Source organism: Momordica charantia, assembly GCF_013281855.1.
Source record: "Momordica charantia cultivar OHB3-1 chromosome 2 unlocalized genomic scaffold, Mcharantia_2.0 BLBB01000002.1, whole genome shotgun sequence".
In the NCBI taxonomy this organism is placed as follows: Eukaryota; Viridiplantae; Streptophyta; class Magnoliopsida; order Cucurbitales; family Cucurbitaceae; genus Momordica; species Momordica charantia.
In genome coordinates, this window is record NW_028275160.1 from 2,676,608 (window position 1) to 2,733,497 (window position 56,890).

General features: G+C 34.0%; 9 protein-coding genes across 12 annotated transcripts; 3 read left to right on the forward strand and 6 right to left on the reverse strand.

The window, feature by feature from the left end:
- Positions 1-636: 636 nt before the first annotated feature.
- On the reverse strand, positions 637-5,983 carry LOC111011085 (zinc finger (CCCH-type) family protein). The gene is made up of 14 exons (XM_022284705.2): positions 5,241-5,983; positions 4,619-4,711; positions 4,233-4,535; positions 4,055-4,127; positions 3,746-3,878; positions 3,502-3,655; positions 3,310-3,393; positions 2,968-3,090; positions 2,690-2,860; positions 2,471-2,605; positions 2,280-2,375; positions 1,565-2,068; positions 1,307-1,350; positions 637-1,222 (listed from the first exon to the last, which is right to left on the reverse strand). Exons 1-14 carry the CDS (start codon positions 5,790-5,792, stop codon positions 976-978), a joined length of 2,712 nt encoding a protein of 903 aa, XP_022140397.2. The 5' UTR covers positions 5,793-5,983; the 3' UTR covers positions 637-975.
- A 376-nt stretch (positions 5,984-6,359) lies between these two features.
- On the reverse strand, positions 6,360-8,701 carry LOC111011087 (F-box/kelch-repeat protein At5g60570). Its single transcript, XM_022284710.2, has 2 exons — positions 8,457-8,701; positions 6,360-8,304 (listed from the first exon to the last, which is right to left on the reverse strand). Exon 2 carries the CDS (start codon positions 7,818-7,820, stop codon positions 6,687-6,689), a length of 1,134 nt encoding a protein of 377 aa, XP_022140402.1. The 5' UTR covers positions 7,821-8,304; positions 8,457-8,701; the 3' UTR covers positions 6,360-6,686.
- Positions 8,702-10,083: 1,382 nt separating this feature from the next.
- LOC111011086 (serine/threonine-protein kinase GRIK1) lies at positions 10,084-15,137 on the reverse strand. 3 transcript variants are annotated; one of them, XM_022284707.2, is made up of 13 exons: positions 14,760-15,137; positions 14,281-14,444; positions 13,701-14,074; positions 12,840-12,914; positions 12,703-12,747; positions 12,461-12,535; positions 11,986-12,073; positions 11,758-11,882; positions 11,176-11,271; positions 11,008-11,074; positions 10,800-10,915; positions 10,641-10,719; positions 10,084-10,525 (listed from the first exon to the last, which is right to left on the reverse strand). In XM_022284707.2, exons 3-13 carry the CDS (start codon positions 14,016-14,018, stop codon positions 10,326-10,328), a joined length of 1,284 nt encoding a protein of 427 aa, XP_022140399.1. In that variant the 5' UTR covers positions 14,019-14,074; positions 14,281-14,444; positions 14,760-15,137; the 3' UTR covers positions 10,084-10,325. The 3 variants fall into 3 exon arrangements, with proteins under 3 accessions (XP_022140399.1, XP_022140398.1, XP_022140401.1); XM_022284706.2 differs by having other exon boundaries at positions 14,281-14,457; XM_022284709.2 differs by having other exon boundaries at positions 13,701-14,069; positions 14,281-15,137.
- Positions 15,138-18,187: 3,050 nt separating this feature from the next.
- Positions 18,188-20,957, forward strand: PDX2 (pyridoxine biosynthesis 2). Its single transcript, XM_022285051.2, has 7 exons — positions 18,188-18,454; positions 18,567-18,694; positions 19,112-19,199; positions 19,314-19,387; positions 19,992-20,183; positions 20,424-20,518; positions 20,608-20,957. The coding sequence occupies exons 1-7, from the start codon at positions 18,400-18,402 to the stop codon at positions 20,726-20,728; spliced, it is 753 nt and encodes a 250-aa protein (XP_022140743.1). The 5' UTR covers positions 18,188-18,399; the 3' UTR covers positions 20,729-20,957.
- Positions 20,958-21,517: 560 nt separating this feature from the next.
- On the forward strand, positions 21,518-24,211 carry NF-YC10 (nuclear factor Y, subunit C10). Its single transcript, XM_022285049.2, has 4 exons — positions 21,518-22,150; positions 22,330-22,414; positions 23,765-23,806; positions 23,923-24,211. Exons 1-4 carry the CDS (start codon positions 21,659-21,661, stop codon positions 23,994-23,996), a joined length of 693 nt encoding a protein of 230 aa, XP_022140741.1. The 5' UTR covers positions 21,518-21,658; the 3' UTR covers positions 23,997-24,211.
- A 3-nt stretch (positions 24,212-24,214) lies between these two features.
- On the reverse strand, positions 24,215-26,735 carry LOC111011238 (syntaxin-71-like). 2 transcript variants are annotated; one of them, XM_088120813.1, is made up of 9 exons: positions 26,386-26,735; positions 26,187-26,312; positions 25,920-26,085; positions 25,730-25,815; positions 25,376-25,444; positions 25,245-25,289; positions 25,102-25,164; positions 24,931-25,007; positions 24,215-24,850 (listed from the first exon to the last, which is right to left on the reverse strand). In XM_088120813.1, the coding sequence occupies exons 1-9, from the start codon at positions 26,539-26,541 to the stop codon at positions 24,838-24,840; spliced, it is 801 nt and encodes a 266-aa protein (XP_087976939.1). In that variant the 5' UTR covers positions 26,542-26,735; the 3' UTR covers positions 24,215-24,837. The 2 variants fall into 2 exon arrangements, with proteins under 2 accessions (XP_087976939.1, XP_087976940.1); XM_088120814.1 differs by lacking the exon at positions 24,215-24,850 and having other exon boundaries at positions 24,927-25,007.
- Positions 26,736-29,208: 2,473 nt separating this feature from the next.
- On the reverse strand, positions 29,209-29,974 carry LOC111011042 (Preprotein translocase Sec, Sec61-beta subunit protein). Its single transcript, XM_022284655.2, has one exon. The coding sequence runs from the start codon at positions 29,871-29,873 to the stop codon at positions 29,550-29,552; it is 324 nt and encodes a 107-aa protein (XP_022140347.1). The 5' UTR covers positions 29,874-29,974; the 3' UTR covers positions 29,209-29,549.
- Positions 29,975-31,866: 1,892 nt separating this feature from the next.
- Positions 31,867-36,384, reverse strand: LOC111010985 (MLO-like protein 6). The gene is made up of 14 exons (XM_022284579.2): positions 36,086-36,384; positions 35,905-35,962; positions 35,500-35,753; positions 35,001-35,117; positions 34,860-34,920; positions 34,671-34,759; positions 33,714-33,788; positions 33,527-33,621; positions 33,388-33,437; positions 33,263-33,303; positions 32,971-33,180; positions 32,816-32,883; positions 32,668-32,728; positions 31,867-32,588 (listed from the first exon to the last, which is right to left on the reverse strand). Exons 1-14 carry the CDS (start codon positions 36,206-36,208, stop codon positions 32,100-32,102), a joined length of 1,791 nt encoding a protein of 596 aa, XP_022140271.1. The 5' UTR covers positions 36,209-36,384; the 3' UTR covers positions 31,867-32,099.
- Positions 36,385-47,303: 10,919 nt separating this feature from the next.
- LOC111011051 (uncharacterized) lies at positions 47,304-49,371 on the forward strand. The gene is made up of 4 exons (XM_022284664.2): positions 47,304-47,453; positions 47,536-47,623; positions 47,717-48,188; positions 48,879-49,371. The coding sequence occupies exons 1-4, from the start codon at positions 47,426-47,428 to the stop codon at positions 49,221-49,223; spliced, it is 933 nt and encodes a 310-aa protein (XP_022140356.1). The 5' UTR covers positions 47,304-47,425; the 3' UTR covers positions 49,224-49,371.
- The last annotated feature ends 7,519 nt before the right edge of the window (positions 49,372-56,890 follow it).

Sequence of the window (56,890 nt, forward strand, 5' to 3'; positions counted from 1 at the left end):
AAATTTTTAAGACATTTATTATTAAATGAAGTAATAACGGGAAGTAGATGTAATGTAACATATCTTGATCTCTTACCAATTTGGTTTTATTCGGGGACAAAAAAACGAAAGAAAACAACTCCAAAAACAAAATAAATAAAAGAAGAAAGAAGAGAGAGCACCTTTTTACGAATAAATTCTCAAGAAAAAACTCTCTAATTACCATTATTTTATTGCAAAACTTATTTAGTTTTGAATATCAGAATATCTGGTAGGTACAAGAATCAACTTTAGTTTTTTTTCAACCTTATCCATTTGGTTAGCTAACATCTATCTCTTAAATGAGTACTCTTAAACAATATTCGCTTTATGCTCAAAATATTAAATTTTCGACATAAGACATTTTCATTATATTGCAAAATATATAACTAATATTAATAATAAAAATTTCTAACTTATTTCAAAATAGTGAAATAATTTCTTTTTATTTCTATGACTCTCCCATGAACAACTTTTGACACCCTATTAACATTGATTTTTTTATAAAATTGAGGCCTCAACATTTCCATCGATATAAAATTTAAAAACCTTGATACCCCTAAAAAATATTAACATGCAGATTCATAGAATAAAATAAAAACGCAAACTAGGTCATCAGAAGGAAGAAAATATACTCGATAAACTAAAAAAAAAAAAAAGTTAGGTTAATATAGGTTCAGGTAGATGACTAATGCAAGCAACACTTTATGGAACCGAAAGATCCAATGACAGTGGGCAAGTTCCCGCAATGATAAATGAAATTAACTGGAATAATCAATTGTCAATATCCTAAGAGCATATATGTCCCAAAACTTACCTAATTCTTCTCCATAATTGATCGGAAGATATCCATCTTAATCCTCTAAATATTAGTAGTGTAGCTCATTCAATGCAATGCCACTCCCCAAGTACCCTGCAAAACTCTTTGGAGATGGCAGTATATTTGTTCATCTACCTCTACCTCTCCAGCAGCATCACCATCTCACAGTGCGAAGTATGAGGGAAAAGATCTACCGCCATGGCTTTCACAGGCCGAAAAGGTTCTGACATCGGCATCGACTTGACCCTATGCCGAGCAAGACCAGCACTGCCCATATTTCTCCACCCTCGGTTGTTCTTGTTTCCTTTCTCAGTTTTTTCAGATGATGGTGTACACAGCTCTATGGCATTAGCCACCAAACTTTCAGGGTTGCATGAAATGTAACTGCACCAAGTTATAAATATAAAAAGAAAGAAAATATATAGAATGAAATGAATTTTGCACGGAAGGTTTGGTATTAGAACTAACACTAGTCTCTTTAGATGCGTGTGAGTTCTCAGGACCTTGGTCACCTGCATTATTGCAAACATTGCAACAGTCAGCAATTTGATGGAACAGAAATCTGGAGTTTCAACAGCTCAAGTACCTTGTAGGGTATGACTCAAAGTCCAAATTGCAGTATAACATTGAACAAAGGCTAATGCTAACATGCCAAGGAACAACCGAAAGATGGAATTGAAAAAATGTAGGAAGAAACTCAAAGTATGTTTTAAAAAGAATACTAACGATGGGATGAAGTCCACCACGAGGAGGATCTACAATGGCAACAACATTTTTGAACTGCTGCATCAAATTAGTCCGGCTTTCTGCTTTGCAACAGTTGAGTTGGCCCCCATTTTCTTGGCTAGAAACCTCTGAAGTCTCAAGTGTATTTGCATCATTTTCGGGCACATGGCCTACTACAGGATCTTGTTCTATGGCATCCATCAAGGTATTTGTTTCCCCAGCAGCAGTAACTTCATCACTTTTTTCCGAGGCACTTGCAGTTTCCTCACTTTTTTGGGAGGCACCTGAAATTTCCTCGACTTTCCCGGAAGCACATGGAATTTCCTCACCTTTCTCGGAGGCACCTAACATTTCATCACTTTTCTTGGAGGCACCCGGAATTTCCTCGCTTTTCTCAGAGGCAGTTGAAATTCCATCACTTCCATTGGTGGCGCTTAAAATTTCCCCTTCTTTCTTGGTCACATTTAGGTACTCTTTTAATAAAGATCCCATCACATCCTCTGCCTGTTCCCCCATTGACAAAATGAAGAAAATGAATAAAAAGTAACATCTATAATTAGATGCAGAAGTACTTGGAGTTGTGATTCCTCTACAAAGTCTGACTTGGTACAGTCGCATCATTACCAAGTTCAGTTTTTGAGGTTGTGTTACCTTTTTTTCAGCGTCAATGGAAACGACATGAAATCAAGCTAGAAATGCGAACTATAAATCTCACCTTTGCACAAATAAATTTACAGTTATTTATGCCATTTATTTCAGCATTCCTCTGAGCATCAGATACTGCAGAAGCATTCATTTCAATACCAATAACCTGAAATATAATCAGAGCGCAAAAAAGATCTACAAATTAAGAAAGTTACTGAGAGTAAAAATGAATTACATGGGAAACGGCTTTTTGAATATTACCATACCAACACGATGTGCTAAAGTCAGCCCAATTGTTCCAGTTCCACAGCAAATATCAAATAGCAAGGTGTCAGGGCCCAACCCAGCCCAATCCCCAGCAAGTGAATACAGCTTCTCAGCAGCAAGTGTATTCACCTAAGGCCAAAACTCCAATTATTACTAGCACTAACAAAATACAAATACTATAGTCTGTTTTCTCTGGAAGATTAATGGTCATACCTGGAAAAACGCAGTTGGAGATATGCAGAACTTAAGATTGCTAATGTAATCGTGGATTCTAGGTTCTACAACATCATTAGTGGCATCTGGTTCAGTGCCATGGACTTTTGGAATTGGTAGGGGCTGTAGTGGAGTATCAGCAGGTGCTGCATTTGATATTCCTTGGTGGTGCTGCAAAGAAAAATAAAATTGGAAATTTAAGAAAACAGAAAACATAAAAGAAGTGACTGAGTTTAAGATTTATGTGAGAACGAGTAACTCCAGAAAGAAATTCATGCCTGAATGACTAAAGCAGTTAGGGGCAACGGTGGAGAATTTGCAACAGCTCCTTCAGCAAAATCTTGAGCAAGTCTCTTGAATTCACTGGCCAGTAGTTCACACTCAACACCTACAGAGCAAACCTACACAGGGAAGGACAACAAATTTAAATGACCAAAAAACGCTAAAAAGATAATAGCATGATATTTCAACAACTAATACACGAGTATTCCCATTGGATTGCTCAAATTATATAGGACAGCAAAAATACTGTCTTTCATCTTTTTTCTTTCTCATTTTACTGGCTAACTGAGGGCAGAGGCAAAAACTTTATAATACAATTTATCAGATCAAACATTTACCTGAACGATGATCATGACCTCACTGATGTTTCCATCCGAATTATCAGAATCAATTAACTTCCCTGGAGTCCGTCCTTCTCGAACCTTCCATGGTTTACAGAATAGAATTGTCAACAGGAAATAGACAGGACGGTTATCAGCTACAGAAATTATATTTCTTAAATCTTTTAGACCACCTAAAGTCAACCTTACCGTCAATTGACGCCAAAACCCAACATTCTTAAATCTATTCCAAATTGGCAAGCTTGAGAGTTGCAGAAACTCCTGGAAAATTGATGCATATTTGCAAGAAATTCTAGAAACATTGGGACAATTTTCAGGTTCTTCAACAGCTGTAACACCTTCCCTGCACATTTCTTAATCCGTCATAAATCATTCAATGCAAAAATAAATAAATATATATAGGTTTTCAAATAAAAATTAATGTTGAATTGACCTGAAATTTCCCAACATAAACCCCACAGTTGGCTTGCCCTCCAAAGAGTATCCAACTGAAAATTCACATTTGTTACGATATCCATTTATAACTGGTGATTCAAGAATACCCTCCAAATTGCATGGAAGACCACCTTGAAGGTACAAAATGACCAGGATCAATCTACGGTAAACTCAAATTGAGGGAGAATCAGGTAGGAAAAAATTCAGACACTTCATATACTATCACAGAATCACAAATATATTACTAAACAATATATATAAATAGGAGAGATACCCGTTTATCAAAGACCTTATATAAAGTATATACCTATATCCCTTGCTTTTAGAATCCATTCAGGAAGAGAAACGCCGTTTGGACAGGCTTTACGTGCATTCCTAGTCTGCCAGTATAAATTTAACGGTTAAAACTATATTTGATAAAGAATTGATTATAAGATGTAGAAGTCAATGATTTGATGCAAATTGCAAAGGAAGAGAGCTCTTACAAGTTTTTTGAGAAGCTGCGACAATGAGTTCTTTTTGTGATCCAACTGATCACTGTATGACATGTGAGCAAGAGGAGCCACCACGTCACGGGCACTTTTTCCCTTCGAAACCGAATCATTAGGAGTAGAATTCCCATCATTATTAGTAGCATCTTCAGCATCATTTGATGACAAAGGGACAGTCATCGAAGATTCAGATGTTTTCTGACGATCCATCTTAGATCTAGTTGTCTTTTCAAATGATCTGGGAATCACATCTGCAACCTTCAAGTTCTTTTTGCCAATGGTTTTTCCTTCTATCTCCTATTGCATCCAAAATTTGATGAATCATCCAAAACAAGTTTAAATTCATGAATCAACGAAGTTAAGTTTGGAACTAGAGATACCTCAACGGCACTTTTCAACTGTTCTGTACTTTCAAAACTAACAAAACCTACAGTCATGCCTTTCTTCTTCTTTGCAGATTTAAAAATTATACCCTGCAAAATGAAGACTACGTCATCCCACAGGGTAAAACATCGCTTCAGTGTCAGGGGACAGTGAGATAAAGATTTTTCATGAGAAGGACAGCCTTCCATAATCCACAAGGAAAAATGAGCAAGAGAATTGCAGTCCAGAAAGCTCTTGAAATGAACAATAAATTTCATACACTATTCAGGTCCAAACATATCTTCTCGAAATCATAAGCTTGAGATCTTAGTACTTAAAACCAAGGATGAACGAACAAAGATACTGCCATTTTATTTGTATCTGAAAGTCAACAGTACCATTTCCATTTTAACCAATTCAGGAAATGTAATATGAAAAACCTAGAAAGTGCTAATTAACTTCACAGAAGGGAAAGGGGGAACACCATTCTAAGAAGTAAGAAGCTTTTTAAGACAAGCAGTTTTTGGAGTTACGGGGAAATGTAATATGAAAAACCTAGAAAAGAGTTTTTGGACTCATCGTCACTGTAAATCAATACTTCTACATCGTAAACAGAGGAATTCAGATAATTCTACTTACCTGCTCATTCAAGTAGTTCCTCAGGTTGTCGGAATTCCATTTTCTCGGCAAATGAACTAAGCATTTGCTAAGTCCATTCTCCCTTCCGTCATTACCGTTATCGTCGTCATCGTCTACCACGGCCTCCGTCATCATAACCTCCTCTTCCTTAACTTCCTCCTCCACTTTCATCACCTTCTTAGCCCGCTCCGATGTGGGATCCCACGAGTTATCAGGGCGTGGCCTGAGCTCCTCCTCGCCATGAGCATAGCGGCACGTACTTCCATGGCTACACGACCCCGACTCACGCCTAAAGTACGAGCATAGACCGGTTTTCCAAAAAGGATTGAGAGACGGATCGGGATTTGGATTAGCGCCATCAGAATCTGGCTCCATTATCTTCCGCTTCTCCCCCGCAACAGTAGTTTCCGTGGATTGACAATCAGATTGCTCCGGTCGAGAATCCGACGGTAGCGCAATAGAATCGTTGGCGTCCGTAGGTGCATGAAGCTGATCGTCGGAAGTGTTTGGGGCTTCAGTTACAAGGGTTTCTTCAATAGAAGAGGCCGCCATTGAAGTATCTCCAGTTCCTTAACTCGTTAAGTTGGTGAAGTTTGCAGTGAAAGAAGAGTTGGGTGTGGCGCGCGTATTTCAGGGCTATTTGTTCATTTTGTTCACTAGGGCAGTTTCCAATGATAACCTGATTGATGGAGCGTGGATCCAATTATTCCGACGTGACGTTCCCATTTTGGGGACTCATCGAATTTTTCGTAGCACGTCCAACATTATCACGAAGAGTGATCAAAATTTTATATAATTCAATTTCTTACATGGTCTGTTTTCTTTTTGTTATATAAGTTGGAATTATTTTCACAAAATTGTTGAAGAAAGCCTAAACCATAAGTAAAAGATAGCTAAAATAATCAACATAAACCAAAATCTCCCTCACAATCCCAAGCAACTAAGTTTTATCACATACAATACACCTTCAAATGCCTCTTCCTGAACTGTTACTATTGGTTGATTAGAAGCACTGCTCTGTTATTTGGCAAGGCTAAGGCAGAAGCAATCGCATTTGTTTTTGTGAGAGTTGTCTGTAAAATGATGACAAATGCAATAGAAAGTAGCTGAATTCTGAAATAACACTAACAGTGCTCTCAGCTAATACAATTATTTGGCAACGACTTTTACATAAATTGTAAATTGATAACTTACAAGAAAGATGTAACACAAAAATTACACACAAAGGGGGGAGAGGGAGGGGGATTTTACCAATTAACTTGACAAATCAGAAAGCAGCAAAACGGGGATAAGGTAAGCAATGTTGAGTAAAGCCAAATCCAGGAAGAGAGTGAAACTATGTAAATAAATTATTAGCTACAGTTATGAGAACAACACTAAGAAGAAAAGATCCCTTTGTAGAAACCAAAAACTAGCCTCCGTCAAATCAGTTCTAAGAATGATCCTTCAGCAGCCCATAACAGCACAGTTGTAGACAAAAACCCCAACATGTTCCTTTACTCCAACTATCTTCCAATCCAAAGTTCCATTATTGACTCCTGACTTTGGACACACAGAGCTGAGCACAATAGATTCGCCTTCGGGGCCTCTCTGTCCACCCACAACCAGAAGTTCTTCCCCACAAGCCTTGAAAGCAAGCCCCCATCCATTTGAAGAATCTGCCCTCACTGGAAGTCTCCCCAACACATTCCATGTGTTCTCCACTTTGTCATATTTCATAACCATGTTCGTTAAATGCTCCACCGCATATAGTTCATTGTCCACAACTGCAACTAGAGGGGGAGCATGAGCACCTTGGTTCACGTACGGATACATGCCTTCTATTTTTCTCCATTTTCTCTTCTTCAAATCATACTCCTCCCCACATGTTAATGACACAGTGGGACTAGACATCCCACCAATCACGTAGAATTTGTCGTTCATAAAGAACCCAGAACACGACCGACGTGGCACGTGCATGTCGGGCAACTTTTCCCACTGACCCTTTGAAGAGTCGTATAATTCGGCCGATTTCAGAACGGTTCCCTTTTTATCACTCCCACCTGCAACAATGGCTATCGAACCAAGGCTGCCAGACCCAAACAAACAACGAGGCTGGTTCATTCCTCCACATTTCACCCAATGATGAGGAAAAAATGCATATTTCCATATGGCAAAATCATAAAACTCGCGACCAAAAACTAGTAACTCGCTGCCCACTGCTAAGGACTCCTTATCAGCATGGTTGAAACACTCGTCACAAGGCATCTTAGGCAATGCCATCCATTTATTTCTACCAGGATCAAATGCCTCCCACTCCTTTAGATCACAAACCAGATACACCCAATGCTCGACAATCCTCATCTCCTTCCTCAACTCAGTCAAGGTACCACTTCTAATCAACTTGTTAAACCTTGAGTTAACACATGATAGAGAAGCATAATCTGACCTTCGAATGCAAGCAAAGCAATTCATCGCCACATCATCATTAAGACCTGGGAGAAGTGAATCGTTTAATATGCGCCGTCGCTGCTGCGAACCATCAATCGTTCTTTCTGTCAAATCTATGTTCGAAAGATAACTTACTTCTTCATCCTCCATCTCCTCCAGTACGGTATTACAACAAACTTTGTTTGTGTGTCAGCAAAAATTGATATAATTTAAAACAAAAGAATCAACAGGCTATACCAACAAACACCACCAATCTCAAAATGCAATATCCTGGCGGTCTCTGATTATCTTCCCAATACCCAGGAAACAAATTCCGATCCTTGAAAGCAGCAATCAGTACGCACTTGTTTCCTCTTTCCATTAATTTATTGAAACAAAGTGTGAATATGTGTAGCATATATACTCAGAATATTCCATTTATACGATATTCGTGATATTACGAGCACGAAGTTATACCAATTAGAGAAGCTCTCGCAGCCCTATTCAAACAGATTGAGAAAACGAATACACTAACCCTCAGAAACCCGGTAGAAATTAAATTACCAAGAACCGAATTTCTTTCCAGCCGCCAAATTGAAACGATCTGGAATCTTTCTAATTAGCGAGAAATCCAAAGCGAGGGTGTAAACAATTTCTACAAAAGAAGAACAAATAACAATCATAAAAGAGATCCTCGGAGCCTAGTGCGTGGAAATGGATCGAATCAAAACAAAGACGGATACATGAAATTAATTGAGCAGTTCAGTAAGAGAGAATTCGAAAAGGAAAAAGGGAAAAACCCCGCACCTGAAATTGGGGAAAGTAAGACGGATCTATCAGTTGGGTGCCCGATAAACGCGGTTGCCTGAAATAGATTCCGACGAACATGTCGGAGGAAAAGATGAGGGAGAAGAAAGAAGAAAGAAGAAAGAAGAAGAGAGGATGGTGGGAAGAAGCAGAGTGGAGTCAGCCTTTGGCGAACAAAACAGCGATACCAGATCAAGTGGTGGGGCGGGGCGGGCGGCCCTGTAATTGTAAACAACTGCAAAAATAAATAAATATGGTAAATTCTTCCACACATCACCGTACTTCTGGGTATTTGTACTTCCGCCCCTCTCTCTCTCTCTCTCTCTATTTAGAATTTAAGTTTTTTTCCCCCTTTTATTTTAGTCTCTAGTTTAAATTTGATTTTTATAATTTCATCTCAATCCTTGTAATTTGATCAAATCTCTTAAAATGCTTTTGATCCTTTATTTTTCTCTTTACTGTTAAATAGTACTTTCAATATTAAGTAACGTTGTAGATACTTTAATAGACTTCAATTGTAAGAACTGAATAGAAACTTTAAATATATTGACCAAACTAAAATTAATGGTTAATTAATATTAACTAAATAATTGTGGATATTAAAATTGTTATTAGGCTCCGAAATTGGAGAAGGGATGGGAAATCAGGAATTAGTATTTAGTAGATGCATTTAATTGGATTATTTGATATATCCATAAATAAAATATTTCAAACAAATGTAGATAAAGGCAAGTGAGACCACCTAACAAATAAAAACTCCGTGTGCAATTTGAGTTGCTTCCTTTGAATTGATGTCTCAAAAATCAAAACTGTATCTGAAAAGGTATTTATTCCACAGCCACCATTTTTTACTCAAAAGATTTTCGAACGAATTCAATATTGAAACAAATTCCGTGCATTAAGAAAACGATATTATATTTCAGAAAATAGGGAATAATTTTATAATAATCATTTCGAAAGGGTACTTCAGTAATGAGAAAAAGAAAAAAAAAATAGTACAGTGGGGGGCTAACCCTAACCCCATGATTGACAAGTGGTCAGTATATTAATTTGTAGAGTTTTAATGCAAAAAGGTATGAAAGAATCTTTAAATAAGTACAAGGGTCAGTTTCTCAGTTCTCAATTGTAATCGTACTTGTTTCTCTTTTGGAAAAAAAAAAAAAAGAAATTTCAGGGTAAATAATCAACATTTATTATTATTTTATAAATTTTGGAGACTTGGCTACGATCCCATCATATGCGTTGGATTGGGCCCCTTCATAATTATACTGGGGCTCAAAATTGGGCCTCACTGCTCATAGGGAAATGTTTCTACTGCTCACTAATATAATATCTCAGCAATATTATATTTATATTATATGCTCTATCATAACTTTTATGTCTTCTGAATTTTAGCCTTTCAAAAAGCTGGAGAAAATAAAAGATCACCTCTTTCGGTCGCCAGTGCCGGTAAGTTGTAACGACACTCTAGCTGTTTTTTAAATAAAAAATAAATGTTACGTGTAATGCTTCTTATTATTTAAAAATATATCAGATACGAATGGCATTTTTCCTCTGCCACTTGTCAAATCCTATCAAAATACATTGTTTAAATTTGATAAAAAATAAAAATAAAAGAACACCTAAGTACAAGAATCAAGGTGCAACTTAATCAAACTGGTGGTGGAAAAATCTTTAAAAGAACAACAATCTTTGATGTCTTTAGAACCCCATGCTTTCTCCGGCGATATAAATTGCACTCCATGTTTATCCTCAAGTAAACCAAAAAAGGATGAAGACTATAAAATGGTCAAAAACTATCAAGGGGAGAGAGAGAGAGAGAGAAGAGCTAACCCATCTAGCTTTTAAATTTACATAAACAGTTTCAGGCTACATAGACGAATTATGAGAAGCCACGTCGAGATCATCGTATTTACTCCCATTTTCTTCTCGTTGCAAGTCTGATTGTTCTTCCCCGACTAAAGTCTTGCGGCGCTTGCACCAGCACAAATATTGTGGGATTGGACCTTGCACTCCGATCAACCAGCTATGATTTGCAATGGCTTCCAGTGTCATCCTCTGGCTCGGGTCTGTAAGAAAAAGAATATGAAAATAATCAAGGGGAGCGGGTTTTTCCAGAAATTAAACTCTCCTTAGAATGCGTAACATTGTGGGACCAAAAATATTGGAGATGAAAGACAGTACCTTTACATAGAATCCCTTCCAACAAATTTCTCAACTGGAGATTCATATCATCCGGTAGCACTAATGGATTATTGACAATCTGGAGAAGAAAATATTGTCCATTTCACATCAGAATGCATTTATTGAAGCAATAATAGCACAAGTGAACATTTTCCGTACTTTATCGTAGGTATCTTGCAGTGTCTCTCCAAGAAATGGATATTGACCCAGTATCATACAGTACAAGGTCACCCCAACTGCCCATGTATCTGCCCCTTTGCCATGATAAGTTATACCTAATATTCAGGAAGAGTAAATGGTTGAGAATTGAGCTACATTAACGTAAATACAACCTTAATAATCAACAAAACGAAACTATAATCTAGACCTAAACAGCATTCTGGTGCAGTAAAAACAGGAGTTCCTGGAGAACGCCGAAGCTCGTCATTTTCATCCTGAAAATGGAAATGAATATTACCCTCGAGGGACTCTAAAATGTTACAGTAACAATGAAATTAACGCAGCTGTGGAGAGATGAAGGAAATTCTTGAATTACCTCAAAAACCTGGCTAACGCTGAAGTCCCCTATCTTCACTGTACCGTCGTGAGTTATCAACAAATTATCAGGTTTAATATCACCATGCACTATATTCTGCTTTCAAATTTTGAAAAATAAATAAATGAATAACCCAATCAAGAGGTAAACCATGTAAACTTATATGATATCAAGTAGATGGCCCCTATTTTCTACCAAGACGCAGCAAGATTTCAGCCAAGCCTGAAACAAATAACATAGGATAATGCAAACTTCCCTATATCACAACATTCACAAAATATAGTGTTGACTGTTGAGTATGACAAACGAACCCAATAAATCAACAGTCCCAATCAACACACCATGTGCCAAGCATCGGTAACTTGAATTACAACTACAAAGTAAAAATAAATGCCATATGTTCTAAATTATATAACCAAATAATAGATATAACTCTTATATGCAATATAACCTCCATATTCAACCTGTTCCGTCTATTTTTTTTTAACAAAAAACAAACATTTAACCTGTAAAGTAAATGAAGAAATAAGCTATGGTGAAAAAAAACTGGAATAAGTATTAAGGTTAGATTCAAGATCGTACATGAGCATGGAGATACATCAGCCCCGAGACAATATCACGCAAGTACTTCCGAGCAATATCTTCATCTAGACCACGTGGTGGATCACAACCCTCACAAGCCCATTTGCCTTCCACATATTCAAGAACTAAAGCAAAGAATAACTGCTCAAGTTAAGGTTATATCCAAGCAAATAGTACAATCAAAGATTCAAGAAAATCCATTAAAATAAATAAGGATGCCATGGATACCCATATAAAAGCGATCATTTTCTGGATCATCTATCACTTCTAATAGATTGACTATGTTCGGATGTTCCAACATTTTCATGATCAAAACCTGTTAAAATAAAATAAAAAATTAAATATTTTATCCTCAACTCAGCAATGTTAATCCTAAAAGTTGTAGAAGATATATACATATAACAAAGCTCAACGAAAGAGTTACAGGGCGAAAAATGTGCGTGAATGAGAAAAGTAACTAAAACATACAATGCATGCAAATAAGATTTTTTGGGACAAAACACATGAAAATAAGAGTTAAACATTCAAATCCAATAAAATGTCATGAAGCAGCATGCCACTTAGCAAAAGCTATTCATTAAGTAGAAAAAAGACCGTCGTTTAATACGATTAACAATCAAACAACGAAAAAACCCTAATGTCTAGTCTAAGGCAACTAATTGAAATTTTCCCACTACCTACAATGATAAAAGTGAGTAGTTACCTCACGAAGAACATCAGTCATAGCAGTCTCTGAAGGAGCAACTCGCAGCTTTGACAAATGAGACTTGTGAAAAGCCTACATGTACATATGAAGCAATTTTATTAACATAAACCTCTTGATGTCTCAACCTTCTAGCAAACACCACAGTAACAGAGGGAAAAAACAGGGCATAAAATAATCCCCCATCTCCAAATTTTTTCAAATATATGAAATAGAACAAAAATAAATTGCAGAAAGAACACCTTAATTGCGTAGTGTTTTCCATCAATATTACTTCGATATAAAACCTGTTGACATAAAAAGAGGAAAAGACTAATTAATAGTCTCAATTGTGAAAATATGAAAATATGACAACATGATGACATCAGAAAATGCATACCACTTTCCCATAACTACCAGAACCAATCTTACACTCACGAACATATTCATTGACCGTCTTATTTCCATTCTCATCCTGAACATCGAATCAACAAAATAACATTAGCATGCACGGGAAGTACCAGGAGTAGTAAGCCACAAACAAAGGGTCATCCAGAAGCATCATATAACCAATTTTGACTACTGGCTGAGTTGAAATAAGATAGGTTCATAGCTCCGCAAAATCTGGGGGGAGGGAGAGACGTTCCATAGTTTCCAATATTTTAATTCAAGAAGCTACGCCGAGAAACTCAAAAGAAGATATGCTTTATGTGATCTGTCAATAAATTGCAAAGAATCCAAGTACTTTTCTAGCCGATGATAATCAAAACCAAGAATCAAAGTTGGGCTTCACTTCAAAATTTAACGTCCAAATATCCATTTCGGTGTTTCCAAACTAAAAGAGCTGCTTACAGGACCTTCTATAGTATTGACAAAAGGGATGTAGAATTACAATTTACAAGAAGCACAGGGTCATGGACACAGAACTGTAAAGTAAGTTTCCCTTCGTCTTTGAGCAATAGAAGAAATTCACAGCTACAGTTCAGTTTATGCTTTACCTCATTTGTCAAACATAGCCAAACTACAACAAGGCATTGTTCCAGAGCAAAGTCCAAATGACAAAAAAACGTCAAGATATGAAAAATATATCTGTTGCTGTGTAAAATAAAACTGTCCAGAAAGGGAAATTTTTCCTTAAACGTATTGTGCAATAATTCTTAGAATATCGATTGAACACATTCAAATTAAACAGCTTTAGAAGTTGTACAAAGTTTAACTTAAATTTCACATAATCGAAGGAGATATTAATTACTACATTCACCTCTGAGCGAAAAACTTTATTTGTCTCCTTGACAGGGAATTGCCGGCAAATCAATCCATTTTGTGTTCTATGCTGCAAAATCTCTTCCGAATTCTTTACACGGCTGTGTGTGTCAGTTTCTTCTTCATGTGTAGTGCTAGTCATATCATCATGAGACGAGCAGCTTTCTTCATCGTCCACGTCTTCACCCAACAAAAAATCCTCAGAAAGGCGGCTGAAGCCAGGAGCAGGTCTCAGCGCTCTTTTATGCTTTTTTGTAAACCCGAAGCAACCACAGCAGCCAATCATTTTGGCAATCGAGAAACTTTTTTTGTTCATGAGATTTTGAGAATTGAAGTAGTTGTTTAAATTATCCGCAACCAAACAAACCTATCCTGAAGGAAGAAAGAATTCATTGGAATCATGCCTTCAAATTCAATAAATTACAATACATAAACGATGACAATTGCCAACAAGAATGACCTCAGATATAGTCAACAAATAGGAAGGGGTGTGTGTCATGCGCCAAAACAAAATTAATTGAACGCTGTTCATAATTCACGGAGGACAAATTATTCCAGCTTTCAGATATGAACTGCACCTGATTTACAAAGGGATGAAGGGCCTGCAAGCCCGAGTCCGGTATGCTATTCCAACGGATGCCATTCGGCCCGATGAAAGAAGCAGCTGGTAGTAACGAAGGCGTTGCAATTCAGACCTAACATCGCTTATATGGGCAACCAGTGTAGGCTCGATTCCCAAACCCTTACACGTTGACCTTTTACATAATTAGAAAACATAGTGGTAAAAAAATAACAATAAAGAAACAGATATCGCGTCAAGCTTGCACAGAAACTGCAAACGTCATCAAGCACGTTGCGACAAATACAAAGCCATATCAGTACAATTGTACAAGATTGAAACTTTTCAAAACCCCTACTCTTATTCAGACGAGTCGACAATAGAAAACTGTCCAGTAGAAAACCCTAGGCACCCCCTATATAATCCAGTGATTCCAGAGCCACATATGAACGCAAATAACGAAATTAGACATTGGGGGGGAGGAGAAGTAAAAGATACCAGGAGAGGAATAAATTCGATCGAAACCCTTGATTGAAATAACGAGAGGATCGAGGAGTTGGGGGTTGATTGCCGACGGAATTAAAACCCTAGGAGGGACGTTATTGGGGGTTCATGGGGTGGGGAAAAGGGGGAGGCGACGATCTGCGGGAATCGGAGCGTTGAAAAGATGGAATCTGTGAATGAATGAACAAGAAGACGGGGGAATGCTTGTTTGTTTAAGGGATTTTTTAAGAAAATGGAGAATGGGAATAGGTTAAAATAGGAACAGGGCTGGAAGAGAAGACGCGTCCGAAGAAGAAGACGAGAGAGAGGTACAGAGCGATAGGACAGATGATTTCCCTTTCTCCCTCTTTTTCCCCCTTCTCCGATGAACATCCAAAAACCCAAGCATTTAACTATTTTCGTACCGAGTCCCATTCATCGATTTTTCTTTTTCTTTTTTTTTGTGTGTTTTTATTTCATTTTAATTGTGAATTTTAGAGAATAAAATATATCATTTTTACCCGTGTCAATCAATTTTCTCCACAATTTTTCAAATTAAATCCCGTAACGAGTCATTTAATTTTCACCTGAGCTTAGCCATTTAGGCATCTTGTTCTTTTATACTCTACGTGATATTTCGTTTTTTTAGGAATTTCAAAATCACAAATGATTTCAATTGATGAATTTCAAAATCACAAATGGTTTCATATATATACTCATGATTTTGAATTATTTGAAATTATATCGAAAAATTTGAAATCATATCGAAAATTTTCAAATCTTGTTTTTATAAATAAAAAAAAAATCTAGATTAAAAGGTTCGGTGCCTAACTCCATATCATTCCAATACAACTTTAATCTTATCATATTTTAATTTCTAATTAATAAATTTAGATTAAAATTTTAAATCAATAAATATTTTATTTTATTTTTCTTTCCGAGATAAATAAATTTATTTTAATTAATTTTAAATTATTCACGTTTCAAACAATATAAATAATTTAGAATTATTTCTGAAATATCAACTTACTTAATTTCAAATTATTTCTTGAATTTTCTTTAAACCAAACAGAGGTTTAGAAGTTGAAGGTTGAATCTTTCATTCTTATATTTATTATATAAAAAAAGTTATTCAGTTTATTCAATTTTGACCGAGTACATTTATCAACTTGTTTTAATTAATAAAAACAATGAAAATATATCACAACACAGCTCGCTCGCATTAAAGTAGGTGCGTGTTATATTTTATTAAACCTACGTGGTTTTTTTTATATTTAATTATTCAAGCGAAATTCTATCCCATCCAAATTGAAGGTAAATATTATAATATTAATTCAAGTTAAAATATAAGGTTCAAATTGACAAAATTAAAGTCAAACCGAGTATAGCTCAAGTGGTTAAGGCATCTATCTCTGACCAAGACGTCATTCATAATTATACTCGAGTTGGTATAATATATGTATAATTATATATTAAATATTTGAATACCTGACTTATTAAAAAAATTATTAATACTTCAATCATAATTATACTCAAGTTCGTATAATATATGTTAAAGTCATATGAAATACAATTTCATCAGGTTGATTATTTAATTATTTTTGTTTAGTATAATAAATTATGGATATGAGAGTTTGAACATCCAATATAAAGAAAATAAACAGACTTCAATTAACGCGCGTTCATGTTGTTATTTAATTACCTTCTCAAAATTTAGGTAGTACTTTTTGTTTATTATGTATAGCCGACTCAAATAATAAAATATTAACATAATATGCTAACTAATATATTTAATTGTTCATCATGCCACTTCCACTTGCTTAAAGCCTACCTGAAATTGTCAATCCCAACATAACTCAATGATAAGACACCTTACTTTTTTTATTTTAGATTAAATGTTCAATCACTACCCATAAACTTAACTAAATAAAATATTTAAAATCTTCGATCCCACGATAAAATAAAGAATAAGTATGGGACCAAATGATATTTAAATAAATAAAAAAAAAAGAGTTGTTGGTGGTGTTTGTTCTAGACATTCTTTCAGTTTCAATGATTCGAAAATGGAAAGCAAAACAAAAACAAAGGGAGAACAAGTGGCAATCTCACAATCCATGAAAGAAAATTAGCACCCACGGATGGAAAGATAGATAAAGTTATCGTACGCTGCTACATGTGTTAATATATTGAATTGTCGTTGAATAAATGCCTCTCCATAATCAAAAACACACTATAATGCAAATTGTCGTTTGGGTGGGCATGTGGAATACACATCCCAAGCTCAATTTTGTAGCAAATATGTTGTTGTTTTCAAATCCAATTAGTGTACTCTCATACGTGTCAATCTATTATTCGTTAGTGTTAGATAAACATGTGCCAACACAACATTAGTATAGTATAACGTGTGAAGTCAATGTGCACACGATTATATTAATGTGAATATGAAAGATTAATTTTACCGTAAGTCGCCACTCGTCAGCTTAAGTTTCTGAATTGATTGGTAATTTATCAGGTTATTAAGAGTATAATTCAAATAGTTGAGAATCGAGACATATTTTTACAATGACAAATCTTGTATGCGTTTGGAATAAAAGTTGTTTAGTTTTTGTGATATTGAAGGAATGTGGAAGCCCATAAAAATTATAGAATAAAAATGGAAGAGATACATATTTACAGTTCCTCACAAGAATAACTACTGTATACAAAATTATGATGTGATATTCTAAAGAAAACTAAAAAGATAAAGTAGTGGTATATAGTTACAAATTTATAAAATTCAATGATTTAATTAGTAGAAGGACCAGAAGGTTAAAATATTAGACTAACAAAATGATTAGAGTTAAAAGCGATTAAATTTGCAATTTGACATTTTAAACAAAATTAAATTGTGTTATTACAATTATAAGTTTTTGAGTATTGTCTAGTAGTTAAAATATCTCAATATGTACAAGAATATGGTAGATTAAAAATTCAAATATTGTATTTATGATGTTAGATTAAAAAAAAAATGTAAACACGGTTATCAAGTTAACAAATAAACAATAACATCAAACAATTTATTATAAAAAGAAAAAGAAAAGAAATACACTAAACCATCGTCAAAATAAACACTGCTCAATGGTTAAATATATACACACTCTCTCCAAGAGTATTTATAATTTGATATTAAAAAATAAAGAAGGTAGGATGCAATTGAAATATTGTTAAATCATGATTAAATTTATAAATAAGTACATCTAAATGATTAAATTAACTGATGACTCGAGTATAGTTCAATTGATTAAAATATTTAATAGAAATTCTTTTGAATTAAGGGTTCGATATCCATCTTAATTGTCCTATTGACGAAGTTAAAAAAGAAAAAGAAAATTAACAAAATAATTAAAGCTAAAACTAAGAGGATTAAATTTGCAATTTTACCGTCCTTTTAAAAAGGAAAACAGCACCATTTGGAAAAAGGCCGATTCTCAGCCGCCTCTGCCGCAGAGTGGGGTTTCCGTTTTCCAATAAGCGCCACTCGAAACGAGAGGTACGAAGTGTTCAATCAACTCACGCTTCTGATTCTCTCCATCGCTCACTCCCACTACCCGCGTTTCCGTCAATCGTCACCGGAGTTGGCCGCTTCTAGGGCCACTGAACGTTCCAATCGACGAACATGGCGATCGTCGGCGTTCTAGCTTTGCAGGGATCTTTTAACGAGCACATCTCAGGTATCTCCTTCTTATCCATCGCTACTTCCCTTTGTAGTTGCCATTTTTGTCGATGAATACACGCTTGTTTTAATGCGACAAGTTTCCGCCCTTAATTTACTGTGACGCACAGCTTTGAGAAGGCTTGGAGTGAAGGGCGTAGAGATAAGGAAGCCCGAGCAGCTTCTTAATGTAGCTTCTTTGATCATCCCCGGCGGGGAAAGCACCACCATGGCCAAACTTGCTGAGCTCCATAATCTGGTTTGCTCTCTTTCCTTTAATGTTGCATCTCTGAACATCTTCCAAGTTTTTCTTTAGTTTGTCCTAAATTTGATTCAAACACGGTACAAGCTTTCGCAATCTTCGAAAGGCATGCATGCCTGCATGTCTATAATTTGTAATAACAAAAAAAGCGAGCACAGAAAGAAGGAAAAAAGTTGAAGGATCCTGCTGTCAATCGCGTAATAAGCAGCAGTGCCATCTTCAAAACCTTGTTGGTGTCTAAACTGCTCGATTTTATTCAACCCGCTCAAAGCTGTTTTCTCGGATTAGACATATCAGACATCCCAAATTTACGAGAAAATCGTCTGTGTTCGTTTGGATGGGCTCGTATCAGATGGGACTTAGAATTAGAATCGATTGTAATATTTATCTTGTCGTATTTTTGTATATCTTCAGTTTCCTGCTTTGCGAGAGTTTGTAAGAATGGGGAAGCCTGTCTGGGGCACATGTGCAGGGCTTATCTTTTTAGCAAACAAAGCTACTGGTTAGATTTCCTTCCATTTTTCCTCGAACATCTCACATTCGGATGGTTTCTTTCACTAACTCCACCTCTGCTTGAAATGTGTTACAAATTTGATATGGATACATGTACTTCCAGGACAGAAAACCGGCGGACAGGAATTAGTAGGAGGTCTTGATTGTACTGTCCACAGAAACTTCTTTGGAAGTCAGGTAACTCTCTCTTGCTTCTCATGTTGGATTATGTTTATCAAGATGCATAAGCAATAGCTGGAAAACAAAAGAATCTTGGAAATTGGTACGGAACATGTATAGGAATAAAATTTGCATAAAGCTATCTTTGCCACTGTGGCTTTGTAGCACCTATGATTTACATGGAGTTTCTCGAATCATATCATGTTGGAAAAATATAACCATAAAGGATCTGAAGAGTGGAGATACTCGTTCATGTCCATAATAGGATCTCTTGGAATCTTTGAACTATGCTATTTGACGTATTTAAAATCTATATGTTCACTGGCTCAAATAATGACTTTGCTCCAATGAAAGTCCCATACTTGATGATTTAAATCCTCCTTATCACAAGCACGATGAGCTCTACTTGCATGAAGTTTTAATTGAAGCATGGAGTTAAGAATACAAAAACCTCAATGGTTTTTGATTTTTTGTTGTACATTAAGTTGATCTAGACCCTCACAGTTGTCCAAAGAAGTTCTTCTTAGATGTTGTTTCCCAATGTGATATTGGAGTTCCCTTTATTCATTGTCCATTTGTCGAGTTCAGATTTTCCTAATTTAAGGAGATCATGATTATTTAGCTTCAAAGCTTTGAGGCAGAGCTCTCGATGCCAGAGCTTGTGGCTACAGAAGGTGGTCCAGAAACATTTCGTGGAGTTTTCATCCGAGCTCCTGCAATTCTTGACGTGGGACCAGAAGTCCAAGTTCTGGCTCACTGCCCTGTCTCCTCAAACTCTAACGTGAATTCAAATTCCACTGGCGAAGACAAAGAGGTTTGTTCTATGTTATTTTTGAGCACCAGAATATCTCATAACATCTACACACCGCCCTATTAATTTGAACATCTAAATCACTGTAATCTGTATGTATAAACCAGGAAGTTTCAGGCTATAAGCAGTCAGGTTGTGAGACGTAGTTCAATAGTAGAACTGTTGAGAACTCACTCTGTACTGGAATTCTCATTTGCCTTCATTTTTCTTCCTCCCTTTCACACTGTGGTTTGTTTATCTTAGGAAAAAGGATCAGAAAGTAAAGTGATTGTAGCGGTGAGGCAAGGGAACTTGCTGGCAACTGCCTTCCATCCTGAATTAACATCAGATAGTAGATGGTATAACTTAGTCTCAACTTGAAATCCTACCTTGTACCTAACATGTCGTAATGATCATCTCGAGTGAGTTTCGATAATGGATTTTGCAGGCACAGTTACTTCTTGAAGATGGCTGGTGAAGTTGATGGATCCTCAAGTAGTATAGCAATCGAAGGAGTCGACAATGCAAGACTCGAAAGATCAAAGAGTGACCTTCCTATATTTCTTTAGTTTAAACAAAGTGAAACCCCACCCCACCAGAACTCATATTTACATTCTTAAGTTTCATTCTAGGTTCATTGGATTTATTCTGCAGCCTGCACCAGGTTTTATCTTCCTTATGCTAAGTTACACAATATTCTTCTGTTGTATTCCTTTCAAATTGCTGGTACTCTGTGTAGGAGGTTCTGTACATGGAGTTTAATTTTAAAAAAAGGCATTTCCTTTTGCACTGGATTAATCATTCGTTAATGTGCTGTTATAGGAAGTTTCAAATAGCAGCGAGTAAACTTCAGAAATAGGAAAAAGAAAAGAAATTAGTCTTTCCTAAATATGTTTTGTTTTTTATCGTTTTAAGTTTTAATAAAAGAAGGGGTTTAAATTACAACTTTATGGACTATCAAATTATTTTAGAGAAGAAAGAATATTTTTCTTACTCAAACAAATTAAATCTGTTTCCTAACTATTTTGTTATTAGGATTTATTTTACAATTGCTCTTTAAACCCATCAATATTTGAAAAGTGGTCTTTCCTTGTACAACAAGTTATTGTCAAAATAACACAAATTTCACGGGTTTAAATTAATAGTGACTATTTCAATAGGCTGAAGTACTAACTTACTTCCCTTGAGGTCGAATCTCCTCTTACTTTTTTTTTTTAATTTAAATTTTTGACGGATCCCATACTTTTATTGAACTTAAAAAATAAAAATAATAACGAAATTTATTGTCACAATTTTGGAAATAGCCCTACTTGATATATTGACATGGTTTTTTAGTTTTATTTTTTTGGAGATGATATATGGGCCTTTATTTTTTTGAGATAGTGTACGGGCCATCTGAATGGGCCCAACGAAGGCCCAAAAAAAGCAAACACACAGTAAAATCCGTGGTGAAAAAGGACCGAGACTTCCCCTAATTTCAGAAACACCGAACTTTAACAATGGCTTCGTCCAAAAAATCTAGTACTGAAGCGAAGAGCAAAGAAGCGGGAACATCGAAATCAGCCACCAAAACCAAAGCCAAAGCCAAAACCAAAACCCTCAGCAACGCCACAAAATCCGACAAGGACGTTTCCAAGAAGAACAACAACAAGAAGAAGATTAGCAACAAGAAGCACGCCAACAATGGCTCCGCCGAGGAGAACGACGTCTTTGAGATCTCTGCTCCAGATTCAGCATCTAGAGAGGACGACGCCGATGAAGACAGAACCGAAACCACGAGTAGAAAAGCTAACAGCTCGAAATCGAAGAAAGTAAAGCGGAACCATGGGAAGAAGGAAGAGAATGGTTACGAAGAAGAAGAAGAAGAAGAAGAACAAGTCGAGGAGAAGATTTACAAATTCCCAATGCATCGGATCAAAAAAATCACGAGGGACGAAAATTCTGATTTACGTATAAATCAGGAAGCCTTGTTTCTCGTCAACAAAGCCACGGTAAGCGCCCCCCAACCAGTGAATTGTGCTCCCAGAACTGCTCGATTAGAGTTCGATTAAAGAATTAGGTATTTTCTGTTGGTGGGTGGTGGGTTGGGGAGAAATTGTTCTATAATCTTACGTTTATTGTTTCTAAAATTGATTCTGTTGCGTCTGCAAAAACTTCTTAATTGTTGCAGGAGATGTTTCTCGTACAATTTTGCAAAGATGCTTATGCTTGCTGTGCTCAGGATCGGAAAAAGTCTCTTGCTTACAAGCATCTATGTAAAGTTTCTACTCCCTGTTCTAAATAATGTGACACCTGCAAATTATATCATAGTATATTTCAATTGCAATTTACAATTATTAAAATAAAAAAAAGTAAAAATTGGACCTGAAAATAGTTGAGAGGGTTCCAACTCCACTAGCATATACACATCATGACAGAGCTTTAACTTTTAATGGGCTGCAATGTTTTAATTTATGCTCCTCATGATACAAGGGCTCACATTTAATAGCGTCTGATTTCTTTCTGTATTCATGCTGCAAAATGAATAACAGCATGATGGGAAGATATCAGGGTCCTGTCACATTTTAACATGGACTGTGAACTTAGATATAGGTTACTCTAACTTCTTGGTAAAGGGATTTGTATTATCAGCCTCATCTATAATTTTATGTTGTGTTGTGGAATTACTGATTTGTATTATCAGTGCGTTGGTTTATGCTTTCAAAGAGACGATTTCTATGGTGGCATGGAAGTTTTTGTTAAATCATATCACAAAGCCACATTTTATCTGGCTGGAATTGGATGATTTACTGACCCAAATTATGTGTAGAGAGACTCCCAATAAGTTCACGTATATGTGGAGGAATAAGAAATGGCTAGTAGTTCAATCCGATACTTGGGAAGGGAATAAGTGAGTTGGGGAGGGCTGAATATCGGCCTTCCTTATCTTGGGTAATTCTTAAGTTGGGTGGTCAACGAGACAGACAAGGGACCGAATTGGAGGAGAGTATATTTGGGAATTGATAATGGGGCATTGTGAATCTAGTAGAAATTTCAATTTAGATGAGGAGCGAACAAGAAGACTCCTGGATCTCTTCCCTTAGTTTTGTATAATGTATTCCATCCATTAATAGAAAGTTAATTCAAGTATCTATCATCTGTCTAGGCGATTTTATCAAAATAATGCTGAAAGTTTGATTAGACTTTCACTTTACATATTGCTTCATTTTATCTGGTATTGCTTCCAATTTTACATGAGGGAATTCTGATGACCCTTCTTTTATTTATTGACAACATTTTGATGGTGAACTATATGGCGGTTAAAAGGAAGGAAATAAAGAAAATTTATCTTTTCCGGAGTTACCTATGGGAACATCATTGAATTTCTATGCATATGTTGTACCTCCAGCAATCGAAATAAGATGTGTTCAATTCAAATGTATTTCTGGAACCTTATCATAGACCATCCTTTATCCTGCTTGAAATTTAACTTTAGAATCTGCTCTCTTTGGATAATAGCCACCTAATTCAGTTCAGAAAACATGTTTCTGATTGATTAACGAAGCATTATTTTAGATGTAAGACTTTCACTGAAGTAGTAGTAAGATTATCCTTTGTTGTTGCAGCATCGGTAGTTTGTAAAAGGAAGAGGTATGACTTTCTTTCAGGTACTTATACACGGCTCTTATATATGCTCAACTACTTCTATTATTTCAGATGATGAGAAATCTAACTCGATAGACAACTTATAAAACGTCACGATACTTTTTTTTTCCCTTTTCAGATTTTGTCCCAGAAAAATTAAAATTTGAAGATGCGTTAAAGGAGAGAAGCATGGCGGAATCAGGGAAAGGCTAGGCTTCTTCATATTTTAATCTAACACTTCATTTTGTTATCTTGATGTGTGATATTTAGGCTTATTTTTTATCATGTCAATGATCATACATGGGAGGTAGAACATACCGTCTTTATTCCCCTCCTAACAGTTCTGTAATCTGTTAACGACATCTTGATTCTATTCTAACAGGAATTCTAACAAAAGTTGTTTAAAAAGAAGGGTTATTTAGACTCAAGATCAGAGGTGAGAAATAAATCTGGTACCTGGAGTCCATCATGGGGAGGTATGTTGAGTATGAAAATGCTCTACAAGAATTTTAACATTCTCCCCATTTTCAAGCGGGTACAAACATGATTCAAAATGTCGAGAGACATGTCGACATCGACATAGGAAGAAAGTCGATTTTTTTCATGCCGTAGACATGTCGACATTTTCACAAGTAAGTTACTCATATTTTTACATATGATGGTTAAAAGTGATCGATTATAGCGATACAATTAAATTTTTTTTTACTAAATAAAATACTTTTTCATTAATTTCCACAATTTCAATGATTTTTTTCCATTAAAGTATATAATATTCTTACCATATTATCACAATTACACCATCACTTATGACGATGAAGCATTACAAAAGCAGAAACCAAAGTCGAGAAGATAATATTGATATTTGAATTCTTCCAATTACATAAATGCTGAGTGAAAATGCGAGATAGTAAATCCAATAATGAAATAAAGAAATTCTACCCATAGCTAAGAACATCATTGAAAAATGTTATTCGATGAATGCTCCTCCATGATACCTCTAAGTTTAGGATCATCCCACAATTAAACACGTGAGACAAGAAGCTCTTAAATCATCTCAGCTTAATATACTGTAGAAACATGACAAGTATTAGATAAATATGTTAGAAGAGAACGGCAATCTTTTGGAAAGATGGGAGAGAGAACTTACTTGTACAAGTAAGAAGCAATTCCAAGAATTACGCATAGAAGAATAATATCAATGCAAAAGTTTTGGCTCGATCTCACCTTCGAATACGAAAATACAATAAAAAGGGCTGTTCGTTTGGACAATACTTGCTTTAATGAATGAAACGACAAGTTTGGATAAGACATTAGTTACCTCATAGAGTGTTTCCTTGAGCCTAACATTAGTATTTTTAATCTCATTAGTCACCTTGTCTACCTGCAGAAATGTCAAGAACAGAACCAGCTAAGAGACTTATCATTTGCTCAACCTCGACCAAACAAGCCTGTAAATTCTACCTTTGCATCTATCTCGTCGATTAATGGAACTTGCCTATCCAATTCCTGGACAAGGATAAAACCAATTAGATGGCCCAAACAGAGCACTATTAAACCACTCAATTTGTCCGTGTTTTTCTTTCACTACTGACCTCATTCATTTCATGGGCCAGATCTTTTAGCATATCCAATCCTTCAGATATGATATCGAGACCTTGATCCTGTAAAGATGAAGGAAACACAGTCTCACTATTATACAAAACTGATCAACCGATCTTTGTTTTGTAGGAACGACAAAAACAACCATCTCGCTATTTCCTTTGGTGCTAATTTTTTTCTTTCAATGATGAGGCGGGTCCATTAATGCGAGAATACATCAAAAGAATAAATTTGCTCCAACTCATCCGATTTGATCAAGCCTCTACAATGTTATTTCTTTCTTATTCGTCTAGTGCAATTTAATAACAAATTTCCATGGCAGAAAATTGGTAAAGAAACTCACATGCCTGTTTCATCTTCCGCATTTCATAGTCCTGCCGAAACTGACTCGATTCTTCACTTTGCTGGAAATACTCGCTCTCAAAGTTTCCATCTAAGATTTGGTCATAAAACAATGAAGCCTCATATAGTTTCCCATTTAAGAAAGTAAAACAAAAAATGAACAAACATAACATATCTCTAGCTTGATTAAGAAACCTGATGATGAATCAAACTTGATGTTTTTAGATGATGAGGAGGATGCCCATCCTCCAGATTGTTTGCCTGCTGAGGTAGCCCCATCCGGTATCGCCTTAATCCTCTCTTCAAGCGCAAGAACAAGGTCGCCTCTCACCGCAAGCTCTTCTTTCGGAAGCCCTTTAACCTGTCCTCATAAACAATCACATTCAATTAAATTAAGAAATCAAAAAGAAAAGAGAGGAGAAAGCCAAAGCCCAAATTAGAGCGGGGAAATTTTGTTTTGACCTTCTTGCGGGCCAATTTATGGAGCTTAGGGACTTCGTCCATCAATCGGGCCTTCTTCCGGCGTACCTCGGCGTTCATCGCAACTGCAGAAGCCCTATTCTTCTCAGTCGCGGCGGTCTCAGATTTCTAAAAAGAATCAATTAATGTCGGGCAATCCAATCCAAGAATTAGAAGCAGGAGGAAGGGAGATTGGAGAAACCTTGAGAGCGGCTTCGATTTCGAGCTCAACGGCGGCGAAGAGGCGAGCAAAGACATCGTCTCCATAGGCATTGAGCTCGCGCTGCTTCTCGACATCATACTTGTCGTATTTCTGGCAGATGGCGTCGACACGGAAGATGATGTCGATGACGGTCATTTTTGCTCGGAATCAGGATGAGGATCAGGCACAAATCTGGAGGACGAAAAAGGAAAAAAGATTGAAGGAATTGGATTCTGGTTGCGTTTTGTTTGGTTTTGTTTGGATGAACACCCATGAAATTGGAACCCATCTTCTCTTCTGACTCTCAGACGTCCAGCGGACAAACCGGTTTCGAAGATGCAGGAGAAACAGATGGCGGGTAACCACCATCCTAAAAAAAAAAAAAAAAAAAAAAAAACTTTTAAACGAAAAAAGTTATATATAAAATTTACCATAAAAGATTTAAAATAAAGTTGAGGCTAAGTATATGTTAAATCTTCGATGTTTGGAAGTATATTTTTTCTCTCTCTTCGGTTTAGTCTTATTTTATAAAAGATTTCAATCTAGTCTCGAATGTTTAAATATTTTTTAATTTAATTTTTCATAATTTGCCAGAGGGAAGTGAATTGACGTAAAATTTTAGAGGAGAAAATATATCATAAAAAAAAATTTCAAAACTTTTTTTCTAATATATAACGGGGAATCAAAGCTTTACTCCTCTATATTCAGGACGCTTGAGCCTGCACCTGGGCTCAAATACGAGGGACAGGAGTTTCTGTATCTCTAAGCCAGTTTGACCAAGAGATTTCAAGCCGTTGACAACCACGCTACCCTTTGAATTTCTATAAAATTTTTAAAAATTTAGAGAGAAAATTAGAGTTTTTCATCTCTTATATAAATTTATCCTCTACATTTTCAACAATTCACTAAAATATTATGTTAGGTAAGTTTATCATTAGTCAATTTTAACATTTACCAATAGTTAGAGATTAAATTAAAACTTTTAAATAATAGAGACTAAGTTCAACATATATTTGGCTTAAAATTTAATTAGAAAAACCATTTTAATCAAATTTGGGTTTAAATCTCATTTTACTCTCTTCAAATTTATTTTAATCCTTCAACTACCACAAAAACAAAAAAAAAGGTCGGAAAGGAGGAAAAAAAAAAGAAGTACTTTCATGCTTGCTGTTATTGTGACATTTAATATTTCACTCACGCAATAGAACTTAGCCAACTTATGTGTTTTCCTTAATTTTCTAATACTCTTGAAACACTCAATTCTTTCGTCCATACTATTATAACTATCCTTCAGAATAATAATTTTATTTTGTTAAATTTAACATAATTCTAATGCATTGCTAACTTAGATCCATGTAGAAAAATTAAAAAAAAAAAAATTTAAATACTATTTGTGCAAGGGCTGGTTCAAATTCGGTGACTTTCCAAGCTAAGGACCATCGCCCCTTCGATCGCAGCCCTCTCTCCTCTTTGCCACTTCCAAGCCTCCTCTACTTTGCCGTTGTTCAAAACCAACCTCGCCGCAATCGTTTTCAAAATCTTGCTTCTACCGACTATAATTCATAGAGTCGTCTCTATGAATGCCAAAGACAGATAGATTCGTTACCTTTGAAAATTCCGTTATTTTTGACGGACGATGAAAAAAAGCTGAATACCATAGAATAGTATTTTCCGTTTGTTTCCCCTTTTAGAATGCAGCGCTATATTTGTGTGAACCACAGGCACGCCCTTAATTAAAATTTAAGACGTCCACCCCCGAGTGGGAGAAAATTTTATTCCATCCTCTCAGAAGAAAGCATCAAGACATTTTTTGTTGCAAACACAACCCACAATACAAATAATTTCATCTATTTATAGTAATCATTGATATTTCTCATGCAATTCTCCAACAGCTCTGCAGATGTAAACTTCTGAATTATCAGTCAATTAAACAGCAACTGACTGGTGAGATTCAAATTGGAATAAATTTATGAATCAGAATTGTTCCATTCGATCAAGTCCATTGAAGCGAATCCCAAAAAGAAGCAAAAAAACCAGGGTCTGGAACTCTCTACTACATCCCAATTCCCAATACACACAAGCCTAAGATTTTTCAACATCCTAAAGCTTAGATATGAACACACACTCGTTTCCTTCACAGAAAGACAAATGAATAATGCTTCAGCTTCCAAAATATCAAATTTTCAGATGAGTTTATTCTTCCAAATGGCACCATTCAGTGCATAGAACTCAACCCAACCCTCACAAAGAAAAAGGAAAAACAAGACACAATGAATTATAAACTGCCCTCCAAATATTTGGCTGAAAAAATATGGCTTCGGCCAAAAAAAGAGATCAACACCCTCCCGTTCAGCTTGCAGCCAAGAATTCCTTTAAATGGAGCCCTCCTCACAGGCTTAGAAACTCAATTATGAAAGATTATTGGAGTCTTATCCAATGGAAACTGAAATCTTCACTCAGAAATCTTGCTTCTGCGCCGGGAGCCTATTTTATACATCCTTCTAAATACTCTCTACCTTAGAAAGAAGCCTTCAAGCGCACTTTACACTTTACTTCCAGTTTACCCACTAGTACAAAAGTTATAAAGCTAAAACTACAAATCAAAAGAAGCTTTGTGCAATGGAATTTGATTCTATCTTCTCATCTCTAATTATAAGTAGAAGTGGTTGTAAAAAAACGCTTACCAAACAAAACAACCAAACTTCAACTTCTTTGGAAGAATCTAATGTGTGTGTATCCTTCAGAAAACGTGCACAATCCATTATTGATGGGTGCTAATTAAGAAGAGCCCAAATACAGAGCAGAGCCTCCACTCATCCAAAATGAAACCTAGAAGAAACAGATATATTTATAGCATATAAAACCCCAATTTTCAGTGAAAACACGAACCATATACAGACTAGAGAACCCCTGCAATCCGCATCAGTCGCAGGAAGTGGATTGAGCTAAGAGAACAAATGAGCAAAAGAACTATCTAGTTCCTTTTGATTCGTCCACAATTGACAAAATTGAAACCTCAAGGGACCACAACGATTGTGTAATTTACAGAGCAAAAACCGAGAACAAAGCGTTATGTCATCAGGTCAGATGCGAAACCCGAAGAACATTTTATCTAAGGAATGAAAAGATCCGAAAAAACAAGATATTCGAAAATGACAAAAGGATTAAACTCCCGCGCCGGATCGCGCTCGATAGAGCTTACCAAAGACGTGGAGGCCGGTAACGAATCCGATGAAACAGAGGCTCATGACGAGGACGACGGTGGGGGAAATCTTCAAGCCAGGAGCATCGTCGGTGTAGAACCTCAACATGTTGCCACCGCCACTCGATCCGGCGCCAACAACTCCACCAGAGCCGGCGGAACCAGTGGATGTGAGACGACGTCGACGGAGGCCGGCGGTCGCCGCCGCGGAGCCACGCGGAGCCGCGACGCCAGGTCTGGATGTCGAAGAGGATGCAGATTGAGATTGAGAGGTGCCTCTGGCCATGGATTGGGACGCGGAGGAGAAGATCGGAATTAGGCGATTCGGGAGAGACGACCGAACGGTGGAAAATGAGAAACAAACCAGAACCTTCACAGACTAATGAATCGTGAATAAATAATAATATATAAACTTTGGGGGTAGTTTCGTAAATTGCAGGTGCTTTCTCAATACTTATATTATAAATGAATTAAATAATTCTGAACCTTTTTGTTTTATTCTTTTATCTTGGATAGATATTTTATGATTATTTACAACTGATTTTTTACAGATTCATCGATTATTTAAAATGTATGTCAATGTGTAATTTGCCAAATCGGAAAAATAAAAATATGATGATTTAATACTGATTTTTTTTTTTCATATTTTAAATTGGACGAGATTGTTACAATACAACATAGAACAAATAATAATTGACAATTATGTTTTTCAATTATCTGACATTTGAATACAGTAATAAAAAGATAGGTAGAAAAAGGAAGCAAATAAAATAATTTACATTTATTAGCAGTTTACAAAAATATCCAGATTCAGGCGTAGGCATAGACAAAACACTCCAGTCTAGTGCGAAACAGGAGGATCGTGAAGCGTAGGCGTGTCACGGCGGGCGTCGGCGCCACGTTGAGGCGGGCCGTACAAGACGCGAAGGCGGCGCGTGGTCCTCTGGCGTGGGTCCGTGGGCTCCCCGTCGCCGACGTAGTGAACCACGGCCACCGTCAGAAGCAGCACTCCCAAGCACAGTACGGCGTAGCAATGGCGGCCCAGCCTCCCCAGAAGCGCGCCCACCGTCGTGTCCATCTCCATCTCGAAATTTTCTAAATTAGTGGGAATTTTGGGTATGGGAATTTAATATTTATAATGGGATGAGCTGAAAAAGGTTTTTGGGGAGTCGATAATTGATGAAAGAGTGGGGAATCGGATAGGGATGAAATGGGATTTCTGTGGGCAATGGCCATTCGGTGGGGACTAATATTTCTGACTTTTCTCCATTTTCCAAAATATCTATCCCCTTCCCTTCATCCTTACACATGTCCCGTCAATTTAGCTAACAAATCTCTCAACCTTTTTTTATTCCATTTCTTTCTTTTATAGAGTTAAAGAAGCCTTTTAGGCATTTCAATGATTTGGTATTAGACAAAGTTCGGAACGTGGATGTGGATGAAAATTTCAGAACCGGTAAACAAAAGTTTTAATTGTAATTTAATTGCACTATAATTGACTACATTGTAATAATAAAATCTAAGAGTATGAGTAATAATTATATAAAAATATTGACGTTGATAAAATTTACAAAAAGCTAAATGACAAATGTGGAGATTGATGAATAACATGATTTGAAGTAATAAATGAAACTTTATTTTAACTTAATTATGATGTAATTTATCATTATTGATACTTTCTTTATGTTCTTTTTAATATCTCGAAAAAATGATATTGATTCATATATTAGGATCCTTCGAAATGTTGCTGAACATTTTAAATAGTAATGTATATTAGTATTGATATTGTACTCTTTAAAATAGACTTTGATCTCTATTGATATCGATATTTGAATTATTAACTATATCTACGATTGAGAGATAGAGAAGAGATAGAGAGAATTTATTAAAAAAATATATATTTGATTTAATTAAAATACATAAATGAAATAAAACAACCCATTTAAAATAAATAAATAAATTACTAGTCATGTGAGTAGAATAATATACAAAATGATGAGAAGATGAGAGAGAGGGTGATAGTTGGGTGTGGCGTTTACGTGATAGACTATGGGAGAAAGAACGAGAAAATACTTAGGTCAAGATCTATCTTGTATTTATCGAAACTCCCATCCCTCTCTTTTCTTTTTAATTGTCCAAATTGAGGAGGAAGAGGGAGTAGAGGGTACAAAACGATCAGATCCGAAAATTTCTCTATAATATTGGAGCATCCATCCGAGCCCATTATGTTGTTCAAATTGAATGATGGAAATGGAAGCGCATATTTCGAAGACAGAAAATAAATAAATTAGAAAAGTTTTATTTTTCTTCATTTCCTTTTTACTATACCCCATCGCCCCACCCTTATTTCCTATCCAACCTATTAAAAAAAGGGGAAAGAAACGGAAACGAAGTATAATATACAAAAACAATGCAAGAAATTGCATCATTTTAGAAAGAACGACTCCAATCATCCTCCTCTATAAATTAATAATTAAAAAGAAAAAAAAACTGAGAAAGAATTAAATTAGCCTCATAATGTATCAACTCTTCTATCAAACGAAAATTCCTTGGGCCCCACATCAATCTCGTGCTGCTCCGCAGTATTGGTCCGTTGGGCCTCCGGAGCCGGGACCTGGGTCTGGTCGGGCCGCGTCGAATCCTCTCCGGCGTCGGTTTCGGGAGCCTCGAGGTCGCGGTGGTGGTGGTGGCTGTAGGAACTGGAGCCTTCGCCTTGTGGGTGGCGGTGGAAGTGGTGGGAGGGCGATGGGGATTCCGGGTCCCACTGGTCGTTGTCGAAATTGGATCTTCTCGGGGAGGTGTGGACGCTGTCCAATTCGCTCCGGTAGTGGCGGAGGAGGTGCACCGGCGACATGTGGTGGGAGGGCGTCGCCGGCCGGCTCGACATCGGCGTCACGGAGCCCCGGTTATGCTTTATGTGTTTTCGGGCCGTGTGGTGCCAGTTTCTCAACGCCGTCGCTACTCTCTCGTTAAAAATCGTCGGCTTCATCGTTGAACCCATCTAAAAAAACAAATCAAATTCATAAAAAAGTATAGAGTAAAAATTATTTAAATAAAACATAAGGTTTTAAATTGGGTACCTGTGTGACCAAAGCGTAGAGGGGCAACGTGACGTAACTGCAGAGGATCTGTACCAGGACTCTGTTGCAATATTGCAATTATAATCAGAATTTGATTAAATACTTTCTATTAATTAATGACTTTTTTTTTTTTTTAGTGTAAACGTACCCCATTGTAATTCTTATAACCAAATCCTCCGTGTGCTCGTGGAAGCAAGATTTCATCCCAAATTCTTTCTGTAAAATTGAAGATTATTACATAAATAAATAACCCACAAGGACGCTATAAAATCGAATTATAATGAATTTAAATTGAATAATTACCCAAGTCCAAGCAAAGAAGGCAAGCTGAAAGGCATTCTGAAAGAGCACGAAATTGATGAGATAGAGGATGAGGCGTGGGCGGTTGAACCAAAACAGGTCATCCCCTGGCTCTACCACCGGTACCCCCTTCACCACCTCTCCTCTCTCTTGAATCCTCAGGGCCATTTTCGTAATTATAACTTGCAACTTCGTTCCCACCAATAACACAATCTGCACATTTCATTTCACAATTATCATTTTAATTATTTAATTAATCACCAGCCCCCCTCGTCAAATATCAAATTAATCTTACAATTAATGGGATAAACGGCAGCCATAGATATGCCCTCCACCCTGCACATAAACACAAAAATTGGTCAAATCAGTGTCGTTAATTTTTAATCAATAATTAATAATAATTCTATTTATTTTACACACCGTGGGTGTTGAAGAGCAGGAAGAGGACGGCCAAGAACCAGATGGGAGGGCTGAAGATGAGAGTTTAATTAATTAGCATTGAGGGGTATGAAATGTGAATAAGTGATATTGGGAGGGGCTGAATTGGAATAAAATTTACCTGATACCCACAACCACCTTGAAATCTTCTTCCAGGGAGCGTTTTATGTACTTTTGGAAGTCAAATTTCTGATCGCTGTGGGGTGCCAGATGCGCCTGTTCCATAATATCAACTTAATTGTTATTTAAATATCAATTATTAACGTAAATAATAATAATATAGACAGATTAGAGAAAATTTGACTAACCATGACGAAGCCATGCCTTAAGGTCAAGTAATCAACCTTAGGAACCGACCTAACAAATTGTCGGAAGAAACAAACCTACACCCAAAAAAAAAAAAGTACAGATTCATTAAAAGACTCAAAATGGATACCAAATATTAATTGGATTTTGTCAATAGGGTTTTTCTTATCATATATATATTTATTAATCTAGTTGGACAATTAATTACCTACTCAATCAATGTATAAAATCCTTTCAATAGTCAATGCCCGTCACTCACGGTAAATCAACCATAAATAAATATCATTCAAACTAGATAGATGTCTAAAGAACAGAGTAAGTAAATGGATTGAATACGCAATTTAAGAAGCAATCAAGGAAAGAGAAATAAGTAGACTAGGGGAGGAGGAGGTGATTAATGAACCAGCAAAGCATTGAATACAAAAGAAAGAAAATAAAAAATAAAAAAGTCAATAGAATTTAAAACTCTATTGACATAAACACTGACGGCGTAAGCCACGGACACAGAAGCGTGAAAAGATAAAATTGTCCCCTCAATTAAAAAACAACAAAAAGGAAATAAACCAAAATCTCCCAAACAGATCATTCAACAATGCAATATATATATATATTCAATCCCAGACGCCCATTAAATTGGATCAAACGAAAAAGTCAAAAACGCCAATAATTCGTCCAAAAGTGGGGTCCTGAAATTATAATTTATAAAGTTATTTCAGAAAAGGAACCACATCCGGTGGTCATCCATGCAGCCGCATTACCATTCGGTGGTGGCCCTAATCTAATCTAACAAACTCTACACACGTTCAAGAAAAAAAAGAGTTTCCAATTAATTAATAATGCTTTTTTCTCTTGACCAATTAATTCATTAATTAATAATGCTTAAAATTAATTAATTGCGATTTTTTTCTTAATCTGTAAAATGGTAAAGAAAAATAACATGAATATGAAAAATAACTTACCATCCATATTAGAAAAGGCGATTTTGTCCAAAAGCTCAAGTGCCTTCTCCCGAACGACGTGTCCCTTGCAAACCTGAATCTTTCTGGATCTGTCGTGTAATTTAAATAAAAACATCATTAAATTGAATTCAAAACATGTTCTTTTTTTTTTTGGTTTAATTTGCGGAATTGAATTAAAAATTTAATTACCATGTGAGAATTGGTACTCCACGGTTCTTGTTTCCTTCTCCCACGACTTCCACCTTCTCATCTATTTTCCAAAAATTCCATTATATAGAGAGAGAGCCAAAAAAAAAAAATGATGACGTAATAAAAATGAAATTTACGTACCTTGGCATTCCCCAAAGCCAAAGTTAAGACACAGTACAGAACATGGAAAACGGCCAACACGAAGATGAAGATATGTAGCTGATGTATGCCTCCTTCCGACACAAATGGAACTTTACCCTGCATTTATTAATAAACCATAAAAATTGCTTCATTTTTTAACTTTTCCATTGCCCGAAACTATTAATTAAAAGTAAAAATGGAAAAATAAAAGGAAAGGTCATGTCTTGTTGTTCTATTAAATCTCTCCTGGCGGCAACAATGGAAAAATAAAGAGAGAGGGAAGAAATTTAGTTTGATTATTAAATTGAAGTTCCGTTGCTTGCTTGTGGAAGTGGATCACCATATTAAAATTTCAAACCGATGCCTTTTTTTCCATACCCTTTACGAAGATTCCGACGTCGTTTTCATGCGGCTTTGATCAAATACTTCGCATATATTATATAAAATAGTAATGATTTATTTACGGTACTAATTTTAAATTGGATACTTTTATATGTACCTTTGCTGCACATTTGTCGGTTCCACCGGCAGCGGCGAGGACGCGGCGGAAAGTTGCATTCACATGCGAGACGGCCAGAAGTTTCCGGCGATTGTGGTCGGAGACGACCAGGTCACCTTGCTTGGTTATCTCCTGCTCTCTCTGGGGGCTGCATGGATGCCACGTGGCAGCCACGTCGGGCGGTATACAAACGTTAGTGATGAGACTTTGCGCTACCGTCAGCAACAACGATATGAACCCCAATAGCATTAGCTCTGCAATTTGATCAATAATTTTAGGTTTAGATCCAAATTCGATGTAATTTTAAAGATTTTTTTTTCATCTTGGTTTTAAGATTATTCTAATTTTATGTTGAAATATTTAAAATTAATGAGAGTTTGAGATTGGGTATAGCCGTATAGGTACCTGATTTGATCTTCTCGAGCGCTTCATATAGAGCTCGTTTGTGCTTCTTCTTTAGCCACTGCGGTTTAATAATGAAATTCAGACCGACAAAAAATTGGAATCTTTTAAAGTGTGCAAATAAATGGACGGCAAAAAGAAAAATGAGGGGGTCAGTGAAACGGTGCGTTTAGGGTTTAGGTACCTTTCCGATGAGGTGGAGAATGTGTTCGATGATAATGGAAATCAAAACCAAGACGAAGCAGACGACGGCGACGGCCCACGTCGGCGTTTCCTCCAACGATCTTCCGGCACCGCCTCCGGCCATGTGGGTTTAATTTTCCGGGAAAATTGAAGGAAAAAAAGAAGAAGAAGAAGAAGAAGAAGAAGAAGAAGAAGAAGAAGAAGAAGGTTGTAAAAGAAAGTTATGGAAATTAATTAAGGGAGAAAAGAAAAAAAAAAGGATAGAGAGATGGATTGGGGGAAGGAAAGATTGGTATTTGAAGAGAAAAGGAAGAATATAAAAGAGAGTGATTGAATCGGGGAGGTGGAACTTGAAACTGCAAGTGGAGGCGATGACTTTGACTTTAGAACGCGTAAGCGAAAAAGAGACACACAAGGACGAGGGAAGACTCTCTGAATTTTTTTATTTGGTATTTTTTTTATTGGTTAAAATATTATTTCGTCCGGTTATTTAATTTATCTCGGTCCTTGTAGTTTTTGTATTTGATTGTATTGTACTCTTTTAAAAGTAACTATTGGTCTTTTAATCATTTATAATCAGGATATATATTAAAGATTTTTCATTACCTATAGAATTTGTATTAAAAATTTTGTAAATATACATCAAGTTATTACTTAAAGGTAAGATAATCAGAACAAACATTTGAGAAAGGAGTAATCAAAATTAATCATATTTTTAATTAATTTTGTTTTTATTTATTTATTTTTAATCAAGGATCCTTCAAATCAAGCCCTGTTACTTCATGACGTACCCCACTTAATGTCATTTTTTTAAAAATGTGTCTCCCCATTTTCAAAAATTAGGCTGCCTTTTTTTCCCACCATCTCAAATCAATCATCATCCATCGTTACCACAATAACTCAATTAAATGTCGTATTAAAAAATGAAAAGAAAAAAGAAAAAAAAAACCTCAATTAATGGCACTTCTGATATTGTAAAAACCAAAAGATATTAGGCTGCCTTTCATGGTAGGTGTTGCAGTTTTTTTAATTTTGATGTTGATGTCAATTTCGGAATTCCATGACTTTAATCTTTGGGAAGATGGTATTTTGATTGCCCGAAATTTTAATTTAAACTAATTCTAATTTATTTTTTAATTAATTAGTGCCTCCATTCTTTTTGCGAAGATATATACTTTTTAGCATCTCGATCACTTAAACTACATTTACGTTTTCGTTGGTAATTAAAATTGAGAATAGATGAGGAGATAAAAAATCTCTATATCGATGTCCATGAAATTTGTTTTTTGAATTACTATATTGAGAAAAACATATAGTTTATCCAAAGTGCATATTCAAACCCATGTCTCATTTTTTCCAGCTGCCCCTCCCTCAAGGAGGAGAAACTTTTTCATTGAAGTACATTCAGGAGAAAAATGATTTTGGTGTTTTTTTTTTTGTTGAAACAAAAGACCAATAAAATGTTAAAAAAAACAAGAGTAGGTATTTAAAGAGAGAAAAACTATAACTCAACATTGTTCAATCTATTCATTATGTTAATATCTTTTTGCAATTTCTTCAATGATTCTAAACACATCCTAATTAAACAAAACATAAATTAAATCTCAATTGGTCAACAATTAGTTCTCTCTTAAGTAAATTATAGATTTGAATTTCTTCTCCACGAACGTCGATTCAGCTTGAATGAGCTATAAAAGAAAGCTCCGAATGTCACATTAAAGACCTGCAAAACAGAATGAACACTCTAATGTCAAAGTAGTTAAAAGTCCGAACTAAATCTAGAGAGAATTGAAATGTTCTCATACCTCTAAATGAACGGAATGGTTCTATTTATAGGTGAAGACTCCAACAGCATTCCCGACAACGCCTCAACAACTTTTTAAGGTTACCGTGAAACGCGGCGTATTGTTGTGGAGTGTGTTGGATGTGTGACCGAGTCGAGGTAAGCTAATCGGTTCAACTAGTGATGTGGGAAAGGGATTATGAACATGCTTGTTCGGCTCGACCACCGAAGAAAGTATTTGATTCAGTCAAATGGATGAGCCAAGATATGTATACTTGGGGTAATTTTCTATAGAATCTAGGAACCACGTGTCAGATTCCAGACCCACTCATCTCCTGCGATGTGTATGCTGAAATCTACCTCCAACGCTTAGAGTTTGAAAAGGGATACATGTAATCCCTCTAAATTATTTTAAGTGACCCATAAATTTATTTTATCATTAATTGACTAATAGAAATGACGAAGAATATCATTTTTGAAACTTTAGGAGCATATTTAGGGAAAAAAATTATCAGATTTCAAAAATTAAGAGGGTCTCTTTTGAAGTTTCAGAGACGCTAGATAAAGATCCTCCTATTGAGTGATTTTTCAATTATTTATTTAATTTAAATAACAAGATATGGTATTTATTTAAATATAGATCCATACTTGACTAAAATCTTCATCATCTTATTTGAATTTACCATTAAAATGTTGGGTATGAAAATAATTCTCGCCTCTTGTACATAATAAAAATAAATAGTGGGCAAGTCATGTGGGATCATAGTTTTTTAATTAAAAAAAATAAAAGAAAAAATATTTGAGGATCCTAATGAAAAACGAGTAGAAGCTCAGTTAATTAATGAATAAAATGAATACACATTGGAAACGACGAGCATGCATTATTTGATATATATTAATGGGTGTGTTATAATTGACCGTTTTTGCAACTTGAATAGGTCGTATAAATTATATCCATATTTCAATAATATGAACAATAAAATATAGGCTACTATTACATATTATTTTTAGTATTTATATTTTTAATTTTTATATAGTACTTCTTAGTAATGAGTTTAGTCTCTGTCTAACTTATGGTGTTAATTATTATTATTATTACAGTCAAACATGTAAATAGATTTTATTTGTTGGTAAAAATATAAGTTTAGACCTTCAAATTTGTTTTCATTGCCATTATTCGTCTGAAATAAAATTAATTTAATTTAAGTCACATATATACTTCTAAATGTTTACAATTTTCTATAATTTTTACCCATTTTCCTTTCAACATTTTTTTAAGTTCAACAATAGGCTAGAGAATGTGAAATTGGGAGAGTAAATAATGTGTTGACCAATTGAATTACGATGACTCTTCTTTAACTATATTTTGTCCTATTTTCTTTTCCAATTTACAGATAAATATCACATAATATTTTCATTACTAACAATAAAAATTTTCCGTTCATTTTTAACACAAAATTTAATAAAATTTTGGAAGAGTTTGAACCATGTGCCTCATACTTTAATACCGAAAGTTATATTATGGACAAACTGACAATTTTTATATTAATAGATTAAAATAAACTTTAATTATTTAACGTAATCGTTGCATCACTTTACTATATAAAATCGTGGAGACTTGGTCTTATAAAAGATATTGGACATTCACATATAGAAATGTGATGGTACTTTTTATTTATTTATTTATTGAAACTGTGATGGTAGATTCATTTCATATTAAATATACCTTTCTTTTCCTTCATGTCAACGTCCTCTTTAACAATGTAAACACATCACTATTTATTCGACAATGACATTCACAAACAACACATTTCACCATATGATCTATCAAAAAAGATATATACTTGTTTATATATTAGGAATTCGGTCAAACTTTCTTCTAATCCGTATCAATCTTATAAATCAATTATCAAATACATTAGATATTATGTTGAACTTTCATTATAAGAGGTTAGATTTCTTTGCCCACGCAACACAAAATCATCGACAAAAGTAGAAAAGAAGTTGACACAATCTAACTCGAAAAAAAATGACATTTATAGTAGTAGATAACAAAAAAAAAAGTTAAAGAATGGAAGAATAAATATTGAAATGCAAATAAACCTTTTAAAAGGATGAAATTTTTTTTTCCATAAATATTTTACAATGTTTTGCACATATTTTCCACATTTTCTCCCCCTTTCCACGTAATACAGGCGCTAGTTAAGATTTTAACAACATGTGGATATTTCTTTTAGAGCTGCGGACCACGAAGATAGTTTTGAAACTTTTTGAAATGTCAAAAGTATAAATGTAAATTTTTAAAATTTAGTAGTATTATTGAAATAATGGTTAAAGCTAAGAGACCTTCTCTGTAATTTACCAAAATATGTGTGTATGTATAGGTAGATGAAGGAAAGCTTGTGCTTGTACACAAAATCGCTGCGTCTTGAACTTTGGGAGTACCATATTTTTGGAGGACCACCCATTTAAGGTTGGGTCATCAAAACATGTGCACGTATCAAACTTATAGTTGGATCATAAATGAAATTAAATCCTTCTTGATTATAATTTGAGAAAGAAACACCAACTAGCATAATCATAGTTATATTCTTCTCTAATTTGTTCGTAATCTTTCAAAACAGGTAACAAAAACAAAGATTTTTCAATGTTGATATTGAAAGGATAGTTCTATAATCTTGGTAGAGTTCGATTAAGAAAAAAAAATTAAATTTGAATTTATTTGAATAATGTTATTTTTATAAAATTTTTAACTTTCTATTATATTTAAAATTACATATTTATTTAATTTCAACATAACTTAAGTGTACAGTCTAAAGATTGTGGATTCCAAACTCTCACCGAAATACTAACAAATAGCTTTACAAAAATTTTATCCCAAAATCTTATGAAATAATTTTTTAATAATTACCAAAAAGTGAAAAACCATGTGGTCTGCCGGCCGAGCCACCTAACCGTAGGCAAAACCAATACGATAATGTTTTTTTTTTAATACTAAATTTTAAAAATCAAACGAGATTGGGAATTATAATTAAAGTTTTATTCAGATTTTCTGACTCTGAAGTCTTTCGTCCTCCAATTTAGTCAAAAGTAGCACAAGGGATTTTGTATCTATCATGACGAATCAGTCTTCAACACGTCAGCAATTTAATTTCGTCGTCACACGTGTTGACACGTAAAACTGAGCGTAGAACGTGGAACCGATTGTCCCTTTTTAGACCGCAATCCTGGACCGGACCCGAATTTCTTTATTCCCGAATATTACTTGCAACTGTAGTGATTTTTTTTTAATTTTATTTAAACCTATTTAATTAACGTGCATTTAACACGATTAAATTGAAATTACATTCAGCATATAATAATATTATATCCAAAGTATATTATTTCCCCCTTAATTTATGTATATTTTAAATTGTAATCCTATGTGTTTATGTTTTTATTTCTTTCGTTTACATTCTTACAATACAAATATTTAAAAAAAGGACGATACGAGAATTTAAAAAACATTAGTAATAGTAATTTTAATGCATCAATTTTTTCATATCAACAATATATTTTAAGTTGGGATGATGATTAAACATTATGGAAAGTGGATATCTCTAATTCATTAAATTAAAGTTGATTTAAATATATAATTCAAACTACCTGGAATATGAAATTTTGAACCTCCAAACTTCACCCTCAAGAGATAAAGGTTTCTATATCGCAGTAATAAATATAAAATAATTGAAAATTATAATAAAACAACAACAATATAGAAAACAAAGCACAAGATTGTTATGAATCAAAGTGTCTTAATCATACCTTTAATCATGCTTCAAGGATAATAAAATTGTTGGAGATTCATCTTACGTCCAAATTGACAACAATGGAATTACATTAAATGCAGTCGGAGTTCATTTATGAGGAAGCTAAGTTAAACTCGAGTTACATCTAATGAAGTAAAGTTGCATTAAAATTAAACTTGAGTTTAATTTGATTAAAGGAATTCAAGTTGCATTAAATGAACTCAAATGCGTCTCAAACTTTATCTGGTGCAAGTCAGTCATCATGACTACACTTATGAATCTGTTCATAGAACAAAAAAGTCAAGAGCCCCGAGACAATAAAGACTGAGAATATTGACTCAAGAACAAATTTTATTAAGGGCTCCATTATAGAATTAAGACCTAACCATTAATCGAGAGGCGATGGGAACGAGGGAACCCGTGAATACATAATATTCTATTGAAAACGAATCCTAATAATTCATTGGGTAGGATGGCGGAAGGAACCGAAGACCAATCCATTTATTATGAGCGGTCGGTTCATGGGCTAACTAACCCGAGAACCGAAACACATATAAAAAGAGTAGCTACTTCAAGTAAAGTTTCATTTACAATCATGAGGTTACAAAAACTTTGAAGGGTGACCAAAGACTTCAATTCTCGGATTTAAACCTCATTTTATTGTATTTTCAGTTTTAAACCTTTCATCTTTTTAATTTTAAGTTACTTTTGAGTTAGTGGATGTTATGGTAGCAATGTACTACGGAGTTTTCCATTGTCTAAAGGTTACTTTTAGGCATTGTTTTAGAGGCTATAGCCTAGCTTATTCCATTGTAAAATAGAGATTTGAGATTGAGTCATGAGATAAATGAAATTTGAGCTTTCTTATGGAGTGATTTGAATCTTGAGTTTAAAAACAAGTTTTCTATAATTTTGATTTTGATCATCAAAGTAAATTCGTTCTAACTTATTTATCGGGTTGAAATCGTTTTGATTTGTGTGTTTTAACATTTGTAATCTAGGGGTTTGCATAATCCTAAGGGGTTTTTAGATTCAATTGGCAAGAGTTTTCTTATGAAGAATTTATGTGAAAAAACTCCAAATGGGAGAAAAACTCCTACTCACAAAAGAAATTCATATGTGAAAAATATTATAGCACGCATAATTCTCTCTCCGACTCTATTTACACAAAATACTCTCTCAAAACAAATATTACTTAAATAATAGTCAGTATACTAAATTTTAAAAATATTTCCATTAGAATAAATAAAACTCAAAGTCATGAACTCTTATATAGTATTTGGAATACACATCTCGAGAGTGAAACCACTTATATTCTAATACTTTGCCAAAAATCCCGCCTATAATATATATGGAATAATATATTCTCCTACTTTAAGCATCTTTAAGACAGTATAATTTTTGGGGGAAAAAAAGAGTATAATTATTGAAATTTAGAAAAGGATGAGCATAATTATTAATTAGAGAAAAAGAATTAAATTGAAGCGAGAAATAAGAAATACGGGAGAGAGACAACGAAATCCAAGCCAACGCCTCATTCACATGCTTTTATAATAAAACGACATGACGATATATTTAATATAGTTTGAACTTGAAGATGTCGTGTCATTGCAATCCAGCGTCGTATTGGACAGGGCAGAATACTGTGGCGTAGGAGACCCACTGCTCTTTTAGGTTTTTTTTTTTTTTTTTTTTAAATTAATTACCCGACTCTGCGGTCAACTTAAGAAACCTTTCCCTGCATTATTATTATTCATGAAAAAAAAATGTTTAAGTTGCTGTCTCTTATAATCTCTAGTACTGATTTATGATAGCATCGTTTATTCGTTTTATAGTATTTTCGGCCTGCTTAAAGTTTTTATTTATTTTTTATGGTATTTACTTTATTAATCAACATATTACTAAAAATTCAAAAGTTTAAAATCAATGAGATGAATATGAAAATTAATGGGTCAAAATGGTCCCTTTATAAAAAGATATAAAGATCAAATAAGACATTTTGAGAGTACTTATACTAAAATAGATAAAAGTTGAAAATATGTAAACTAAAATGGAAGTTTTAAAATTACATTAACTAAAATGGACTATAGTCCAAGAAGTTACATAAACCAAAATAATATTTAAACATAAAAAAATGAATAATCAAGACTAAAACCCGACAAACTAAATCCGGATATCAAGCGGGCACTCGAGAACTCAAAAGGTTGAGATTGACGAAGAAGAATCGATATAAGAATCAAGGACCAAGGTCAATCGGTGGATTGATTGGTCGGCTCGGGCGACCACCCGCATTTTGATCCGCTCTGTTTGGTTGAGTTACAAAATCGTCTTGAGTTGGTTGGTTGACTTGACTAGTCTAAGTGATCACTTGTCCTCTGGTTAGCCACTAGCTAATTAGTCCAAAGTCGACATAAACTCAACAAATGCCGACTGAGAGGAAAATCCAGAGATTTACGGAATTCGAATTGTTCTTATTTAAAAGGAGATCTAGATTTTCTTCGGGCTATAAATAAAAGAAGAAACCTAAAATTAAGGTACGTTGAAAACCCTACTTTTAGTTAAGTTTCACATTGAACTTGACTCTAATTTACGTATCGAAGTATGCGTGACTAGCACCACATCCGTATGTTTATTCTATTGATCTATTTTGCTGGTCATTCATTCTTGAATTTTTATTTGAATAAACAACATTTCAATATACTTTAACAAGGATAAAAATAAATTATTTAACATTCCATAATTAAGCATTTTCTATTCCTAAGCTTTTTCTCCGTTTTTAAATATTACTAGTGTGAAACACAATGCACGTGAAATTTCGTAGTCTTATTTTAAAGTATAAAAACATAAAACTAATTAAATATATAGTTAAAACTTTTTAATATATATATATATATAACCCCATTTGACATGATCAAGAGAGATAAAATTAATTTAAAAAAAGTGGAATTTGTAAAAAGTATTTTGAAAGAAAATGAAAAAAAGAAAAAGAAATGGGAGGAAGTGGCATGGGTCTCGCGAGAAATAGGAGGAGAGATGGGAGGGAAAATTTATATTTGAATGATAAAATTGTTCCAGTATAATTATGAAAATGTTTAAATTAAAAAGACAAAATAGGAAGAAAAAATTTATATTAAAAAAGTTAAAATGTAAATTTTCTGTTCATTCTCGTACAAAATTCCGTCTCTGCCCTTAAGGTAGACTTTTCTTGTTGCTAGTTTTAAGTTGTTTCCTTGAAAACCATTGACGATCACTTCACCAGCAATGAGTCAAAAACGGAGAAAAAGTAATAAAAAAATTAAAAAAAAAAAAGGTGAAAATCATTCCATTCAAGAAAGTGACACATTGGCATATCATATGAGAAATTTGGAATTTTTTTATTTTGATAATGTACTGAATTAAAAATACAAAAAGCTGTAACAATTGGTGGTTAGTTATTGAAGGTATAATCTATGTATTAAAAAAAAATGGGTGATTATTTTTTTAATATTGAAAAAGATTACATTTTTCTCTTTTAATTAATCAGCATCCTCTCTCTTCTAGAAGTAATTTGAAGTAAGCCAATAAGTTAATAATTGCAGTATAATTAACAATCAAAACCCATCAATTTTTACGCTACTTAGACTTTCTTTTAAAAATGTTTTATTGAGTGCAAAAGTGAAGCAGGACCAAGACTTCTCCACTGAAAATTATGTTCCTGAAATTCCACGAATCATATGTTACGTTAATAAAATTAGAAATATTAACTTAAAATTAAAAATATTAACTTGTGTTATCGCCTATGGGATCTGATCAATAAATTAATCACCATAATTAAGATTAAAAAAAAAAGGGAAAAAAAAAGAAGACGAAAGATAGCGACCACCCAAAAATTCTAACTAAATTTAAAAAAAAAAATGACCAACTGCTCAACCCCATTTGTTGTACTGAAAATATATATAAGTATATTTTGGAGAACTTTGAGTTTTTAAGAAATATTACAAATATAGCTTCTAATCTTTGAGAAAATCCTTAAATTTTTATTTTATAAAAAGTTGTTTATAAAAATATGGTATCATTCAATAGGTGTTTTATTAACATATTTAAATATATGGACAAGGAAGTTTCTAGTACAACAACACACGTATATGTATCTCTGGCCTCATTTACATCTTTTAACAACTAGTGCAATTTATCAACATTAAATGATTATTCAAAAAAGAAAAAAGTAAGCTGTGAACAAAAAGTGTAAATATTTACATAGAATAATGAATAAGCGTAGAACAATAAAATTTTCTCCTAAGATATTACTTGTTAACCTTCTTAATTATCAACAAATTTTGACGTGGCAAAATTGAATAAAACTTAACCATCGTAGATTCAAAGGGGCTACGATTAATTAAGAGAGAATAAGTTCAATCCACCTACCTTAGGAATTAGTAATATATATGTGTTTATCCACACCAAATGTTGTAAGGTTAGACGGTTATCCCAGTAAGATTAGTCGAGGTGCGCATAAACTAGCTCGGACACCCATTAATATATATATATATGTATATATAATAGTAAAACCCATAAAACTCATAATATTAGGCCAAAATCGAAAAGTCAAACATAAATTAGGTAAACTTATTTATTCAAAACTAAAATTTGATAATCGTATAGGTTGCACAAACTTAAACTTAAACTTGTAGATTTTCGATAAGTCACATGAATCTAGACTTCTGAGACTGATATTCCACCGTGGAAAATAAGAAAAAAAAAAAGAGAGTAAGGACATGGACTACAAATTCCATCAACAGATTGGGAATGGGAGACAATAATATGTTCATATTAAGAAATAGTTGTAATAAAGCCAAACAGAATTACAGATAAAACAAAGTCACTAAAATAAAGACTCAAATGGTTGGTTAGATTGGCACAAAGACCTGCCCATGGTCGGTCTCTGCATATTTCTCTTCCATTTTTCCAAACCTTATTGTCATTTACCTTAGTAGGTCGTCCACTAATGCAAAGTTCTAAAATTTTAAAAATAATTGACGAGTCTAACATGCACCTACACCCAAAAAAAACCCTTATTTTCGAGGTCGTCTCTATCCGTGACATAGATAGCAGATAGTAATTTTAATAGATTTGAATTGAGAAATGACAGAATGCTCCCTAAAACCAGAGAGAATAAGAAATGATTACGTGTATTTGTCGAGTCACAGAATTGAGAGTTGAAATACTTGATATTGGGAATAAAGAAATTTGAGTGAGAGACCAAGACTTAATCCATCGTTATCTCATGGGCGGGCTATCATTCGTGTATTTTTGATATACAAATAATATGTTTGGACCATGGATAGTCAATCAAACCAATGATTTTAGCCCACCTCTTAGCAGAAAAAATAGTCTAATCCATCATCAAAGAGACGTCGCTCTCATATAAAATAACAAAAAGAAAGGCTCAGAGGGCAATTTGGAAAATGAAATAGCATAAAAGGGCATTTCTGAAAATTTACCTACACAGAGGAAAACTATGAGTTGGGCCGCTTTCTTACCACAAATCCAGTTGCCTCCTCCATAAAGCAGCACTACGAAAATCCGGCCCAAAACTATATTGGGCTCCGAACTGGGCCACAATAGTTCGAATCCGGCCCATTTTAGCAAATTTTGAAACCCGTTGCCGCCCTTCTCTATTTTTGAACTTTCAAAATTCCATCCAATCGTCTCTCTCCTCTGTTTCCACAGATTTGGATTTGCAGGAAGATCCGCGTTAATTCAACTTCAATCCCTCGATTCCTTGCAATTAATGGATCCTAAAGCCACTCAGTTTCCAGGTATTAATCCGTTTCGTTTTCTCTTCATTCATTTCTGCTCAATTTTATTTCTGATTTCTTTCAATCTGCTTCAAATCGGCAGTGAAATCTCTTGCCTCTAAACCGAAATTCACCCGAAAGCCGGTATCCGAGGCACCCCAAATCCCCGTTCATCAACCAACAATTTCCAGGTACCACACCGTATTATTCTCAATTTCTTTCTAGGTTTTCTCGTAGAATCATGTTCCGCTGCGGTAGATTTTGAATATTGTAATTATCGTTAGGCAGAAACGAGTTTTCGGAACTGTTCGGAGCTCAAACATACCAATCAAAACGGTGAATGAAAAGCCCTTAGCTAAGCCCTCGAATGGGGCCGTTAAGAAGCAACTCAAATCGACCCGATTAACTCAGATCGCCGTCAATGTCACTGCTGATCAGAAGATCAATGAAAAACTAAATCCGAGGCAGAAGAAGAAGAGCCCTGGCATCAAACAGCCAGCTTCAGGAACGGCCCTCAAGGATCTGCGTGTTGAGAACGACGTCGTAGAGCCTCAGACACCGGTGGCGGTGCCTCGCTTGTTGAAGTTGAAGAATGGTGGCACGCCTTACCATACTGCGGAGAAATGCAGTAACTGCCGTTTTGACAAGATGGAGACGTCGTCGTATTGGGTTGCTCAGATCAAATTGGCTGAGGCCGTGGGGAAGCATTTTGTGTCAGCTGATTTCTTTCGCCTTGCTTATGTCTGCAACGCAGAGGTAACGTAAATCCAATTTAAAGTGCTTTTTAAAAGTAATTTTAGCTCCAGTACTTGAGGATTATTTGATGTTTGGTTTTAAGTGCTTCTCTGGTAATTACTCTGTAGTGCTTTGATTGCCTAAATCACTGTTGCTATTGTGAATTTCTAGAATTACTTTATACTAAAACATTACCATTTTAAATGGAAGTAATTTTGGCAACTAAAAAGTGATCTCCAAAATCCTTTACAATGTGGTTTTTTTTTTTTCCTTCTTCTTTTACTAAATGACTGTAATTTGGACAGATAGCTATAGTGTTTCTGTTGTGTTTTCCTGAGTGGCAGGTCTCTAGCTAATTCCTCCTCCCACCCCGAACCCATAATTAGAACTATAAAAAGGAGAGATTGCTCAGATCAGAAACATAAAGGTGACAATATGGGTTTGGGGTTTCCCGGAGAAGATCCCATTTGATTTTCCTCCATTGAATTGGGGAGATTCTTTATAATGATGTTTGTGAAACTACAGAGGATCTTGTCTTTGAAAAATCCAAGTGCAGAATATCTTCTTATTTCCTGTTTCATGTTCATCAGCACTACAGTTTCGAATTCGTGGCCATTGCCCATCTATTCGCAAGAATCTCCATGAATTTGTTTGAAATCTTTTGGGTCTGCTCGAAATTCAGTTTTAACCTTGGCATTCTTATTGTAATAGCCGATAAGGAACCTCAAAGTGGAGCTAAAGCGTTACTTGACAAGGCATGAGCATCTATCTGCGCACACGGAGTGGAAAGACGTGAGTCTCAGCTACGGCTTACTTCAAGTTCAAGATGACAACAATGGCGGCCGCCAGAACCCGTCCATTGAAATCAGTGGCAACGAACTCAATAAAGATCAGATTCCGGCAACCGAATCTGGGACACCAGAAATGAGTAGCAGTGATGTGGATCAAGATGATATTGTGGGAACAGATGTTGGTGAGATGGGAACCGAGACAAGCAGAAGCCAAAGATGGGCAGATTCTGCGTCTTTGGAAGCAGGACTGAGCCATCAAAGTTGACAGCCGAACATGATTTGTTGATAGCCATTGTTGTTTGTTGGTTGTGTTGTATAAATATGTTTAGTTTTGCCCAATTCACACTACTTGTCGTATACTAGGCAAATGATTTAAAGATTTTTTAATGTTATTCAAATGATATATTGTTGTAGTTGCTTATTCTAGTTGGTATGGTTTTAGGTTCAACAAATCAAATCCATGGAACCAATAATTGTTACATTGGTGATGCTGTGATGGTAGAAGAACAGGGAGGGGTAGAATGGAGATAAGCCTAAGTTTGTTTGGAATTGAAATCAAGTTGGGCCCATGAGGAAAACTATAGGGCATTGTAGTGTAGTTGTTTCCCATCTTGATTAGGGATGTCCCCCACTCCATAAAATTTTATAAAATTGTGTCGGAGTTTTTGTGAAAATGTATTTCTCATTTATTATTTTATTTTGTTAATAAATTCTCAATTAAATAATTTTTTTTAAAGCTTAATAAATCTCCATTTACATGGTCTCATTTAAAAGAACATTTCTTAACCTACCTAAATAAAATAAAATAATATTTCATCTTAGTTAAATTATGCATATCATAATAAGTATAGAATAGAAGGTAAATATTGAAATTTTTTTCATATCTATATATACGTACATTATAAAAAAGTAGCAGGGTGGGTGGGGACACGTTTAGGGGATCGGGATAAAATTCTTCTATTATGGTTCGAGAAAAATGAACATCACTAATTTTGATCCTATCATATAATTGTCCTTTTAATTGGTCCCGTTAATAGCAAAAGAAAAAAATAATAATAATAATAACAACCGTTCTTTTGGACGTGTCCCCTGCCCGCCACACCACCTCATTTATTCACCAAATTAAGCGGGGCCCTCCTATTTTCCCACATTTTTCCCTTTCTATCCCTTTGCTTCACATTCTACGTTTCCCTTCTTTTCATTTATGGGATTTTTCTCCTTAATATGATAAATTTAATTTCACTTAACAAAAATTAAAAACTAAAAGAATCAATATCTTATATTTTTGTAAAACTGAAAAAATTAAAACATGTTACTTTGTTTTCTAAAATGTTAAAAAAAAAATGTACCCTTACCAAAGTAATATATCATGATTTACACACTTGATTATCGACTTATATATTAATCTACTGTAATCACAACCACCATCTATTAACCTTACATATCATTTGAGTATAACATAACCAATAATCACTTAAAATTACGAATACTTCAATTGTCCCTAAATTTTCAATGTCCTATTTTAAGTAGGTCGTTTTTTTATCTACAGTGAATCAAAGATCTATTAGATACAAAATTGAAAATTTAGGTACATAACAAATACTATATGAAAAGTTCAATCGTCTGTTAGACATATTTTAAATTTCAGAGACATATTAGACACTACTAAACTCGTAACTTAAAGCTTGGATATTTTACAAAAGAAAAATGTTTGAAAGTAGGGATGTGAGAGTGAGAGAAGGTTGAAGGGGGCAGTGGAATAGATATTGGGCCCTAGAATCGACATGAGCCATAAAGTTGAACAACGAAATATGAGAGAGCTCACTCACTTATCCAACAAGACATGTCGGCCCATTTTCTATGATGTTTGGTGCAGCCTACATTGATAAGACATTTCACAATCCCATAGGGGACAACAACAGCCCACCAGGCCCATTTCACTGCATTTTCATCACTGTTCCTCAAATATAATATCTTCACAAGAAAATAAAATCAAATAAATAATCTTCAAGATTTTGTTCGATTTGGTTTGGTTTTATTTATCCATGGAATAATTGAGTTTTACTTCTGTTTCTTTCTGACTTTAAATCAATTATTAAGTTTTAAGGGCTTTTTTGATTTGAATCTTGTTTATTCACGTTTATAACACCCTCAACAAACTTCTCACCCTTCTAACTTTTTCTATTTAATATCTTATCTTTTATCAAATTAAGTTTTCGTTTATTTAGTCAATACAAGTTTTTAAAAAATCATATTGAGTTTATGAAATTTCTATGTTTAATATAATAAGTCACTGCCTTTTAACTTTTAACTTTTAATGGTCTATTTAGTCACTATATTTTTAAAAGACTTTAATAAACTCGTAAATAATTAATTTTGTGTACGGTAGTCTCCTATTTGTAGCTTTGTCAATCTTAATTAATAATACAAATGTCTTAAGCAAATTAGATTATTATGATCAACCTATCACATAATTAAATGAAAAATACATGAAATTGAAAGTTGAATATGAGATTTTAAAGTATATATACACATTACATAATTTTTTTTATACAACGAATTAGAGGTACGAGAATTTGAACTTCTAACCTCAAAAGAAGAAGTAGATACCAAATTATCGACATACCGAATTTATGTTAGTATCAAATAAACAAATTTTAAACATAAAACTTATAATTTATAACATTGATTTGATTGTAATTATATTATTGAGTTCGGGTTTGGAGTGGAGGATTGGAACTTTGTTAAAAGCAAGTAATTATTCGTATGATGCCCCAATTGCAAGTTTGCCATCATGGGGATACCATTTGTCCCCCTCTAAAGGAGGGCCCACTGGGTCTTTTTTTTTAAATTTTAAATAAATGAAGTTGGAAAATAATAATAAAAATATAACTGGTTGGATTCCCTTGTTTGGGCACATAAATAATCCGAATTAAACACATCTTATTTTTCCAGTGTGTTTGGGGTTTTATTACATTCCCTGTTCTTGTCTGTTTTTTCTTAAATTAAAAAGGAAAAAAAAAACAATTCAGTCACAAACTAAACTACTGATTCATTATTGCAGCTTCACAAAACCCAGCAGACTCCCAAGATTTTGTTGTTTCTTGAATTTTTTTTTTAAACAGAACTGATCGGCCATCAGCTTTTTTTTTTCTCCTCGATATTTGGTAAAATAGTAAGTAGGTGATCATAAAATAAAAATTTAAAGTCAATAGATTCAACGAAAACCAAGTTTTTAAAAGTAAATATGTGAAATGGTGACGAATGTGTAGTCGTTAGATCCATTTGATTAAGTAAATCTGAAAATAATAAAATAATTATATATGAATGCGAGGAGGGATAAAAATAGAGTTTTAGATTAAATTAAAAAAAAAAAGGTTAGGTGGGGGTGGAAGTGTAAATATAAAGGAGAATGAGGGGTTGGGTTGAAAATAGAAATGGGAATAAAAATGGGGTTTGGGGAGACATAGACATATGAGAAAGAGTACTAAAGATGCGGGCGATAAAAGCAAAAAAGAGAGAGATGGGGGACTAATACTAATACAAACAAAATCTACCACACAGACAACGCACACATTGATTAAAGTTCCAAACAACACATACACACACACAAAACATAATTCCTTAATTTAATACTTCTTTCTTTCTACCTTTTACACCCCCAAAAAAACACACCTTTGAACCTAATTGAAATGTTGCATTTGAGCAATTAATGCTACAATTTTGTTGTTTTGACTTTGATATGGTTGTAGCTCCCAAAAATACACAAATCGTGACGATATGACATATGAGTAGAGAAGAGGGGTACATGGATTAACTGGTACCACATCCGAATTAGATGGATCTTAAGATCATCGAAGCGAATTTAAAATAATTGATAGTCACTATACATATGAATAAGGTGCATCTTTCTTTTTGGGGTTCAGTCATAAGAATTAAAAAATAAAATGTGCTTAGCTTTGAGCAATTTTCGGTTGGATGGACACGTGTTGGACTATGCATAAATATCCTTCAAACTAGCTATCAGATTGTTGTACACTATAATTTGAACCATCAACCACTTCTAAATTAAAGGAGTTGTTATAAATACACTATTAAACTTTAGAATTTGTCGTGATCAAGTCCAAACCCGATTAAATAATATAATAAAGTTTAATTGCGATGAATTTGTCAAGTTCAACGTATAGTTCACCTAGTAAAGGTTATATAAAATTATAGCGAATTTATAATTTGAAAGCGAGATTGTAATAACGCTCCAGTAATTTAAGCTAATGTGTACATTTTCGTTTTTCATTTTCTTCGATAAATATAAATAGGACGGTGTTTGATAATCGATGATATATATTTCAATCGGATGGGAAACGAGGGTGAAAGTGAAAGGGGGGACAGTGGGTGTTTACGCCTTTAATAAAGTGTGTTTTTTCTATTTATACTTTTTTATTATTTTTGGCGACAAATGTTGGTGTGACCTCTCACTGTCTCTAACCATGATGTTACGTATCTTTCCTTTCTTTTCTTTTTTCTTTTTTCTTCCATATTTATTAATTGTTATTTAATTTATAATGAATTATTCATTCTTCTATCCCCACGTGCACTATAATGGTCGTGTAAAGCACACGCCCATTCACCTTCTTAACCCCAAAAACAAATCCTTGCTTTTCTTCATTATACTTATTATTGTGTTTCTTTTGGAAAATCATTTATGTTTTTCCCCTCTCCTATTTAGTTAATAGGAAAATAAATAGTCCAAGCTTTTATTATTATTATTATTTTATTTCTTAAGAATTGCATAGGGTGATCTATTGCAAGTATTATTATGTAAGTTAAAAAATATTTTCCACTCTCAATTACTTGATCATGAACAAAATCAAACATTAAATAAATTTTATAAAAGCTCATTAATTAAAAAAAAAGTGGTAATGTTGTTTTATTTTCAATTTAATCAGTTTATTTAAGACATGTTTTATAATTCTAAGGGATGTGAAAATAATATTTGTAACCATTCTTTCAAATGAAAATTTATCAAAAAGTAAAAATTGCAACAATGGTTCAAGTTTAAGGTAAGGATTACACCACCTCTTTAAGTTTTAAGGTAGAAATTGCAATATATATCTATGATGTAATTTCATAAAAATCAAAATTTTGTGGTAGAAATTTATTTACAATTAGGAGTAAAAATTTATTTTCTCCCCCAGAGTCCATCATTATTGTTAGTTTAAGAGTCTAAGACAAAGTGATTTTATGACTATAATAATTATTGTATTGAAAAGTGTGACCATTACATTTTTTAAACTAACATATCCTATGATAAACAATATACATTTGTTTAAAGAGACATTTCCAAGTTATGCCACTGATTTAACATGCATTTTTAGTACAATTTAACGTGTTGGCACATAGTTTATTTAATCTAAATTAAAGTTGATGACGTCAAACCTTTGTTGGTGCCAAATTTATCTCTAAACAAAATCAAAGTAATACAAAGTTTATATCCAATTTTATTGAAGTTGTAATTAAATAAATGCACTTTAATACCCAAATTAATGATGAAAGTAATACAATTTTATTGAACTACACTATATTGCTCAATTTATTGAAAAAGTTATACATTCAATTTAACCAAAAGTTACGACAAATATAGTTAATCTAGTTGACAATAGATTAATGACCATAAGTGAAGTTTAAGTGATGATTTAATTAACATTTAAGGAACCATTTTTTTTTTAAATCAAGGGGATGTTTATTAGTTTGATAATCATGCCAAACGAGAGGGTAATTTAGGTATTAAGTAAAACATCAACTTCATCTTTTTATTGTATTATTATTATTTAGTTAAATTCTAATTATTTTGTCATAGTTCAGCGATAATTGACATATATCTCTAACTAAGAGATTGTGACTTCGATTCCCACCAACACAAGTTGTACTAAAAAAAATTTCTTATTATTTCGGAATGTTAAAAAATAAAGTATAAAATTGAAAAATCATAATTTTAAGAGCTTGTTGTATACGGACATTTTAATGTGTCATGTTTTTATAATAATAAATAATTTTAATTAAGTTACTAGTAACTAGAGCGTAAAAAATCATTATATTTTAAATTTGAATGAGTGAATCGTATTGTTAATTCATTTGGACATTTTGTAACAATCAACTGCTTGAAAATATTAAATACAGTGGACAACTAAATAATTCAGTAAATAATTATATTTTTTAAAATAATTTTTTTATTTGTGTATTTTGGGTCAAGTTGGCCATTTTAACTTTCAAAATTTTAATGTTGAGCCTAAATAAGAGATAAAATTAATATTCTAGAGAAATTGTCAAAATGCAACCAGTAAGATATCGTTTCATAACCACTATTCCGTTACTTTTTTTTTCATTTTCTATTTTCTTTTAATTTAAATTTATAAAAACAACTTTTATCCCAATGGTTTATTTGTCTGGTAAAATACTTAAAAAAAAAAAAGACCATTTTCAAAATGTTAGCCAAATTAAAAAGAACTCTAAAAATTAAGTCTCGTTTTTTTTTTGAAATTTAGTTAAGAATCTAAGTGTTTATAAATTATCTGAGAAAAATATTTAAAAAGTGATGGGAATGAAACATGTTTTTTAAAATATAAAACAATAGACAAAATTGACACAAAATCTAGACGATGGTTTGGTTGGGAAAATGTAGAGTTGAGCTATGACACAAAATCGTTATAAAAAATACATTAAATAACTCAAATTTTAGCTAACAAAATGCTAAAATACAATCACAATCCGAGTGAGAGTCATAAATTTTTGAAAGGCGTAACATTTTATGTTATAAAATTTTAATATTTTATATATACTTTTTGAGTTGCAACAACTAAACGAAGGGTGATCCCACATTTTTAAAAAAATGCTAAATCTATAAAAAAAATGCTAAATCTAGATATAAACCAAGCACAAAATCAAGTTAGTACAAAGACAAAATCTCTCACCTTGATATTAAATGTCCAAATCAAGGTATTCCAAAAAAAAAAAAGTCAAAATCAATCAAAATAAAAACACCCAATAAAACTAAAAATCAACCCTTACCTAAATACTATCTCTAAACCTCCGAGAATACTCAAACATATTATTTTATTACATAGATAAATTCCACTTCACATCATATATATATTTTAAAAAATGTTACAACTTGTTTTTTTCTCTAAATAAACCTAAATATATATGTTTTTATTACAGTTTACACTATTAGTTTGATTTGAATGATACTATTTTAGAAATATTTCAAATCACATATTTATTTTTCATTATTTATATAAATTCATCTATTACTTATTAAAATTTGAAGTTAAATTCAATAGCAAATTTTTTTAAGTAATGAAATTAGAATTTAGACGGATTTAAAATTATATAGCAAATAATTGTGAAAGAGGAGAGTAAATTGAAGGAATGTATTTGGTGGGGCAAATGAGGCAGCGCCAAAGGCGCAGGCCTCCGATCAATTGCTCTCTTAAACCCCCCTTCTTCACTCGCCTTCTCTCGCGTCACTCCCACTCGCCTATTTACGCCACATCCCAACAATTTCCGTTAAATTCAATTATACTTTCTTCAAAAATATATATATACACACTACAATATTTAAAAAATATATTTAGAATATTTTATAAAAAATCGACTAACATGCACATACCTCATAGTCTCGCACCCTACTTATTGTGCTCAAAAAATTTACAAAATTCAATTAAATTATAAGGGATAAAGTTAAACAATTTTAAATAGAAAAACCTGAATTTGTATAGCCTATAAAATTATAAAATAGTTTGACTTCAAAATATATCATAAATATTTTTGTACGTACATCTTTAATACATTATCTTTTTATACATAGATACAAAATTTCGGTTCTTTTTTATAATAAAAATTTGTATAGGAAAAGGAAAAAAAATAGAAGAAGTG

What these genes read in the sequence shown, in the direction of transcription:
- LOC111010985 (XM_022284579.2), bottom strand. Translation starts at nt 36,208, where the DNA reads ATGGCCGGAGGCGGTGCCGGAAGATCGTTGGAGGAAACGCCGACGTGG. An exon ending in TAAGGCATGGCTTCGTCATG is followed by an intron (nt 33,622 to 33,713) that starts GTTAGTCAAATT and finishes ATTATGGAACAG; the next exon opens with GCGCATCTGGCACCCCACAG. An exon ending in TGCCGTTTATCCCATTAATT is followed by an intron (nt 33,181 to 33,262) that starts GTAAGATTAATT and finishes TGAAATGTGCAG; the next exon opens with ATTGTGTTATTGGTGGGAAC.
- LOC111011042 (XM_022284655.2), bottom strand. Translation starts at nt 29,873, where the DNA reads ATGGCCAGAGGCACCTCTCAATCTCAATCTGCATCCTCTTCGACATCC.
- LOC111011087 (XM_022284710.2), bottom strand. Translation starts at nt 7,820, where the DNA reads ATGGAGGATGAAGAAGTAAGTTATCTTTCGAACATAGATTTGACAGAA.
- LOC111011051 (XM_022284664.2), top strand. Translation starts at nt 47,426, where the DNA reads ATGGATCCTAAAGCCACTCAGTTTCCAG. An exon ending in CATCAACCAACAATTTCCAG is followed by an intron (nt 47,624 to 47,716) that starts GTACCACACCGT and finishes AATTATCGTTAG; the next exon opens with GCAGAAACGAGTTTTCGGAA. An exon ending in CTTATGTCTGCAACGCAGAG is followed by an intron (nt 48,189 to 48,878) that starts GTAACGTAAATC and finishes TTATTGTAATAG; the next exon opens with CCGATAAGGAACCTCAAAGT.
- LOC111011238 (XM_088120813.1), bottom strand. Translation starts at nt 26,541, where the DNA reads ATGACCGTCATCGACATCATCTTCCGTGTCGACGCCATCTGCCAGAAA. An exon ending in TCGACGAGATAGATGCAAAG is followed by an intron (nt 25,165 to 25,244) that starts GTAGAATTTACA and finishes ACATTTCTGCAG; the next exon opens with GTAGACAAGGTGACTAATGA. An exon ending in TCAAGGAAACACTCTATGAG is followed by an intron (nt 25,008 to 25,101) that starts GTAACTAATGTC and finishes TCGTATTCGAAG; the next exon opens with GTGAGATCGAGCCAAAACTT.
- LOC111011085 (XM_022284705.2), bottom strand. Translation starts at nt 5,792, where the DNA reads ATGGCGGCCTCTTCTATTGAAGAAACCCTTGTAACTGAAGCCCCAAAC. An exon ending in CGCAGCTTCTCAAAAAACTT is followed by an intron (nt 4,128 to 4,232) that starts GTAAGAGCTCTC and finishes TTATACTGGCAG; the next exon opens with ACTAGGAATGCACGTAAAGC. An exon ending in ACGCATCTAAAGAGACTAGT is followed by an intron (nt 1,223 to 1,306) that starts GTTAGTTCTAAT and finishes AACTTGGTGCAG; the next exon opens with TTACATTTCATGCAACCCTG.
- LOC111011086 (XM_022284707.2), bottom strand. Translation starts at nt 14,018, where the DNA reads ATGAACAAAAAAAGTTTCTCGATTGCCAAAATGATTGGCTGCTGTGGT. An exon ending in GAAAACACTACGCAATTAAG is followed by an intron (nt 12,536 to 12,702) that starts GTGTTCTTTCTG and finishes ATGTACATGTAG; the next exon opens with GCTTTTCACAAGTCTCATTT. An exon ending in TGCACCAGAATGCTGTTTAG is followed by an intron (nt 10,916 to 11,007) that starts GTCTAGATTATA and finishes CCTGAATATTAG; the next exon opens with GTATAACTTATCATGGCAAA.
- PDX2 (XM_022285051.2), top strand. Translation starts at nt 18,400, where the DNA reads ATGGCGATCGTCGGCGTTCTAGCTTTGCAGGGATCTTTTAACGAGCAC. An exon ending in TTTTAACGAGCACATCTCAG is followed by an intron (nt 18,455 to 18,566) that starts GTATCTCCTTCT and finishes TGTGACGCACAG; the next exon opens with CTTTGAGAAGGCTTGGAGTG. An exon ending in TTTAGCAAACAAAGCTACTG is followed by an intron (nt 19,200 to 19,313) that starts GTTAGATTTCCT and finishes ATGTACTTCCAG; the next exon opens with GACAGAAAACCGGCGGACAG.
- NF-YC10 (XM_022285049.2), top strand. Translation starts at nt 21,659, where the DNA reads ATGGCTTCGTCCAAAAAATCTAGTACTGAAGCGAAGAGCAAAGAAGCG. An exon ending in TTCTCGTCAACAAAGCCACG is followed by an intron (nt 22,151 to 22,329) that starts GTAAGCGCCCCC and finishes TAATTGTTGCAG; the next exon opens with GAGATGTTTCTCGTACAATT. An exon ending in GAGGTATGACTTTCTTTCAG is followed by an intron (nt 23,807 to 23,922) that starts GTACTTATACAC and finishes TTCCCTTTTCAG; the next exon opens with ATTTTGTCCCAGAAAAATTA.